The sequence below is a fragment of the Lathyrus oleraceus genome, chromosome 7 (genome assembly GCF_024323335.1).
Source record: "Lathyrus oleraceus cultivar Zhongwan6 chromosome 7, CAAS_Psat_ZW6_1.0, whole genome shotgun sequence".
Lineage (NCBI taxonomy): Eukaryota > Viridiplantae > Streptophyta > Magnoliopsida > Fabales > Fabaceae > Lathyrus > Lathyrus oleraceus.
This window is the reverse complement of record NC_066585.1, coordinates 362397891-362458838: the sequence shown is the minus strand read 5'-3', so window position 1 is coordinate 362458838 and position 60948 is coordinate 362397891. Positions and strand designations below refer to the sequence as shown.

The following is a 60948-nucleotide window of genomic DNA, read 5'->3' as shown; positions in this document are numbered from 1 at the left end:
CACCAAGAGAAATGAGATTTATGTGAGGAATTTTGAAAATCTTTGTGAGAGAAAATTTTGATCAATTCTCCAATTCTAGATCTGAACTTGTGTATTGTGATCAATACAGTTATGATTAACCTTATATATGTCCTCTTAATCAACCTGAAATCATGATTAGGCCAAATCTAAATGAGATTAGAAGGATATAAGGTGCATGCACAAATTTGCATTTTCACTCCATGCATGAGATGCACACGTGAACAGTGCATACCAAGGCCCAAATCCACTCAAAATTACTCCATGCACACATTGGAATTGGAATTACATGCATGTGATCAACCAATTTTGATTTTGGCAAATTTCCTTCAAAAACTTCATGAACAAGCAAGTGATCATATGATAACATTTCATGCAATGTGATGGATGTTTTGGAAACTTCATGACATGAGAAACATTTAGCAAAAAGGATCACTCAAATTGGAGTTATGAGTCAAAAGTTATGCCCTTTTGAAGTTCCATGCACACTTGGCAATGATTTGATCATATCTCCTCAACCATTCATCAGATGCTCATGATCTTGGACTTTTTGGAAATGGGAGAGACATATCTTCAACTTTTATGTTGGACAAAAATTCATTTGGAGCTTCTTTGATGTTGGAAAGTTGAGTTGAAGTTGGTCCAAAAACTTGCCATTTTTGGAAACTTGAAATTATAGGTCACTTTCCATTTTGGGAAAATTTTGATCTGGCTTCAAAATCTTCAAGGTATGAGTTTGACATGATGAATAAACCTCTTTGGGACATGAATGAAGTGTCTCAAACCATTTCTCCACTCCCTAGCCCTCAGTTGACTTTTAGTTGACTTTTATGGGCCTCAGATGACTTGGTCATGCACTGTGGACTTTGAGCCTTCAACACTTGGCCAACTTGCATCAAAATGAACCTTGGGTTGTGTAAGCTCATTGGAACAACCATAGGGCCTTTGTCTCATGGAAAAACCCTTGCTCTCTTGCACAGATGGATTCTCCTGATCAGTTTTGACTGATGACATGCAATGACAATGCAATGTTAATGACCTAAAAATGAAATGTATGTACAAATGGGGGGTGCAAATCTGAGGTGCTACAAATAGCACAGACCTATGTCTTATACCCAAAGTGGAAAGTCCTCGGACTGTTCATCAATTTAGGCCAATCTCTTTATGTAATTCTATATATAAAGTCTTGAGTAAAATAATTGTGAATAGGCTGAGACACTATATGGACATGATTGTCACTCCAAACCAAATATGATTCATTCTTAAAAGGTCTATACATGAGAATATTGTAGTGGCACATGAAGTGCTACATAGTATGCATAAAATTGAAGGAAAACAAGGTTACTTTTCCATTAAGGTGAACTTAGACAAGGCCTACTACAATGTAAGTCAGAATTTTGTGGATCAGGTTTTGAAAGAAGTAGGTGTCCCGATCCATATGTTTGAACTAGTCATGGGAGCAGTTACTTTAGTTAGTATGAGGGTCCTTTGGAATGGGGATAGAGGTGAATACTTCAACACTAAGAAAGGACTAACATGAGGAGATCCCTTGTCTCCTTATCTTTTTGTTCTTTGTATTGACAAACTCCCCCACGTGATTAATGATGTTGTGGAAACTAGAAAGTGGAATTGCATAAAAGTTGGAAGAAAAGGTCCTAAAATCTCCCACCTAATGTTTGTTGATGATTTGCTTCCTGAGACTCAAGCATCTTATTAGCAAGGCCACTGAGACTCAAGCACAATGTGTTATGGACATTTTAAACACCTTCTGTGCTTCCTCCGGACAAAAAATAAGTCTTGAAAAATCTTACATCTTATTCTCGATCAATACTCCAACTAATATTCGAAGGAAAGTTCTTCATGTGTCTGGTCTTAAAGAAACTGCTGAACTTGGGACTTACCTTAGGGTGCCTTTGACAGGAAAAGTCCTAATATTAAAGAGTACTATTATTTATTAGAGAAGGTCGAAAGTAAGTTGGCAAGCTAGAGAAGTAAACAACTCTCATTTGCAAGTAGAGTGGCGCTTGCAAAAGTTGTCTTAGAAGCCTTGCCTTCCTATACAATGATGAGCAATGTTGTTCCAGAAACGTGCCTAAAATAAATCCAAAGATATAAGAGGGCTTTCATTTGGGGAGAAAGTGAAGAAGACAAGCATATGCATAATGTAACATGGAGTGAGATCACTAAGAAGAAAAAACATGGGTGTTGGCTTGAGGAATCTAGTGGAGATGAACAAAGCTTGCATTGCAAATTTGGGTTGGCACATCAAAAGAGGAGACAACTCACTATGGTGTGGTAAATACACAAAGCAAAGGCAGAGAAACATGGAAGTGATTACAAAGTCATATGATTCTAGCTTGTGGAAAAACATAGTAAACGTATAGCCTATTCTTGTAGACGTGTCCTATTGGGAAGTTGGACACAAAAAAAAGTTCAAAGCTTGGGAATATGCTTGGGTCAATCCTGGGCTCAAGCTTAAAGATGTAACGGTTCAGCCTAATGAAGATAGACATATAGCAATAGTTGTTGACGTATCTACCATATAAGGGGAGTAGAATTGGGAGTTGCTGAGGAGACATTTCAGTCAGGATACTCTGGCTAAAATTCAGGCGGTACCATTCTCGAACAAGAGTGATTATGAGGAAGATACTGGTATTTGAGGAGGCACGACTAATGGAATGTTCTCCATAAAAATTTGTTTTTGACAGAATTAATGCTTCTAGCACATGAAGGATCAATGTAAAGCCATTTGGAAGTTAAATGTTCTAGAGAATTCGGGTGTTCATCTGGATTATGCATCAAAATGGCATCCGCCCCTATCCTTAAATTGTAATGGACAAAAATATTCAGTTCAAAGTCTTTACTAGTTTCACCCACCTTTCATAAAAAAACATAAATTATTTTGGCTTATGATCATTCCATAAAAATCATTACGAACAAATACTAGATGAATAATAATAATAATAATAATAATAATAATAATAATAATAATAATAATAATAATAATAGTAAAATAAAATAAAAAAAGACAAAAGTCATTTATGGAAACATGGTTAGTTCCAAAATCAATGACTCGTCCTTTAAAAAAAAGGGGAACTTGACTATTCATTTTTCAAATAATACAGACAAATAAAATGTTAAAAGATATTAAACATATGCTAAAGTTACATTAATTTTTTATTGCTTGAACTATTTTGTCTGGGATTAATTGTCACATTGCATTTAAGCAAGTGATAGGTAGTGCATGCAATGTGTTTTTATCTTGATTTATTTTTGTTTTACAGTGTTTTTTTATCATTTTATTTCCTTTTTTATGCATTTCAATGTGTTTTTAGTGTGTTTAGGAAATAAAGAAGAGTTGGACCAAGCTGAAGTGGAAAAGACCGGAATTCATGCAGAATAGAGAATTTCCCATATAAGTCTCTCGTGATTAACACTGGTTGGCCGTGCCAGGTGACATAGGTCGTGTTAGCCATAGAATCTTTCTCCTTCAATTTTTCGGAGGACAAAACGGGCAGGCCGTGTCCCCTAACACAATCTATGATAAACCCAATTCCAGGAACAAAATTGAGATGTTTTATAACGTTTCACCAACTTTTGGTGTTCCAAATTGATCCATTGAAGTCCTTAAAAACTTCCTACAACTACTAGCACAAAATTAAGACTCTTGATAATATTTTTAGCTATAAATAGACTTGAAAATCATTGGATTAGGAACAACTTACTTTACTATATTCTCTTATTTTCAATTTGGGTTCTAAGTTTTCAATTGTAATTTTCAAAGTATTTTCCTCTGCTTCATGTAATCTTGATTTCATTCAGGTTTATCGCTTTTATTCTATTTTATTTGTCATACATGCTATGACCACTCTCTGTTTATTTGCGGTAAATATCATCATGAATGAGTATTTCATTAAGGACAAAGGGTTGGGAGACCTATCTCATGGCAAATCCCTGTTGAATTTTCCTTATACGAATAACGAGAAAAATAAAGAGCTAAAGTCATTTTAGAATCCAAATGATTAAACATATTTGTGTCGGTTGCGAAAGTAAAGGCAACTCAAATACCACTCATGTACTTAAAGGTAATGATTTGGTATCTTAGAGTGGATCGCTAAACAACCAAGTTGTGGTGCCACTGACAAGGCTTCTCATTATTGGTTGACAAATTCGTATAGTTGTGCTAAAATACGAGTTCTCATATGAATAATACGGGCTAGAGATAGCAGACGGATTATTCATCTAAGAAAGTACACATGCTACGAAAGCAGGTTTTGTGCAAAGTTTGTCTATTTTCTATTAATTGATATGTTTTCACGTAATTGATTTGGAAAGTTAATTGGGAATGTCGAGATAGATAATTACATATCCTAGGGTGTACATGGGTTGGGTAAATCCCCAAAATCCGGTCAAATCCATCCAAACTGATCCAAAAAAATGGGTTTGAATGGGTAAGTGGGTCAATATGGTTTTTGAAAATGAAAAACCACTCAAAATATATGGGTTTCAGGTAAACTCATACCCAACCCATAAAACCCACTCAACCCATAAATTTTACCATTAACTACAATATATTTTTGTTTTTAATTCTCTTAATGAATTCATATATGAACTAATATTTATATTTTTTATATTTAGTTGAAGATATTAATGTTGAATGATGACTTTGATGTATTCATACTTGGTTGTTTCAATTTTAGGCTCTAATTTTTTTTAATCATGATTTTGAATTATTTAGGATATTACACTTTGATTATTTTGACGTTAATACTAGTAAGTTCTAAGTCATTTGTGTAATTCTAGTTCTAGGTACTACCATAATACAACTTTTATTTTTGTAAATATTTTAATCAAAAATCTTATAATATATTTAGATATTTGATGTTAAAAGAATATCGCTAATAGGGCTAAACTGGTTTTCGAGTAGTTGGAGCATTTTTTGAAAAAGAATATGACACACCATTTATAATTATATAAGAAAAAAAAGGAAAAAGAAATTGGATGATCCATTACCCAACTCAATCAAACCCACAAATTTATGATTTTACCCAAACCGATCCAATAATATTGTGGGTGGTTATTTTACCTCACCCAAACTGATATATTCTATATGGTTTGGATTTTGGTGTTGGGCAAACCCAACCCAAACCAACCCATGTCCTTCTTTTTATTCTGTTAATTTTAATTCATTTGTACTTAATCCCTAATTTTTCAATTGCTTTAGTTATACACTGTTAGAGTAAAAATCAGTAATCAAACTTATCTCTCTGTAGTTCAATATCTTTTACTACTTCGCATTATCGTGCACTTGCGACTTGCATCAAGTTTTTAGTGTTGTTTTCATGGAGATAACTTTTTATATTAAAGTTTTATTCTAGCACCGTATAGACTAAAGCAACTTTTTCTATTTTTTCAAAAATGATCCTCGTCTGAGGATCTATCCAAGTTATGGTCAAGTATGAGAATAATAACCGCAGAAACCCATTCCCCAAGATCTACAATCCAGGGGGGATGGATTACCCAATTTTTCCCTATAATAACTACCCCTAGTATGTCGTAGGACCACAAGGTCCCCAAAAATCCAACCCTGAAATGTTAATAGAGAATTTTATTGTGATGCAAATCACTAAATGAATATTTGAGAAATCTGAATCTCCAGATCATGGAAGTTCTAAGGCAGATAACCACTACGATCGAGTTCCTCAAGACTCAACAAAACATTGGAGACTCACATCTCCCTAGTTGCATTGCTCCGAGCTTCATCTTCTATCACTCTAAGGTCCTTCCCTGATGGGTATGTTAATGTTGGGACAACCAGAAGTGGTAAGCAAGTTTAGAATTCTGGGGAGAAAGATAAAAAGGTTGAAGAGATTTATGGTAGGGAAAATATAGAGATTGAGGAAAATCCATTGGCGTCACCTGAAAAGGAGATTGTCGAATAGGTAGATAAGGAAGCACCTTATGTTGCTCCTTCTCCCTATAAGCCACTGGTTCCCTTTCCGTAAATAGTTGAGAAGGCTGAGGTAGAGGCCCAGTTCAAAAGGTTTACATAACTATTTAAAAAGATCGACATTGATATACCATTCACTAAGGCCCTATCTCGAATGCCTATGTATGTTAAGTCAATAAAATAAATTATGTCTAATAAGAGAAAAACTATAGGACCTTGAAATAGTGGATATGACTGCTATAGGTAGTGCTACGGTCCAAAATAGGATGCCTCATAAACTTAAGGATCCAAGGAGTTTTTCAATCCCCTGTCATACCTATATTATGGAGTTCTAAAGAGCATTGTGTAAATTAGGGGCCAGTGTTAGCCTTATGCCTCTATCCGTATGCAAGAGGTAAGTTGAAACCTATAAATATGTCCATGCCGGTTGTAGACATAACAGTGAAATATCCAATTGGTATTCTAGAAGATGTTCTTATTAAGATCGGGGAATTCTATATACCCATAGAATATTTCATTATAGAGATCGAAGAATACTCCCAAATCCATATACTCTTAGGTATGCCCTTCATAACTATGATTGGGGCCATCATTGATCTTAAAAAGGGAAAACTGACCTTTGAAGTGGGGATGAAATGATTGAGTTCGTATTGGAAAAACTCACTAAAAAACCTTCAATAAGGGATTCTTGTAGCTTGATCGACATTATCAATGCTTGTATTCAAGAGAGCTCATCAGAACTCTCTCTAACCGATGGGTTGGAGGCATGTTCGCTTCTTAGCACTAGCGCCAATGAAAAATATGAAGCCAAATTCTATGGGGAAGTATTGGACGAAAGTCCCACTCCTATCGACCAAGGATTTGAAGCACTCATGGCACAAAGTAACGAGTCTGTACAACAAGAACCCTGGGTTGAGTTGAAAAAATTACCTCAGACCCTCAAATATGAATTTCTTGATAAGGGGACACACAAACCTGTGATAGTGAATGTGAATTTAGGAGAATTTGAAACTGCAAAACTGCTTTTTGCTCTAAGAAAATATCCAAAAGCCATAAAATACACCATAGATGATTTGAAGGCTATTAGTCCTTATGTGTGTATGCATAAAATCTTATTAGAGGATGATGTCGTGGCACAAAAAATACTCAAGCGTCGCACGCTCAAAATATAAATAGAGTATCCACCGAGGTTTATTTATTCCAAAAGGAAAGGGAAAATGTCGATAAAACCCTTAAAGAAAAAGAAGATGGTTGTCACAACTTCAACTTTGATGAAAAAATTTGAAGTCCAAAATCCAACCACTTGAAATTATAAAATGCAGATGAACAAGGTAGCTTGTGATTCTTACCGTGGCCAATGTGATGGTTGTGTGAGAGTTACACAATAGAAGGATTTATTATTGTAGTGGTAGGTCTGACACAGTGGTTTGAAGGTTGGTGGCGCGAGAAAGAGGCATCGATGGTGATTCACAGTTGTTGGATACTGAGTGAGCGGCGGAAAAAGGGGAGAAGTGAGGTGGATGGGTGGTTTAGCGTTAGTTTAAAGGGAAAAAGGAGTTTGATTAGAAAGGTGTTTCAGTGGAGGTACTGCTTAAGTTCTATGAGGATGTTTGGTCGGTCGTTGATGGTGGAGCAAGCGATCAGAGGGGAGAAATAAATAGTGTGTTTGTTGAAGTAAATGGTGGTGACGACATGCCACATTGTTGCAAGAAGATGAAGGGTGATTCGAGGAAATATGTTGGTGGTAGTTTTGAGAGGGTGAAAAGCAACGACAGTGGAAAATTAAGAGAAAGAGAGTGTCGAAAGGTTGAAGAAAACCTCTCCCTCCCTTCAATTTTTTCTTTTTTTTTATTTGTTTCTTATTCTGATTTGACAAGAATAAAGGATAAGATGTAGTTGTTTCCCTCCATTTTGGTACTACTCGTCCCAATTTATACCCCATATTAGGGTTTCTAATTTTAACTTAATCCCCACTTTACCCTTGGGCCTCAATATGTGACTAATTGGGTCTCAAATTGATGAAATAATATCACCATTTATTTTTAATAAATCCACTCAATTATTTTATCTTTTGTTTATTTATTTATTTTTAATTAGTTTGATTGAAAAATGAATAAAAGTAATTAAATTGAACAAAACACGAACGCGCAAAAATATGGAAAAAAATTAAATGAATGCACTAAAATAATATACGTGCAATATAGTTCAGTAAAACAAACAGTCGCATATCGAATATTGCAGTTAAAAATACATGGATGAAAAGGCTCAAACTGGTAAAAACGTGAACACGCGCAAATGCGAAAAATTAAATGAGCGGGTGTCATACCCCAAAATTAACCATATCCCTCACAATGTTCATCTAGTCCACAACTCTAATTCATATGCATATACTAATACTTAATCATTTCATTTTCATTTGGCATTGTACAAGACAATAGGACACGCATCTTGGATTCAAGGTATATTTGTGTGTACCTAGTGAAATCTAGGGGTTCCAAGCATCTTGAGGTTGCTCAACCAAGTTAAACCCTAATATTAGCCACATCTTTGATCCTTGTGTGTGCGTCTTGCTTTGAAGATTCACTTGTATCACCATAGCCAAACCCTAAGTTTTTTGTGGCACTACCATCCCTTGTATGAGGGTCCATCTAATTCATTTGGTTTGTGGTGTATGTTTCACTTACTTGATCAAGACCCATTCAAGACCATACTTGTTCATTGGTCCATTATGAAGGTTTTATTGGTTTGATTAGGGCTCATTCCAAAGTCTCACATGTTCATCTTTTGCTTGATGGTGTTCATTGAAATTCTGGTGTAGTCAGATTTCAGATGTTCTACTCCAAGTTATGACATCTGATCCAACATTGCTACAAATACAGCAAGACAGTTATACAAATTACAACCTAGTACTGATATGCACACATTCACAGATGTCACGACATCTGCTACTATATCACCATAGAATGGAAGAACACCCAGTTCTGTCCATCTGGTACACAGGCACAGCAGAGATCAAACATAGCACTTACTTCTGTTGAGCCTGCACAGTTATCAGCATGATGTCTCAACATTGATTTGAACATCATCTGTTACAGCATTACAGGTTTACCTTATTTTATAACTGACAAAATTATAACATGCAAAAGGTAAAAACACAAGTAATTGTTAACCCAGTTCGATGCAACATCACCTACGTCTGGGGGCATACCAAGCCAGGAAGAAGATCCACTATTAGTAGTATCAATTCAAAGCTAAACTCACCCGTTTACAACTTATCACTTAATCCCTACCCAATGCAATCTATACCTAGGAACTCCTAGATAGAAACCTCCAGTTTCCATTCCTATCACTACAATCACAATGTAATGCTAACCAACTTGAACTTGCTTCACAGCTTCGTTCAAGCACATAATCACTCTTGCCTACAGGCTTGAGTTACAAAAACTCTCAGCTTTTACCACTGAGAAACACATGGTAACCATCCCACAGGTTGGGAGGTTTACCTTACACACACCCCTAAATTTTCATTCTAGGAGGCTTACAAAGACCAGATTACAATCAGCTATTTATAACCTAATCACCCAAGTGGATTTGGGCCTTCAGAAATCGCAGCAAACTTCTCCTTTGCTGTTACAACATCAGCAGAAACTTTCTGCTACAAACAAGGTCTTCAATCTTTTAGTTCCTAAAATATCTCCATATTTAGTTCCTAAAATATCTCCATATTTAGTTCCTAAAATATCTCCATATTTAGTTCCTAAAATATCTCAAGACCTCCACAAATAATGCCACATAGGATTCTAACTAATTTCCACATATTAGTGTGCTAACAAATAGGCTATTTGTTAGGTTCCTTAATTGTAGCTTGGTTGTTGGTTTCCTGGATTTTCTCTAAGCTGTTGACTTCCTGAAGAATAGCCCAAGAAAAGCTGAAACAGAAAACTGAACAACCTACAATATAGCATATGCTGTCAGGAATGAATGTCACGACATTCAACTTGACATCAAGGTCCATATGCTGAGTCTGTTTTTTCAGAAAACAGACTGTACAATTTTGCTGACCTGTACATGATCAAAATGACCATACTACAGTAACAGCTTACATTAATAAATGTTAAAGTGTCCAACTTAACATTTACACATTTGGCCTTACGTTAGTTCTGTTATTCTCTCGAAGAACAAACTAAGTTACATGCTGAAGCATAGCAGAACACCACTCTGCTTAATGTTCAGTAGCTGCATCCAATTTGACATTCAGTCAGTAGGCCTTATGCCAGGTCTGGTCTTCCCTTGATAACCAGACTGGAAATACATACTAAGTTCTAACAGAACACCTGTTGTTCTATTCCTTAGTATTTGTTGACAGGTATGAATGTCACAGCATCCAGTTTGACATTCAATAATTCCTGTGTTAGCTAGTCCTGCAGTAACTATAATGTAGTCACACATACATGTCATGACATCAGTCAAGACATTAGTAACCAGCTAGTGTTTTACCATATAATGCAGCCAATTAAGCACCTACAAACTCCCCCTTTGGCAAATTTTTGGCTAAAACACTTTGATCCCCATAACAGAGTTCATAGCAGCGGAATCACACACCTAGCAGGAAATAAGCCTAGCTAATACACTCAGAGTGGCAGCACACTCACGCACATGGAAGTTAAATAAAAACTTCACACAGCAGCTCACACATACAGAAGTTAAATCTAAACTTCAACACACAGCAGCTGCAGGGGAGGGAATCTGTCACGAGAGTCTGTTGTAGAGACCCACTCTGTTTGTCAGGGGTGGTGGTTATTACTCCCCCTTTTTGTCAAAAATGTTGCCAAAGACAACAACAAAGCCAGAGAATAATGACAGAGTTACAGACTTGGTTTTACTTCACAGTTTCAACCAAGTTAGCATCCACTTGATCTTGCTTCACAGCTTTGATCAAGTAATCACCCACTTTTGCTTTACAGTAGGTACAACCATATCAGATTCCAAGACTTTGAGTCTGACATCTTGATCCACTCCTGCATGAACACTTTCTTGAACTTCAGCAGGCACATAAGATATCTTATGTTAAGACATCACATATGACATCTTGTGAATACTCTGTCCTTTTTGTTAACAAGGCAAACTATCAGCAGTTTAAACCACATAATAGTAGTTTAGTCAGCAGCAGGAGCAAAAACAATTACTAGTTATGGCTACTAGTAATACACACATGCACAAGGGTACTTCTTCTCCCCCTAAATATGTGCATTCATCAAATACCAGCTGCTGTAACTCCAGCACCTGTACCAGCCAGAATGTCCTACTGGCATATGCTTCCATATTGTCATGACATCCGGTCAGACATTCTTCTGCTCACTCAGCCTTGACACATACCAACTTTATCCCACTAGCTAACAGGTTTCCAAACCTTGTTATTTGAGAACACATAGACCACAAGCTTGATGATTACTTGCAGTGCAAGGACAGAACTCCCCCTGTCATGAACAACCCATTCTCCTCTTGAAGCTTGGAGATCACACATGGGCATATCCAACATCCCAAAGTTGGACCTTCACATACTTCCTGATTCAAAGAGACTCCAGACCACTTGATGAATGGAAAACATAAGACGCATCTTCATGTCTTCAAGAGCACACCCTCTGTTCAACCCTCTTAGCTGAACACATTCACACTCTGTGTCAATCTCTCTTCTAACCAGAACAGAAGACCACTTCACAAGATGTTCTAACATCAGCTGGGACATCCTTCATAACAGGACAAGGCACACCATCTGATAGTCTTCAGATATCACTGAGTCACCGGGTTGATCAAGAAGAACCCAGACATACATTGGGACATATACATTTTCATCCCATTACAAGAGATAATCTTCCATAGATAGCTCAGAACTCCTACCACAAGCTCCAAGGGATGAATAGAAAACACCTCCTTTAGTCTTCAACTTACTACTTTTCTGCTCAAAAGTAATTTGTCTCAGACTTTCCTCAAGAATAATCAGCTGCCATATGGATTATCTTGATTCTTCGAACTCACTCCTGAGATAGACCAAATGCCACTGGTTGCTACCTCCTTCATGAATCCTCATATGAAAAGGTCAAATGCTGCTTTTTGACCTCCCCAAGTTTATCAGACTTCTCCCAAAGATATTCTGACCTTCCAAGTGAGACTTGAACTTCAAGCTTTTTGAAGTATCCAATCTACAACCCTGTAGACCTTTCTATCTCAAGTTGATGTGCCACTTCACCAACTAAGAATCTGATGTTGAACCAAATGTCACAACATTGTGTTTTGACATCTAGCTGTTGAATTCAGCTCCTTCTTCTGCCACTTGAAAGAACTTCCTCCCTTCTCAGAACAAGAGTTCAATGTTCTCATAGACTTGATTGTGGAACCAAGTTTGAGTAAACAACCTCCATCCTGCAGGTTTGCAGTTAAGTCATCCAAGCTCACACCTTGATGAATCCCTGCTTCTTCTCCAAAGACATCAGACACTCTGATGTATGAGTCTTCAGAAGGACCAGTTAGAAACTAACCCTTCAGCTCTACCAAGGATTCCACATCCTAAGGCAAGGCTGTTTCCATGATGTCAAGACTGCTGCCACTTGTTCTTGACTTCACAGTGTGCATAAGCTAATGCACTTCCTTACCTAGATCAGAAATAAACTGATCCAAGTAACCACCATCAAGACTATGATGTCTTCTTCTTCTTGTACATACCAAGGCTGAACATGTTTCTTGCCAGGAAACCTTTTCAGAGATCATATGCTTTTGCTGCCACCAAAGAGATAGATCATAAGCCAATGTACTATCCTTCATGTGATTCTGCACAGGGTCTTGAAGAAGTGATGTTCCAACATCTTTAAGAACATCAGTTATCTTGAACTCCAAGGATAATCAATTAAACACTTGTACTTGGCACAAGTAGACATTGATCTTAAATCCTTTCCCAATTATCCTTTCAGATACTTCCACCATAAGAATACTTTGAAAGTACTCTTCTTGTGTCAACATCTTCTACTTGCAAGCACCTAGACAATTTTGAAAGTCTTCCCAGATTAAATTCACCCTTAGGAATGAGAGAGATGAATTCTTCCTTGCAAATGTGTCACACAACCACCAGAACCCATGTGACACAGGTCAACAGCCAACCAGACCCTAGGCTGACCAGACTTGAGGAGGTTAACCAAAACTCCCCCTCAAATTAACAATCATGGAAACTTCACACCAATATCCATGCATTGTACAGACATGTCTCAACATGACATACACCATCCCTACCAGTGGCAACTAACTCTATGAGTTATACCTATACATACTCCAATCACACCAATCAGACTCCAGCTGACCATAAGTACTAGTGATACAAAACAGCACCAGTCAATGGTAAATATGCATTGCTAGAGCATACTACCTCAACTAACCTCTGAATCTTCATATTCTCACTCCTCGAAAGAACTGCCACTTCTGAAACGTGGTGTTTGAATAACAGGATTCATGGTTCCAATCCCCTTAAATGGTATAGCAATCAGGCTATCCCATTATTGACTACTAACATCCAGGGGACTTGTCTTCCAACACAACTTAGTACTTCAGGGAACAGCTATCCAATCCTGATCAATCAACAGGAATATGCCAAACAGCAGGAGATTGCACAATGTCACATCTCAACCAGCTCAACTTCTAGAGATCAGACTTCTAAAGGTGACCTTCTTGAGCACACACACAGTTGACCCTACCCTTGTCAACTTAGCACACACAGATGTCTCCTCTTCCAGGTCAGGAGTAGGTTCGAAACAGAAGTATCCCTTTGTTTGATACCTAAAAACATCTGCTCTTCAACCAGTAGCTGCATACTTGTTGAACAACATGTTCTAACATCGCATAGAACATTAGTTCCACCTCCTAGGAACAAACCTTCCTTGAAGGTCTTCAAGGTCTTCATACACCCTACTCAAGTGAGTAAAAGAATCAGTGATTAAGTGATTCTTACCATCCTGAAGTGAGAACGTCATGATGAGTGGACTTGAGGAGACTCAAGTATCTTTGACATCTTCAGTAGATTATGATGAGATCTTGAATACAGCAGCCTTTCATCCACATGAGGGGAAACAACATCAGAGTTTGAGTTTTTCCAGGTATTATGCAGCGGAAATCATAATACAACTCAACCTATGAACACACACTTCACCAGATCAGCCTCTAAGACCATACCAAGTTCGAATGTGATTCAATACTGGCACAGCTGTCCCACATACAGGCCAATTGCCACCCTCCAGAGACAGGTACACACCATTCCTGTCATGAACAGTCCATCCACCTACTTCAAGGGACCATTCAGGGAAATTACAGAACCTTTCACAGGTTCCAGCATCAGTACTAACATAACTCCTTGCAAGATACCAGAAAGTATCACCCATGGATCTCATCCAAAAGCAGAACAGGATGCCTGCTCTGATACCAACTGAAATTCTGGTGTAGTCAGATTTCTGATGTTCTACTCCAAGTTATGACATCTGATCCAACATTGCTACAAATACAGCAAGACAGTTATACAAATTACAACCTAGTACTGATATGCACACATTCACAAATGTCACGACATCTGCTACTATATCACCATAGAATGGAAGAACACCCAGTTCTGTCCATCTGGTACACAGGCACAGCAGAGATCAAACATAGCACTTACTTCTGTTGAGCCTGCACAGTTATCAGCATGATGTCTCAACATTGATTTGAACATCATCTGTTACAGCATTACAGGTTTACCTTATTTTATAACTGACAAAATTATAACATGCAAAAGGTAAAAACACAAGTAATTGTTAACCCAGTTCGGTGCAACATCACCTACGTCTGGGGGCATACCAAGCCAGGAAGAAGATCCACTATTAGTAGTATCAATTCAAAGCTAAACTAACCCGTTTACAACTTATCACTTAATCCCTACCCAATGCAATCTATACCTAGGAACTCCTAGATAGAAACCTCCAGTTTCCATTCCTATCACTACAATCACAATGTAATGCTAACCAACTTGAACTTGCTTCACAGCTTCGTTCAAGCACATAATCACTCTTGCCTACAGGCTTGAGTTACAAAAACTCTCAGCTTTTACCACTGAGTAACACATGGTAACCATCCCACAGGTTGGGAGGTTTACCTTACACACACCCCTAAATTTTCATTCTAGGAGGCTTACAAAGACCAGATTACAATCAGCTATTTATAACCTAATCACCCAAGTGGATTTGGGCCTTCAAAAAACGCAGCAAACTTCTCCTTTGCTGTTACAACATCAGCAGAAACTTTCTGCTACAAACAAGGTCTTCAATCTTTTAGTTCCTAAAATATCTCCATATTTAGTTCCTAAAATATCTCCATATTTAGTTCCTAAAATATCTCAAGACCTCCACAAATAATGCCACATAGGATTCTAACTAATTTCCACATATTAGTGTGCTAACAAATAGGCTATTTGTTAGGTTCCTTAATTGTAGCTTGGTTGTTGGTTTCCTGGATTTTCTCTAAGGTGTTGACTTCCTGAAGAATAGCCCAAGAAAAGCTGAAACAGAAAACTGAACAACCTACAATATAGCATATGCTATCAGGAATGAATGTCACGACATTCAACTTGACATCAAGGTCCATATGCTGAGTCTGTTTTTTCAGAAAACAGACTGTACAATTTTGCTGACCTGTACATGATCAAAATGACCATACTACAGTAACAGCTTACATTAATAAATGTTAAAGTGTCCAACTTAACATTTACATATTTGGCCTTACGTTAGTTCTGTTATTCTCTCGAAGAACAAACTAAGTTACATGCTGAAGCATAGCAGAACACCACTCTGCTTAATGTTCAGTAGCTGCATCCAATTTGACATTCAGTCAGTAGGCCTTATGCCAGGTCTGGTCTTCCCTTGATAACCAGACTGGAAATACATACTAAGTTCTAACAGAACACCTGCTGTTCTATTCCTTAGTATTTGTTGACAGGTATGAATGTCACAGCATCCAGTTTGACATTCAATAATTCCTGTGTTAGCTAGTCCTACAGTAACTATAATGTAGTCACACATACATGTCATGACATCAGTCAAGACATTAGTAACCAGCTAGTGTTTTACCATATAATGCAGCCAATTAAGCACCTACATTCATTGGTTCATGTCCATCTCCATGGTGTTCATTGATTCAATTCATGGCATGGCATTTCATCTTGTCATTTCCTCATTTCTAGGATGGCATAGTTAATAGTTTGTTCATGTTTCATTCATGTTTTGTCCATTTATTCATTTATGAAAACTTCATTGTCCATTGGTCCTTTCTAAGATCTAGTTGTTTCATCTAAGTCTTGTGTTATTCACATTTATTTCATCATGCATTCATAGGTCATTGGATCCATTGTTTCACCATGCATTCAAGTCCATGGTCTCAAGGTGTTTTTTGTTTTGATTTTGGAAGAAAAGGTTACATGTGTCATAATGGATTATCAATACCATTCATTTCATAAAACAAAATATCATTACATTCATATATTTACATCATAAATGTCCATACATAAGTCATTACACAAAAATACCAATTTTTACCTAAGTTGACTTTTTGTCAACTGTTGACTCTTTGGCCAACCAGTTGACAAAAGTCAACTAACCTACCATGACCATCCTATACTCTAACCCCTCATTCCAACCCTTATCCAATCATAGGTCATGTGTGGATCCTACAAGTCAAGGTCGTAACACATTAGCCATGTCAATACAATACCAAGCATGCATGTGATTTATTTAAGGAAACCATGACTTACCATTATCAAACATGCCAAACCATACCAATTACAAGCAAAACCAATGCACAACAAAACAGTTCATGGCATATCCAAACATGTCCATGGCAAACATTTCAAGCTATATAACAATGCATTCACTACAAATATTCCAATGGCCCAACAACATATAGCAAACATCTCCATGGCAGACCTATTGAGCCCTGTCGTCAAACCAATCGAAATAGACTATGCAATGCATATCATCAATAGTCCAAGTATCATGATAGCAAAACAAGTAGCTAGGCAAAGAAATGCACAACCAAGCAGACCTGCAACTTTCACAGCAACACAAAGCCTAGTCTTAACATGCATCAACATGGAAATCAAACAAGTCCTGCAACACTCACAATGGAACACTATGCTAACAGAATAATTCACCAAACTAATGCAAGCAATTTAACAAAGCATAGGCAACATTCAACCATGCAATGCAATACAACAAGTCATCTAGTAGACCATTTCTAATCATCATGTAGCAGCAAAAACAACAAAGCCACATTCATATTGCATTCACAAAAACCAACTGCATTAACCATAACCTAACAACATTCCAGCTAACCTAGCCAACCAACCATTAATCATCTCAACCTAACTGCACCACAAATCAGTTACAATCCCATAACAGAAATAACTACCTCGAGCTTCACTCCAAAACAAAAGTAACTAATTGGCCTCGAGTTCAGAAATTTTCTAATTGAATTCACCAATACCTAGGTCACTCTAGCAACCTATATAACCCTCTGATCATCCCTTCATCATCATTCTCCATCATTCATTCATTTTTTTAATCATCATTCAACACAATCACTCTTCACCCTCTCCAAAAATCACGATTTCTGAACTTTCTCTCGAAATTAAATTCACATGCTCACATCTCAACTTCATCATCTTTATCAATATTTAACCTTAGCTTCACTCTTTAACCTCAATTCAACCTTCACCCTCACGCATTCACAATCTCCATCTCTCTCTGATCTGATCCTCATATCTCTCAAAATCACTCTATTCCATGAACTCATAAAGCAACAAGAAGAAGAGGAGAAGGAGAAAGCGAAAGAAAAAGTGAAAGAGATTCAAGAGCACCTGAGCTCCGTTTTCAATTCGTCTTCTCCGGCAAGGTGACACTTCAATCCTTTGTATTTCATTGCATTCAGGTTACCACGATGTAAGTTAAGAAGGGAGGAATCAAATCCCCAACCTCTTGGGACTTGATTCCTCGAGATCACTATTTAATTTTACTTTGAAGATCTTGGGTTCTTGAGAGATTCCTTTTTGGTTTGGCCATTAGAGTAGGATTTATGAAATTGATCATATATTTAGCATGAGAAGGTCGTCATGATTCTAGTGGTGGTTTCAATTGGTGTTTTGGCATTCCACTGCCGCCATAGGCGAACTCCGGCACGGTGGAGGACAATGGTCATTGGTCTGAGTTATATTTGAATTGTTCTTTGGTTGCGTGCATTTTCTCAATTGATTTTTGAAATTGCATTTGAATGCTGAACATTGCCTTCACATGTTGTAATGGGCCAAATTCCCCAGGCCCATGCGTTTTTTTGCTAGCTACACCCTACGTAACAATTGGTAATGGGCCTTTACAACGGGCCCTGCGCCAATTTTCTATTTACACACCTTATATGAATTGAAACCCCCTTGATTTTTTTTATTTGCTTATTATTGCTAGTTCTTTTTTTTGAATTTTTTCCATTTATTTTCTTGCAATATTTTTGTTAATATTTTTTTATAAAAAGAATGATTAATTGGCATGATTAGTGGTTTAATTCATTAGGTTTTGTTTAAACCATTTTAAATGTTGGTTTTTTTAATTACCATTAAATAAGCATGTTTAGCCTAGGTCATGATTTGGTTAAAATGTATTGGTTCTTGATAATGATTCATGTTCGAAATCACCATGATAGCATGTTAATAATCAATTAGATTATGTGGCTAGCTTTCCATTAATTTTCCATTATATTTTATTTCTCTTTTAATTGAAAATACCGTTTCAATTCACCATGATGTCATTCCATGTTTAGATGTTCATTTCTCTATTGATCATGTGGTTAACTTTCCATTATTTGTCCATTTAGAATTTCATTCTTTTTATGTATGTTATAATTTGATGCATGATTCTATTTTTTGATCCATTTAGCATTTGCCTTGTGTGCTTATTTTAATCATGTGACCTTAAACCGAATCCCTAATGTGTATCCATTAGCATGTGCGTCATTGTATCCATCCCATTTGCATTGTATTGTGTGTTTATACTTGAGGATTACCATGGCCACTTGATTATTTTAGGAAAGGTAATTAGTTTGTAACTTGTATGATATCATTTCCATTCCATGTATTGGTTGGTATCATCCCCCCATTGTGGGTAATATATCCCCCATTGTCATGAACATGTAATAACTTAGGATTTCCCTTTCTTTTATTATTATGCTAACTAAATAGATAAAATCAAACAATAAAAAGATATTTTTCAAAAGAATAAAACATATTTTATCCAACGTCAAGTGTTTTTCCAAATCAAATTCACTTCAAAGCAACACGAGTGCTTGATCCAACATCAAGTATCTCATCATTATCATTCCATTCTCTCCTTCTATACATATCTCAATATCTTTCTTCTCACACACCTCTTTCATAATCAAATAAGTTCCAAACACTTGATCCAACATCAAATGCATTTTCAAAACATTTTCTCAATAAACTGGAAGGTAAAAGTGGGGTGTAAGTACTTGTGCACAACACTCAAGTACTTGAGTTGTCGGTCGTACCTAGCTTGTAGCCTGATGCTTGACTTCCATTCAAAACACTTAAAAATAAGACGAGTTCAATTGGTTCCCTAAGAGAGAAAAAGAGTGGTTAGGATGTCATTATCCTCTCAACTTCTGAGCATTCCGATTGTTGGTCCTACTAAGACAATGGTTAGATACTTGTTTCCCTCTAAGTACCAATGATCAAACTCTCCAAAAAAATTCATAAACAAAAACCCTGGGAGTATCAGAGCAAGTAACCATCAGATAACAACATCTATATGCACAAAGAACAAGAAAAGTGATTCACGTTGAGTACAACAGATGTGAGGGGTGATAATACATTCCCCTTGCATAACCAACTCCTGAATTGCTCTTAGTTGCGAAGACCATTATTTTGGGGTTTTATCGCTATTTTCCCTTTCCTTTGGAATAAATAAAATCTGGTGGCGACTATGTATTTCTCGTGGCTCGACAACTGGCGTATCTGTTGGGGGCTTCCTTAGCGATTCAAGCCTAACTATAATTGTATCACTTTGCTTCAGATGTTTATATTTATATTACTTGCTCTTATCTATTATGTATATATATTCTCTACTCTTATGGGTTTTGTTTCTGGTGCTTGAGTGGTAAGCCTAATGCCCAGACTTGGAGAGAACGCCTGAGATAGATTGGGAGCTTCATATTGACCTGTCAGATGTAGTTGTCTTGATGGGAAGGTACGAAGACCCCATCTATAGTAGATTCCTTTTGAAGTTTTGTTGGCATGTAAGTCATTTTGCATTAACAACCATTCTTCCAAACGGGATCCATGACTCTAGGGACCTTTAGTAAACCTGTGGCTTTTGAAGTTGAGGGTGACCTCACATTGAGTAGATCCTTCCGAGGGTATCGTTAGACCATAAGTCATTTTGTGGAGATAACGATATTTGCGTCTCAAGATCTGTGACTTAGAGCATCTTCATAAAGCTTTAGTACTCACCTGTGAGGGGACATGGGTTTTTCTTGCAGGAAAACTAAACCGCCACCTACCTTGAGCTTCATGATCAGACTATCCAAGATGTTGTAGACCTTCAAATATATGATGTTGCATGTCATCACATCATCAAAAACTGATTCAGAATATGCATTCATTTGGGAACATAAAAAACCTTTTTGCATGCATTCAAGCATCATGTTGCATTTTGTCAGACCAGGTCAGGAGAAATCACTGTTGTTTGGCCTTTGTCCAAAACCCGCTACCGTCAAGCTGACTTCCCGACATCCGTGCACCACGTTCAATAATCAGAAACTACTCATGGACCAACTAGAGCAGATGATCAGTCACCGTATATGTTATGTATTTTGTCACTTATTCGACGAAAATTCGGGTAACTTGTATTACTTTGTCTTAATAATATTCTGTTGAGTCTATTTCTTTCACCAATAGTTAATTTTATTGTTTCATCATTTCTAGTGTCATTTCTATTTTTTATCGCATTTTACGCTTTTGGTAAGTGTCTTTTCTGCATTTCAGGTTCAAGAAGGTACTCAAGCACGATCGAATGTAGAAACCAAGGAGAAGCAAACATAATCAGAAAGAGGTTTTCATGATCCAGTAGGCCTGCTACGGCCACCCGTATCACCTACTACAAGCCATAGTAGGAAGCCCTGAATGCATAGAGTAAAACAATCTAAACAGGGACCTACTACGGCCACCCGTAGCACCAGTTACGGGCTGTAGTAGAAGGGGTCTGGCACAGAAGCAAACATTCACCAAAATAGTGGCCTGATATGGCCACCCGTAGCACCTGCTACGGACCGTAGCAGGGCACCTGGGACAAGACCATTAAAATAGTGGCCTGCTACGGCCACCCGTAGCACCGGCTACGGACCATAGCAGGCATGCGTGGAAAAATTCTAATTTTGACTTTTCTGTTGTTAGTCCTAAGTGAGGGGAAATTTTGGTAAATTGTGAGGCGAATGTGATGGAATGTGATGGTAAATTGTAAGGCGAATGTGATTAAAAGGGGAGTTTTCAAACAAGAAAAAGGAAATTTTAGAGAGCAAGAATTCACACGATTCAGAATTAGAGAAATCAAGAATTTGGGAGGAACGGTATTTTTCATCTGAATACTTGTAATGTCTCCATTTTATATTTTTATTTGATTGAATATTATGAGTAGCTAAACCCCCCAATGCTAGGGGGTGTCCCTGATTTGAATATGTAAGGACTTTTAATTTATATTTGTAATGACAATATTACTTTTCATAATTACTTTAATCTTGTGATGTGCCTAATGATTTCTCTTTCGGAACAATTGAGATTGTTATATGATTATCAATTAGGTTGGACCATCGTTGATAATGCTTTCGTGAGATTTTTCTACGGTAGATATTACCTAGGACTAGGGATACCCTGTAGGAACCAAATTGTTCTCGATATAATAAGGCTTAATTTCACCGGTAATTTTCTATGGACATAGAGATTAGGGCTGAGTGATTAAAGGTTTCCTCACCAAGGCCTTGGGAGAAAACACTCTTGAGAACTGGTAGTAATTAATTAATATTTGTTGATGCAATAGTGACTCAGAGTTGTTACAGGGACAAATCACACATCTTCCCTAGCATATTACTCTATCTTGAAAATCATTTTCAGTATTATTTATTTTATTTGCAATTACTTTTATACATTTGAGTCTAAAACCCCCAACACAAGTTTTTGTTTAATTGAACAACAATTAAAACTCAATATTTACTAGAAGTCCTTGAGATCGACATTCGGGGAACTTTCCCCATTGTTACTATAAAGACAAAATAATACACGTGCTATTTTTTTTATCAAGTTTTTGGCGTTGTTGTCGGGGATTGCCAAAATATAGAGTTTAAATTTAGTTCAATTGAAATTTTGTTGCTCTGCAACTAAAATTTTATTTCTATCACTTAATTTATTTTGACCTTTATCAACTAATTTGTGTCTGATCTTTAAGCGAGGTAAGACCTCAGCTGAATTTCCTTTTAATGCAGAAATCAAAAGAACTTTGCGTGCAAGACTCAGACAAGCTAGATTAGCAAAACTATAATCAAACAAAGAATAATCAACAGTTCATTCAGAGCCAGATTCAGAGTCGGAAAGAGAGGCCAAAACGATGGGTGAAAATCCACCACCACCGGAAAGACTGTTAGGTGACTATGGGATGACAAATGCATCGGGCGGTAGGCTAACAATTGTGAACCAACCGGTGAATGTGCCAAACTTTCAGCTGCATCCCAACACTCTTAATCAACTTGAGAGGACACCTTTTTCGGGAAAAATCAACGAAGATGCAAATAAGCATTTACAAAGGTTTCTGACTATGAGCACCACTCTCAAGATAGAGGGGCACACTAAAGAGGCAAAGAAGCTACGAATGTTCCCTTTTACCCTATCTGAAGATGCAGAAGAATGGTTATACTCATTACCTGCTAGGAGTATTACCACCTGGGAACAAATGGAAACCACTTTTCTGAATGAGTATTTTCCAGCTCCGGTTTTCCTCTGGAAGAGATACGACATCATGAACTTCAAACAAAAAGAAGGTGAATCACTTGGTGATTCATACAAATGATTCAAGAGGATACTTGTTGCTTGTTCTACACACAACTTGGATCAGACGGAGCAAATGCAGATGTTTGTCAATGGTCTTAGACTGAAAACAAAACAATTGATTGATAAAGCAGTCAGTGGCTCATCAAACTTTTCAACAGCCACATATATTAAAAAGATCATTGAGGCAATAGTTGCAAATGAGCATTTGGAGTTATATGATAGGTGTTCAAGCAAACCCGAAGGAACTATTGATATGAAGCTTGAAACAAATAAAATAAGGAAAGAAGACACAATTACTGCAGAAGTAGAGAAGAAACTAAAGGCTATGAATATTGGTACACATCAGGTATCTCAGATTTAGCCAGTCCAGAATGTGAATTGTGAAATTTGTGCAGGACCTCATTTGACTGTATATTGTGTTGCAACCGCGCAACAAATTGAAGAGATAAAAGTTCTAAAGCAGAACAACCTTTATTATAACACTTATAACCCAGAGTGGAAGAATCATCCAAAAAATTTCTGAAAAGATCAGCAAGGGAATGTTCCAAAGCAGGGTCCCATTCAATATCAGAACCAACCACAGTAGTACCAACAACAATAACAGTACCCACAACAACATCAACAATATCAGCAACAAGCACCCAAAAAGGCTGATTGGGAAATTTCCATTGAAAAGATGGCAGCTCAAAATTCCCAGTTCCAAGAGGAAACAAGAAATAATCACAGGAACACGACCGCTTCTATCAAAAATCTTGAAGTTCGGATGGGTCAGATAGCACAATAAATAGCAGGTTCTCGAATACAAGGTTCCTTGCCTCGTGAAACAGTACAAAATCCAAGAAATCATGAGAATGTTAATGTTATCACGATGAGAAGTGAGAAAAATGCTAAAGATGAAGAAGTTATACCACCGGTAAAGCCAATTGAAGAAAAAATATAAAGGAGGTTAAACCTGTGATTAAGTTACCCTACCCTCATAGAGGAAAAAAGAAGGAACCTAGAGAGTCAGGCTTTGAGAAATTCATCACAATGTTAAAAAAGATAGAGAGTCGTATACCTTTTTTTGAAGCACTCGAGCAAATGCCCATGCACACAAAATTCATGAAAGAGGTAATCGCCGAAAAGAAACCAATAGAAGATGGGTCGGTAGCCTTGAATGAAAATTGTAGTGCAATATCTCCAGGTAGGAGAATCCCAAGCAAGCAGAAGGATCCCGAAGTGATCACAGTCCCATGCACTATAAAAGACAGAACTTTCAAGAAGGTACTAATCGATTCTGGAGCCAGTGTGAGTCTGATGCCATTGTCAATCTACCAAAGGCTTGGTATTGGAAATGTCAGGGATACAAGGATAAATTTGAAGTTTGCACGCCACTCCATAAAGAATGCATATGGAGTAGCAGAAGACGTACTGGTGACAATAGAAGAGTTGAGTTTTCCTATTGATTTTATGATCATAGACATACCTAAGGATGAAGAACCGCCTATTATTCTTGGTAGACCATTCATGAGGACAAGTCGATGCAATTTCGACATAGACCAGGGCACACTAACTTTAAAAGTCTATGATGATGAAATAACCTTGAATGTTAGTGAAGACAGGAAGCTAAAGGTAAAAAAAGAAAATCACTATCAAGTAGGCATGATCAGGACAGATGTGAAAAGCCAAAGTAACATACCAACATCAAAAAAAGACTCAAGAAGGCCTTTTCAAATACTATCACCTCCATTAGCAACTCCGAATAAAAAAATCATGTTTCTAGTCCAAAATCCGCAAGAAAGAGAGTGAAGTTGTATCACCAAGGACAAGGAACTGGCCTGGTGAAGAATGCTCATCTACACGGATAGTGTGGTGAACCATCAAGCCATGCGACGTTAAACGAAGTGCTTCGTGGGAGGCAACCCGTGCTTTTACATACTGCTGATTTTTTGTTTTTGTTATTTGATTTGTTTCTTAGTCATGTGATGTGCAGTCTCTCAACACGGGGAGACAGAAGGAGATACATGCACTTAAAGAAGAATCAATACAGAGAAAGGTACCCGGAATAGAAAAACCACACAGTTAGAAAAATAAGTTTTTGAGGAAGTACCAGAGGCCTACTACGGGCGCCCGTAGCAGGTAGAACAGAACCTCTAGAGAATTTGATCAGAAACTTGGGAAACATAGGCCTACTACGGGCGCCCGTAGCAGATGCTACGACCCGTAGCAGGCAAACCCTCAAGAAGCTGGTTTGAAACAAAGGCCTACAATAGGCGCCCATAGCAGCGGCTACTTCCCGTAGCAGGAAACATACTGGGACGTGGTGAAAAGTCAGAAGCCTACTATGGTCGCTTGTAGTAGTGGCTACGGCTCGTAGCAGGTCTACGGTGAAAATGAAGATTTCTGAAATTTAGAGAGTTTGAATTTCAACTCTCCATCTTCTTTCACCATGGGCCTACTCACCATTCATTACCCAATCAACCTCCATCATATATCATCATATCCCATTAGCCACCAATTATATCCCAAAGTCATTACCTTAATATTTTCTCTCTCATTCAAATCCTTCCATCTTCATCTCCTCTTTCCACTTCTCTCTCCAACTTCTCACAAAAACCCCATTGGTGCCATCCCCTAAAACTCCCACCTTTCTCCATATAACCACTCAAAACATCAAACTCCCTTCATCAAACGTTCATAAAATCCCCTCCTCAATATTATTTCGGGTACAAATTTCTCTAAAGCTCAACTTTTCAATTGACAGTTTTTCAAGATGCCTCCAAAAAGAACCAATGTCACAGAATCATCCAGAATAAGAAAGCGTAGTACCCACAACTCAAACCCTCACAACATTGTTTTCGAGGACGAGGAGCAAGCCAAAAGGTATTCAGTGCTCGTACGTCAAAAAATAACGTTATCCAGGTACATGTGTGAACGAACTCTAACTGATTTAGGATTGAGATATGAGGTTGATATAATGTTTCATGTAATAGGATTATTAGAGTTTATGCATTTTGAAGTGCCGATTTTTGAGCGCATTACTCTTGAATTTTTTAGCACACTTGATTTTCAACTGCAGAGAAAATGGCTTGGAAATGTGAGATACTACTTTGGTACCCTCAAATTTCTCCTTTTTAATGAGATTCATGAATTAACTATTGAGAAGCTCAGAAACATCCTAAAACTGCCCATCTACAGGCCCGACGATGTGCCAGATGATTTTTCGATAAAACATTTTTTGTCTGAATTTATAGGTAGTCCTCAATACGGTCCGCAACCGCCAAGGCATCAGTGATTCAAAACCCCTACTTCTAGTGCCTCCCCTGATGAGAAGGATGGCCATGATATGGATGATTTTGTTGCAGGTGACACAATGGATTCAAAACCCTTACCAGCCACAGTTTGTACCTCCAACTCAAGAGCTAATCCAACAAGGTCCCACATCATTCTCTATGAATTAGGATCAGTGGACGTGGATGCAAGCGGAGCTCAGAGACTTGAGAGCCGGGTAAACACGACAAAGAGTTGAGCAGATTCGGCAAGGAGCCATGCTGGAGGAAACGCAATCCATGATGCAACAGTTGATGTTGCATTTTACTCCACCGCCTCAATAAGAGCACTGTAAGTCACCTCTCCCTCTCTCTTTCTTGTTCTAAAACATTGAGGCCAATGTTTAGTTCAGGTTTGTGGGAGGTTTACTAGTTTCTTTTTATTATTGTTTTTGTCTTATTATTTTTTTTTACTATTTTGATTGTTTATTTTGATTAAGTGTTTTCAAGTAATACATTTGCTGGATTTCAGTGTTTGAATAAGTGACAAAAGTTAGTTATAATAGATGATTGGTTACCGCCGATAAATTACCCCTGAAAATGTTGATATTGTTGAAGATGATCGGACGCAACTTTCTTGAGCTCGACCAACAGAGGAACCTTGTACATTCCAACTTAAGCGGGAAGCTGCATCACACTAGAGGTATTACAGATTTTGTTAGCTCTACCAAACATGGTGAGAATTAAAATCCAAACACAAGATTCATCATGAGAGAAAATTCAGTAATGTCTCTATCACTCATAGTTTGTGTAAGTTCTCTTTGAATTTCACTGCATTAGTACACACACTGAGGAAAGTTTTTTCTTTTAACCCTGAGCCTTTCAAGCCAGCCTTATTAATTAATACCCTTTGTTCACCCAATTTGAGCATGTATCCCTTTGTTTGTATATATCACCACATTAATGTAACCTGTGGCCCAAACACTTCCTTACCCGGTTCAGAGAAATTATTGTGTTCTTTAAGCTGTGTTTAATTCTAAGTTTGGGGTAGCCCCATAAGAAACTGAAAGTAAGGTTAGTGCGGAGAAAATAAAAAAATGACCATCAGAAAAAAAAAGAAAAAAAGAAAGAGAAAAGAAAAGAGAAAATCTGATGGACCAAAGAAAAACACTTACCAAATGAAAAAACACTCAGTTGGGAACAAAACCAAAAACAAAAAGAACTGAGTAACTGAGTTGAAAAGAAACAAAATGTCAATGGTATGTTAGAAAAAACACAGTGAAAAGAATAATGACATTCACTTTGAACCCAAAAACCATTTTTATCCCTTTCATATCCCACCTTAACCCAAACCCCGTTATAACCTGAAAGACCTTGAAAGTGTGTGTATTGTGCAGGTGAAATGAAAGGAGAATTCATTCAAGCTTACGAGTCGGTATTACATGCTATGAAATTATGAGTGCAAACACTATAGCCTCGAGATTCTAGGTGAGTGTGTGAAACATGCTAACAAGTGAAGTAGTACTCCTATATGGAAAGATCTCAGCAGTATTGTGGTAAAAGTTGAATATTAAACTATTTTTAGGGGTGACATGAGGTAAAAAAATTGTCTTAAAAATTGCTTGAGGACAAGCAATAAGATAAGTTTGGGGTTGTGATCAGTCACCGTTTATGCTATGTATTCTGTCACTTATTAGGCAAAAATCCAGGTAACTTGTATTACGTTATCTTAATTAATGTTCTATTGAGTCTATTTCTTTCACCAATAGTTAATTTTATTGTGTCATCATTTCTAGTGTCATTTATATTTTTTGTGTCATTTTATGCTTTGGGTATGTGTCTTTTCTGCGTTTCAGGTACTCAAGCACAGTACTCAAGCACAGTCGAATGTAGAAACCAAGGAGAAGCGAACAGAATCAAAAAGAGGTTTTTATGATCTAGTAGGCCTGCTACGGCCACCCGTAGCACCTACTACGGGTCGTAGCAGGAAGCCCTAAATGCACAAAGTAAAACAATCCAAACAGGGACCTATTACAGCCACCCGTAGCACCGGCTACGGGCCGTAGTAGGGGGGTCTGGCACATAAACAAACATTCACCAAAATAATGGCCTACTACGGCCACCAGTAGCACCTACTACGAGCCGTAGTAGGGGACCCGGGACAAGACCATTAAAACAGTGGTCTGCTACGTCCACCCGTACCACTGGCTACGGGTCGTAGCAGGCATGCGTGAAAAAAGTCCAATTTTGATTTTTCTATTGTTAGTCCTAAGTGAGGGGCATTTTGGTAAGTTGTGCGGCAGATGTGATGGACTTTTGTGGATCTGTTTGAGGAGAGAGAATACTTGACAATTAAAAGGGGAGTTTTCAGACAAGAAAAAGGAACTTTTAGAGAGCAAGAATTCACACGATTCAGAATTAGAGAAATTAAGGTTTTGGGAGGAACGAGATTTTTCATGAGAGGAAGTAATTGAAGATAAAAGTTCATATGAATACTTGTAATGTCTCCAATTTATATTTTAATTTTCTTGAATATTATGAGTAGTTAAATCCCTCAATGCTAGGGGGTGTCCTTGATTTGAATATGTAATGATTTTGAGTTTATATTTGCAATGCCAATATTGTTTTTCATAATTACTTTAATATTATGATGTGCTTAATGCTTTCTCTTTCAGAACAATTGAGATTGTTATATGATTATCAATTAGGTTGGACCGCTATTGATAATGCTTTCATGAGATTATTCTATAGTAGCTATTACCTAGGACTAGGGATACCCTGTAGGAACCAAATTGTTCTCGATATAATAAGGCTTAATTTCACCGATAATTTTCTATGGACATAGAGATTAGGGTTGAATGATTAAATATTTTCTCACCAAGGCCTTGGGAGAAAACACCCTTGAGAACTGGTAGTAATTAATTGATATTTGTTGATGCAATAGTGACTCAGAGTTGTTATAGGGACAAATCACACACCTTCCCTATCATATTACTCTATCTTGAAAACCCTTTTCAACATTATTTATTTTATTTGCAATTATTTTTATACATTTGAATCTAAAACCCCCAACACAAGTTTTTGTTTAATTGAACAATAATTAAAACTCAATATTTACTAGCATACCTTGAGGTCGACATTCGGGGAACTTTCCCCATTATTACTATAAAGGCAAAATAGTATACTTGTTATTTTTCCGGTCAGAAGAACCAGGATACCATGAGGGAATATATGCTCACTATGAGGGCCTGGTTTGGGTCAACTTATAGAAGTTATGCAAGCTTTAGCCAGAGGTCAAGAAGAAGTACGATAGGCCAATCTGAGGGTCGTTACTGCAAATTTTGTTGTAACACTTCCACTGAATCCACTAGGGGGTACTGGTACATAAATAGTGACTCGGCCACCTCCTGAGGGGGGGTCCCATGTATCAAAATGTTGGTAATACGTTCAACATGCTTGTCAGTTGAGATAGATGATTATCACGATGCTTTCTTCACTCCAAAAGCTAATTTAGTTTATGACGCCTTTGGACCATCGACTACTGAAATGGAGACAAAGCTTTGTGTTCTAGAGGAGAGGATAAAAGATATCTAAGGATCTAGTGCCTTTGGGTTGGAGACTGGAGATATATGCCTAGTGCCTGGTGTAAAGATTCCTGCTAAGTTCAAGGTCCAAGTCTTCGAAAAATACAAAGGGGTTAGGTGTCGAAAAACCCATATCTGGTCCTTTTGCATGAAGATGGCTTCTCATTCTTAAGATGAGAAACTTTTAATGCACTTCTTTCAAGATAGCCTCAGTGCGGGATTCACTTGAATGGTATATGCAGCTTGAACGCACGCATATACAAACTTGGAGGGAGTTAGTTAAATCATTCTTGAAACATTATCAGTATAATTCAGACATGGCTCCCAACCGGACTCAACTCTAGAGCCTCACTTAGAAATCAGGTGAATCATTCAAGGAGTATGCCCAGCAATGGAGAGACTTGGTTGCCAAGGTTCAACCTCCTCTTCTGGAAAGGGAACTGGTAGGCATGTTCATGAATACCCTTTAAGGGCCTTATCTTAATAGGATGGTTGGAAGCGCCTCCTCAGGTTTCTCATACCTGGTCATTTATTGGTGATCGGACCGAGAACTGTTTGAAGATCGGTAAAATCCAAAACACAATTTTCGTGGCTAAGGGAGCAAAGAAACCCCACTCCGGGTCCCTAAAGACGAAGATAGAAGAAGAAACAAGTGTTGTCATGGAAAATGTTCAATCTCAGTTTCAAGCACATGTGGATCTCGTGCCATGCTACCACTATATTGCTACGGCTCATTACCAACAGCTTCCGCTCTAACAGGAACCAACAGGGTATCAATAGCCTCATCAGGCTCAGATTCTGCAAAATTAGCAAGCCTAGAATCAGCATAAACCTCAGATTAATATGGAACGAAGGAATGCACATCTAGATCTGATTTATGTGTCATACAATCAACTCTTCCCGTATCTAATTCAGAGCTCAATGGTGATTCCCAAGCCTCTAAATCCTCCTCCACAACCATTCTCATTAGAGTATGACCCCAACGTGCATTGTGGATATCATGTCGGATCAGCAGGACACTCGACCAAGGACTACAACACTTTCAAAGCTAGAGTACACCAAGTGATAGATCAAAGGCACCTAACACTGCAAGGAGGGAACTTATGGGTGAATGGAAATCCCTTGTTCAAGTAAGCGCACAGGTTGCAGAAGCGTTCTTTGCAACAGTCAATCAAGCCCGGGAGTGTCTTCTTAGCACTGACAATCATTTTGTCCTCTAATCATTTTTCATGTGTAATTTTCTTGTTTGTCATTGTAATATTCACTTGTAAAACTCGTTTGTTTTCAAATAATAATGACATTGAAATGAATGTGCATGTTTTGAATCAATCCATGCGTGCCTACTCATATTTTATTCATTGATATCAAACTTTTATTTAAGAAAAATCAAAAGGAGAATGATGAAATTGAAAAAAAAAATGAAATCACAGCACGTATGCTTTTGAATAAAACCTTGCTGAAGATGTAAGGCATTTTTTCAAATCCCAAAACACTGGAGTTATAAGGAAGATAATCCCTATTCAACTCTTTTCGGCTTAGAAGTAGGAGTTTCTTTCTATACATAAAACCCTCAATCTCAACCTGGGGAAGGGTAGTATTCAACTCATTTGACCATGTGTTCAGATTTCAAAAGACAAAAAGGGAGTGTCATATCTATGGATCAACCATATCTTATCCCTCATGAGAGATCGGGAACCAAAAATTTGAAACGGTTGTCCCTCACCAACAAGAACGAGGCAATCGCAACCCCTTCAAATCAAGCAAACAAATGTCACACGATTTGTTCCAACCAAAGGAAAAAAAACGAGAAATCGGAAATAAAAGAAAAATAAAGAAAGCCCGTTAAGTCAAAAAAACTCGAAAACGAGTGACTTCGGCAAAATTGAGGCATCCCCGTTGATTGCAAATCTAAATTAGTCCAACACAAATTAGGGAAATAAAAAAAGAATAAGAAAAGAGGAAACAAAAGCAAAAAATCCTCAGCGAGAACAAATTTTTATGGCTATAAACAAAACAAAAGGTGGGTGACGGTCACTCCAAAAACCCCGTTGGTTCATTATTCATCACTTTTACTATTCATAATCCCTTTTGGAAAATGAGCACTGGAGTCAAACTAGTTGAACGTAGGACTGGAGAACATCAAGGAGATTGGGTGGGTTAGAATAAATTTTGAACCATCAATCATTTCTTTCTGAAGCCTTGAACCGGTGCATGTTACAACCCTCAAAAGACCTAATTGGAGCAGGTTTTCTTTCAAAAGCATACTATACTACAATAGGATCATGTTAAAATTGACTCCTAAATGATTTACTTATCATTTGTGTTGGTATTGATGTGGTATCCTAATTAGTAATTCATTCACTACATGTCATAATTCTAGTGAATATGCTTGGATTTTAAAACCTGCATAAACATAGCATTAACATTATCATTCTCAAATGGATAATCTCTACTCGTGAGTAAGCATTTAACGTCAAAAAAGTTTCCACAATGAACGTGAATTGATGAGCTTGATGACACCAAAGGATAGAGTGCCTGAGGACTTCATCGAGCATGGGCAAGTCACTTTCAATGATCACGCCAAGGGGCAGAACGCCCGAAGACTCCGTTGAGCAGAAATGTGATTCGCTACAAGATCCAATCAATCTGGGCCAATCACGTCGAGATTCGACAAATCTATCCAATACCAGTTAGTCAGGGGCATTCCCTCAAATATCAACCGACCAGGGGCAAAGTTACTTCAAGGCTCGTACAGGGGAAGGCCACCTCAAGAGCACATGAATTCAACTGCTTCAAGAGATGGTCAAATAGAGCTATACAGTTCCAAAGCACTAGGGCAGGTCAGATCAATATCATCCTACGATAGAGTTGCTTCATAACTGATGACTGGGGTAATCCATGCAGATACCCAACAGATTGGGGCAATACTATTCATATAAGGGAAGTTCCTCTCCCTCCTTTCAAAGCTACTCAGATCAAGCCTAAGGCATCAGAAGACCCAGACCAAACTCATCACCCTCCAGCAGTATCAAGGGACTAGGATGTGGGGAAGTTATGTTGGATACATCCTATAACCTATTAACAAGAAGCCTTGTAACCAAGCAAAGTATCTCCCACTGTCCACCACCATGACCAACCCCATGGGCATTTGTCTGGTACCCAGTTATCTCCTGACCTGACATTTCAAAATCCAACTCTCGTCTGGTCTCTCGTTCGAAACCCCGTTCCCACCTGGTCTCATTTTAACTTCTAGTTCATGCCTGGCAAACCCTTTTCAAAGTACAGTCTGCATCTGGAAAATTCCTTTTAGTCAGTTCTCGTCTGGCCCTTCTTTCCAAACCTAGTTCTCGTATGGTAGTCCATTCTCATTTGACTTATATCTTTCCAAATCCAGTTCTCGTCTGATAGTCAATTCTCGTTTAACGTATCTTTCCAAACCCAGTTCTCGTCTGGTAGTCAGTTCTCATTTGACTTATCTTTTCCAAGTCCAGTTCCCGTCTGGTAGTCAATTCTGAAGGAGAATTTCCATCCAACGCGCAGCGGAATTTAAAAATTTCTCCATTTAGTGATCCTTACGAATGGGCATGATCAGTGATAGAATCGTTACCTCTTGTGGCGATTCAAACCTTTGGTGCAGATCTCTTGTAACGATCAAAACCTTGGATACAAATCCACAGAGCGATCACGAACGTTGAACGATGACAACGTCTCTACTCAGTCCACACGAACGGGTTCCTTCAATCTCAGTCCTAGCTGGTACAAATGAAGGCTTTGAGTGAGAGAGAGAGGGAAACGGAATTCCAATTCTTCACTTGAGTTGAGTCTGAGTGACAATGCTTCTACCCAAGGGGTTCTATTTATAGAACCACTTGTGTGGGCTTCAAGCTAAAAAGCCCACTTAAGTGTATTTTGGCCCATATCTTATAATATGCCCAAAATCACTTAAGTATTTGGTACCTTACCATATTTCATATTCCACTTAAGTGCACCGTACCTTACGATGTTCCTTAGTTACTCTATCTCTCATCAATTCGTCCGTTGTTTGTGACCCTGTAGGTTTTCGCGACATTGGCAATTATATTAAATCACACATTTAACATAATAAATAGTCAGCGGTATCTAGCAACACATCACTACTACCCAAGTCACAAAAATGTCATGTGATCTGACAAAACCTCCTGTGATAATAATTATGTGTATAATTACCCCTTCGCCCTTATGTCTTTATTGAACACAAGGTATAGACCGTGTCATCCTTGTCCAGTTCAATATTGGGCCCATAGACATTTATCCTGTTACGCAGGATGGGAAAATTCCATCTAGGTCACTCATGTCCCTCAGCATGCTTTGTGGAGTACCCATCAACTGTCTTTATGGTTATCCAGTTATGGACAATGTTGGATCAGCAACAAAGCACTCGACTCTACATCTAGGATCCATAGTGGTTTCAGGTCGAAGAGTGGTATACACCATTATCACCATGAGAATAACTTATGACACTTTGCATAACTTTCTATATAGTATTCTCATAGCGGGTCAATCCGGTATAAATATTACTCTTAATATTCATACCTATGTTTAAGACTTGATAACTCTTTATCCATGATCCATGAGATGTGATCATCAGTCTACAAACATAATAGTCTTAATGCTTTAATGTTATCCCACTTCACAATAAAGCTCGACTACGGATACTTTAAGAATAGTGTCCTTATGTTTAATGTGATCTCATGATTAAGTCATACTTGATACATTAAACGGACTAGCTATTCTAGGGACTTTATTAATCAAACATAATAAAGAAAAAGCCTTTAATTAATTAATAAATAATTCGATACAAGTACCAAAAGTATTGGCCTCTAGGGCTTACACCAACAACCTCCCACTAGCACTAGAGCCAATCAGGCATACCCCTAATGCCCATTGATCTAGTATGGCCATCATGCTTCTGCTATGCAAGAGGCTTTGTCAGTGGGTCAGCAATATTGTCAAGTGTAGGTACTCTACATATTTTCCCATCTCCTCTATCTATTATCTCTCGAATGAGGTGATAACGCCTAAGTATGTGTTTGGATCCTTGGTGAGATCTAGGTTCCCTAGCTTGTGCGATAGCACCATTGTTATCACAATAGAGACCAATGGGATCCATAATGCCAGGAACTATGCCAAGTTCACTAAGGAACTTCTGATCCAAACAACTTCCTTTGCTGTACTTAAGGCAGCAATATACTCGGCCTCAGTTGTAGAATCAGCAATTGTATCTTGCTTTGAACTTTTCTAGCGCACAGCGCCACCATTTAAGCAAAACACATAACCATTGGAATCATTCATATTAAAGCGTCTCAACACTTTGTCTATGTACTCTGACTTAGGCCAAGCATTTTGCGATCTATCTTTATAGATTCTGATTCCTAATATATAGGCTGCTTCACCTAGGTCCTTCATAGAAAAGCATTTCCCCAACCAAGACTTTACTTGTTGCAGGGTAGGGATATCGTTTCCAATGAGTAATATGTCATCTACATATAATACCAGGAAAACAATCATGCTCCCACTAACCTTCTTGTAGACACAAGGCTCATCTTCGTTCTTGATGAATCCATATTATTTTACTGTTTCATCAAAAACGAAGATTCCATGAGTAGGTCACAGGCTCATCTTGATCCATGAGTAATATATCACCTTGATCTGTTATGAGATATCCATATCTCTCAGGTAGGTGACGTATCCTGCTTGACCTACGCTGGTCTTGTTCTACTTGAGCAGGTTGCTCTTACAGAACCACTTGTGTTTCCTGCTCTAATTCCTCCATAGGTGTATCGATGCTTTGTGATTCTTGGATTTCTTCAAGCTCTACTTTCCTCCCACTGATTCCTTTGGAATTAAAATCCTTTTCTAGGAAGACTCCAGTTCGAGCGACAAACACTTTGCCCTCGGAAGGATTGTAGAAGTAATACCCTCTTGTTTCTTTAGGATACCCCACAAATAAGCATTTGTCAGATTTGGGCTCAAGCGTAGTTGAAATTTGTCGTTTCACATAAACTTCGCAACCCCAAATCTTCATGTAAGACATATGTGGTTTCTTACCACTCCATATCTCATATGGTGTCTTCTTAACCTTTTGGATGGAACACGGTTAAGTGTATAAGCTGATGCCAATAGTGCATGTCCTCAAAAGGAGTTTGGAAGATCGGTGTGACTCATCATGGATCGAACCATGTCTAACAGGGTTCGATTTCTTCTCTCAGATACACCATTCCTTTGGGGTGTTCCAGGAGGAGTAAGTTGGGTTAGGATCCCACACTCTATCAGATGGTCATGAAACTCTAGGCTTAAATACTCACCACCTCGATCTGATCGAAGAGTTTTAATATTCTTACCTAGTTGGTTTTGTACTTCATTCTTGAATTCCTTGAACTTTTCAAAGGACTCTGATTTGTGTTTCATTAAATACACATAACCATATCTACTGAAATCATCAGTAAATGTGATGAAGTACTGAAAACCTCATCTGGCTGGTATGTTCAGTGGTCCACATACATTAATATGTATGAGGGCCAAAAGATCATTAGCTCTTTCACCTTTTCCTGTGAATGGAGACTTTGTCATCTTTCCAATTAAACAAGATCTGCATGTTTCATATGATTCATAATCAAAAGAGTCCAAGAGTCCATCTTTATGGAGTTTGGAAATGCGTTTCTCATTTATGTGGTCTAATCGACAATGCCAAAGGTAAGTTGGATTTAACTCATTAGGTTTCATCCTTTTAGTATTAATGTTATAAATAGGCATTTCAAGATCAAGGACATATAGTCCATTGTTCGTTTGTACATTAGCATAGAATATTTCATTTAAATAAATTGAGCAACAATTGTTCTTTATTGTAAATGAAAAACCAAACTTGTCCAAACAAGAAACAGAATTAATATTCCTGCTAATTGCAGGTACATAATAACAGTTCTCTAACTGAACTATTAAACCACTAGGTAAAGTCAATACATAAGTTCCTACGGCTAAGGCAGCAACCTTTGCTCCATTGCCAACTCGTAGGTCGACTTCACCTTTTTCCAAATCTCTACTCCCTTTTAGTCCCTGCACATTTGTACAAATGTGAGAACCGCATCCAGTATCTAATACCCATGATGCAGAAGTAGATAAATTAATTTCAATAACAAAAATACCTGAAGTTGAAGTCTCTACTCCATTCTTCTTATCTTCCAGGTACTTTGGGCAGTTTCTCTTCCAGTGTCCGGTCTTACCGCAATGGAAGCAAGTGCCTTCTTTTGCTATGCCTCCACTAGGCTTTAAAGCAGCAACGAAGGGTTTGGGTTTGGCAACTTCCTTGCCTTTCCCTTTATCACCCTGCTTAGTGGACCTTTTGTTCTGTCTCTTTCCATTTCCGATCATCAGAATGGATTTCCCTTTCGACTTCAGATTCTGCTTAGCAGTTCTTAACATGGCTAGCAGTTCAGGAAGAGATTTGTCCATATCATTCATATTGAAATTTAGGACAAATTGACTTAATCCATCTGGCAACGATTGCAAGATCAAATCAGTCGCAAGTTCCTTTCCGAGGGGAAAACCCAATCTCTCAAGGTTTTCCACATACCCAATCATCTTGAGCACATGGGGACCTACAGGGGTCCCTCAGCTAACTTGCCTTGAAAAAGGGATTTTGAAACTTCAAACCTCTCATGCCTTGCTTGCTCTTGATAGAGCATCTTCAGGTGTTCGATCATATCGAACGCTGACATGTTCTCATGTTGCTTTTGCAATTCTGAGTTCATGGTAGCTAGCATGAGACAAGCAGTTTCATTGGCATCATCGACATGCTTCTTATAAGCATCTCTTTCTGCCTTAGGTGCAGAACTAGGAGGTTCCTCTTTAGGAACAAGTGTCTCCAAGACATACAACTTTTTATCATGTTTGAGGACAATCCTCAGGTTTCGGTGCCAATCCAGAAAATTTGTCCCAGACAATTTTTCCTTATCAAGGATTGATTGCAGGATGTTGTTAGAGGTGTTTGCTGTCATGGTAATCTACATAAGGATTAATGAAAATATAAGTATCATTGACATATTTAATTAGGCCTTTAATTAAATATGCTCCCACTATTTTACTCAAAACAAATGACCCTCATCATTTGATTCGGAAAATCCCGTTGGAAGATTTTCTAGTGGGTTGAGATCCATATTTCACTTCGTTCTAAGTCCGGGTAGGCGGATTACACAAAACTAGGTTATTTAGGTAGGAACTCCTTCCAATTGTATCTCATACAACTCTCGAAAAATTTTAGTTGGGTGAATAACTCCTTATTCCAATCCATCATATGGATCATTCCCAACTCTTGCTTCTAGACATATATAATATTATTATAATTAAGTTTGACCCATCGTTCTAGCAGTTGGATGTTACAATTATCCCATCGCACCTTACCAATATAGAAAATGCACCTCGCGTAGGCGAAACCTACATTGTCCGATACTAGTCTTGATGAGTGCTAAAACTTGGAAAGCAAACACATATAATATTATTATAATTTGTTTAGTTAAGTTTGACCCATTGTTTTAACAGTTGGATATTACAATTATCCCATCGCACCTTACTAATATAGAACATGCACCTCGCGTAGGCGAAACCTACATTATCCGATACTAGTCTTGATGAGTGTTAAAACTTGGAAAGCATAAACTTAATATTTAATTTGAGGGAATTGCAGTTTTTCTGATCTCACCGGCTTATTTATCATATAAATCGCCTCTCACATGCATCAACATACATTCACATGCATCAACATACATACATACATAATGAAACAAGTATGGCCCCTAGCGCAATTGTTCTCCCAAGCCAATGAGAGAACCTAAGCTAACCTAACAACGATCTAAGCTTCTCCAAGCAAGACCTTCAAGGTTGTCCTCCTTTGGCACTGACTTCTTTGCTTTCTTCATATCATTATATTACATAAAAGAAACTCATTTTTCATACGAGGGAGTGAGATGAGAAAAGAAGTTACATTGAGAGATTAAAAGAGAGGCACGACGCGCAGGTCGTATTTTCAAAACCAAAACAAAATAAAGGAAAACTAAGGCCATAACCGATCACCACAAGACAATAATAAACACATTATTATTATTATCAATTTTAATTCTTTTAATTAATTAAAACCAAATTAAATTTCGACGACCGATCACACTACGCAGAGTTAGCCGGGGGTCCGTTGCCCGGTCAGCGGGGACGGGGGTCAAGGGGGCAGCGCCCCTTGCGGGGTTGAAGGGGCAGCGCCCCTGGCCGAAATTTTTAATGAATAATTCATTTAAAATCGACGTCGTTTTTCGCATCAACACTTGATACTTTAAAGCACTGAGTTAGCCGAACGGGTGAATTTTGCCTTGCGTTAACCGGTTAACCATATGCATTAACCGGTTAACACTGTTTGAAAATCAGTTCAAAAATTGTTTTCTGCCTTGCGTTAACCGGTTAACCAAATGCGTTAACCGGTTAACACTGTTTGAAAATCTCTTGGAAAATTGTTTTCCGTCTTGCGATAACCGGTTAACCAAATGCGTTAACCGGTTAACACTGTTTGAAAAACTTAAAAAAAAATATTTCGTATTGCGTTAACCGGTTAACCATATGCGTTAACCGGTTAACACTGTTCCAAAAAGTGTTTAGAAAGCACAACTCTTGTGCAATCATAACCCCAATCGCATAACTCTCTGACAACACAACCCTTGTGTCGTCACTAACCCTGATGTACCAATTTCAGACCGTCAAACACATCTCGATTGTTGATTCAGTATGATTGATCTACACGTCATTGCTTCACCATACTAATGTCGGATCAAGAAGTAAACGACCATTGATCGCTCAAAGGAAAACAATCATTGAGTGTTTGAATGAACGGAACGAGAACACTATATCATATATAATGTATTTTGCATCAGGATTACATATATCACATATTTAACTTGATCGATCTCAATTCAATCTTTGATTCATTCTGTCTTTAATCATATTAATACAGAATAAAAGCAGTTATCAGATTCATGGTTTCGTAAGTGGCTCTGATACCACTGAAGGAGAATTGCCATCTAAGGCGCAGCGGAATTTAAAAATTTCTTCATTTAGTGATCCTTACGAATGGGCATGATCAGTGATAGAATCGTTACCTCTTGTGGCGATTCAAACCTTTGGTGCAGATCTCTTATAACGATCAAAACCTTGGATACAAATCCACGGAGCGATCACGAACGTTGAACGATGACAACGTCTCTACTCAATCCACACGAACGGGTTCCTTCAATCTCAGTCCTAGCTGGTACGAATGAAGGCTTTGAGTGAGAGAGAGAGAGGGAAACGGAATTCCAATTCTTCACTTGAGTTGAGTCTGAGTGACAATGCTTCTACCCAAGGGGTTCTATTTATAGAACCACTTGTGTGGGCTTCAAGCTAAAAAGCCCACTTAAGTGTATTTTGGCCCATATCTTATAATATGCCCAAAATCACTTAAGTATTTGGTGCCTTACCATATTTCATATTCCACTTAAGTGCACCGTACCTTACGATGTTCCTTAGTTACTCTATCTCTCATCAATCCGTCATTTGTGTGTGACCCTGTAGGTTTTCGCGGCGTTGGCAATTATATTAAATCACGCATTTAACATAATAAACAGTGAGCGGTATCTAGCAACACATCACTGCTACCCAAGTCACGAAAATGTCATGTGATCTGACAAAACCTCATGTGATAATAATTATGTGTATAATTACCCCTTTGCCCTTATGTCTTTATTGAACACAAGGTATAGACCGTGTCATCCTTGTCCAGTTCAATATTGGGCCCATAGACATTTATCCTGTTACGCAGGATGGGCAAATTCCATCTAGATCCCTCATGTCCCTCAGCATGCTTTGTGGAGTACCCATCAACTGTCTTTATGGTTATCCAGTTACGGACAATGTTGGATCAGCAACAAAGCACTCGACTCTACATCTAGGATCCATAGTGGTTTCAGGTCGAAGAGTGGTATACACCATTATCACCATGAGAATAACTTATGACACTTTGCATAACTTTCTATATAATATTCTCATAGTGGGTCAATCCGGTATAAATATTACTCTTAATATTCATACCTATGTTTAAGACTTGATAACTCTTTATCCATGATCCATGAGATGTGATCATCAGTCTACAAACATAATAGTCTTAATTCTTTAATTTTATCCCACTTCACAATAAAGCTCGACTACGGATACTTTAAGAATAGTGTCCTTATGTTTAATGTGATCTCATGATTAAGTCATACTTGATACATTAAACGGACTAGCTATTCTAGGGACTTTATTAATCAAACATAATAAAGAAAAAGCCTTTTATTAATTAATAAATAATTCGATACAAGTACCAAAAGTATTGGCCTCTAGGGCTTACACCAACAAATTCTTATTTGGCTTACCTTTTCAGAATCCAGTCCTCGTCTGGTATCCAGTTCTCGTCTATATTATATTTTCAGAAACAAGTCCTCATCTGGTATCCAATCCTCATCTGACATATCATCTCGATATCTAGTTCTCGTACGGTAATCAATTCTTATTTGACTTATCTTTTCCAAGTCCAGCTCCCATCTGGTAGTCAATTCTTGTTTGGCTTATCTTTTCAGAATCCAATCCTCGTTTGGTATACAATTCTCGTCTATCTTACCTTTTTAGAATCAAGTCCTCGTCTGGTATCCAATCCTTGTATGATGTATCATCTCAAAATCCAGTTCCCATCTGGTAGTAAATTCTCGATTGACTTATCTTTTCCCAGTCCAGTTCCCGTCTTGTTGTCAATTCTCGTCCAAGCTTATCTTTCCAGAATCCAGTCATCGTATGGTATCTATTTCCTGTCTATCTTATCTTGTCAGAATCCATCCTTTTCTGGTATGTTATCCTCGTCTAATGTATCATCTCGAAATCTAGTTCTCGTTTGGTAGTTAATTCTTGTTTGACTTATCTTTTCCAGGTCAAGTTCCTGTCTGATAGTAAATTCTCGTTTGGCTTATCTTTCCAGAATCTAGTTCTTATATATCTTATCTTGTCAGATACCAGTCCTCGTCTGGTATCCAGTCCCCGTCTGATGTATCATCTCGAAATCCAGTTCTCGTCTGGTAGTCAATTCTCGTTTGACTTATCTTTTCCAAATCCAGTTCCCGTCTGGCAGCCAATTCTCGTTTGGCTTACATTTTCCAGTTCTCGTTTGGCCTGTTTTTTCCAAACCGAGTTCCCGTCTGGTAGTCAATTCTCGTTTGACTTATCTTTTCGATATCTAGTTCCCGTCTGGTAGTCAATTCTCGTTTGGCTTATCTTCTCTCGAATCTATTTCCCCTCTGGTAGTCAATTCTCGTTTGACTTACCTTTTCAAAATCCAATTCCCGTCTTGTAGTCAATTCTCGTTCGAATTATCTTTGTTCATAATCATGTCCTCATCTAGTATTCAGTCCTTGTCTGATGTATTTTCTCAAAATCCAGTTTTCATCCGGTAGTCAGTTCTCGTATGGCTTATCTTTTCAGAATACAATCCTTGTATGTCATATTTTATTGAAATCCAGTTCCCGTCTGGTATTTAGTTCTCGCCTGGCTTATCTTTTCAGAATCCAATCCCCATATGTCCTATTTTCTCAAAATCCAGTTTCCATCTGGTAGCCATCCCCGTTTGGCCAATCACTCCAAGGTCCAGTTCCCGTCTGGAAAGTCATCCAATCTAACCCTATTTGGCTCCTTTTTAAGAAACCCAATCGTATTTGGTACCCATATTAAGCCTTCCTTACAAAACCATCTAAGCCTAAACCTTAGTTTAGTCATACCCTAAAGCCTAAACTCTTGTTTATCCATGTTCTCTTTAAAGCCTAAACCGTTGTTTAGTCGTGTTCCCCTTTAATCCCAAGCTTTGTGTTTGGCCAACTCCCTAGCAAGCCTAAACCTTATTGTTTAGCCCCTATATCTTTTCAAGCCCAAATTATGTTTGGCCATTTTTTTGTTAAAGCTTAAACTGTTGTTTAGCCATGTCCTCATCAAAGCCTGAACCTTATTGTTTAGCTCTTATAACTTTCAAGCCTAAACTTTTTTTTATCCCTCTAAGCCCAAGCTTTGTATTTGGCCAATTCCCCATCTCAAAGCCTAAACTTTTTGTTTAGCCCTCTAAGCCTGAACTGTTTATTTGATCAATAGCCTTTTCTCCAGTAGAAGCCTAAATTTGTTGTTTAGCCCCCTAGATCCTTAAAGCTCAAATTGTTATTTGGTCAACCCTCAGCAAAAAAGCATAAATTATGTGTTTAGCCTTGCATACCCATCAAGCCCAAATATTGTTAGATTTGGCCCCTCTTCCACATCAAGCCCAAATATTGTTAGATTTGGCCATTCCCCATTAAAACCCTAAGCTTCTGTTTGACCAATCCATAAAGCTTAAACTTTGTGTTTAATCCTTCTTCTCTGTTAAGCCTAAGTTGCACGTTTAGCCCTCCCTATTCAGCAAAGCCCAAATCCTATTGCATTTGGCCCTTCTTCTCCACAAAGCCTAAACTTTATGTTTATCCCATATTCCACAGTAAAGCCTAAGCCTTGCTTTTAGCCCTTCCTATCCATCGAGCCTAAAATTTATGTTGATCCCATTTTCCCCAGCAAAGCCCAAATCTTATTGCATTTGTCCCTTCTTCTCCATTAAGCCTAAGTTGCGTGCTTAGCCCTTCATATCCATAAATCCAAAATCCTGTTGAATTTGGCCGCCTCTTCTCTGTTAAGCCTAATTTGCATGCATAGCCCCTTTCATATCCATCAAGCCTAAACTTTGTGTTTAGCTTTTCTTCTCCATGAAGCCCAAACTTCGTTTCCCCCCCCCCCCTTTATTCCCATCAAATTCCAAATACTTTGTTTAGTTGTTTCTTCTAAAGCCCCAATCCTTGTTGGCATCTTTAAAAATCAACCTCGGTTGAACCTTTATAAAACTCCCGTCTGGCATTCCCAACAGGGTTACCCAAAATATCTCATTTTAATTACCGTTCATAAGTTCTCGTTGCCTTTTGCTCGAGAAGATTATCCTTTATCAAAAATTTGCATCTCGAATACAAAATAAGAGACTGGAAGGATAACCTACTCCCTTATCGACTATTTTGAAACACCTGACGTAGGTTTGGCAAGTCCAAGAGTGGTAGCCATATTTCGGGAACTTCATCCCCGTCGTTGTGCCTGGGAGACATCATGAGGTTTTCTTGCCTACTGGAAAGTCCCCATCTGACATAACATGTTAAAGCCCAATACCTTTATGGTCCATATCATCAAAGCCTAGTACCTATCTGACCCAACTTCTCAAAGCCCAATTCCTATCTGGCAAATCCCTTTCAAAGCCCATATTATATCTGGCCCTTCATCTCAAAGCCCAGTCCCTGCCTGGACAATTATTTCTATCTCCAGCAAAGCCGTCAGTCGCTCCAAAGCCCAGGTCCCGCCTAGAAAACCATATTCAAAACCTCTTACATAATATATTCCCCAGCAGAGAACCTTTTCACTTCTTAGCGATACATGCTAAAACTTGTTAGTGGAGACAAAAACAAAAAAATCAAAATCAATCATATACTGCATACACTACATATTGCATACATCATTTAAGCCTAACATCTCTTTTATAACTGCCTTATTTCCCTCACAGGTATTCTAACTAATCCCCAACAACTTACCCTATATAAAGGCCAATTCGTCATCTCGTACCCCCAGTGAACAATTCACTAAAACCTATCTTCACATTACATTTCATTTGGTCCCGGTGGGCAAATTTTTTGATATTCTGGTATTTAATCTCCTCCAACCGCTATTCTTTAAAATTTGCTGTTATCCATACATTTAGGTCCGAGAAGATTAAATAAGAGCAGTTGTCATACCCAAAAATTTACCCTACCCCTCACAATGTTCATATAGTCCACAACCCTAATTCATATGCATATACTCATACTTAATCATTTCATTTTCATTTGGCATTGTACAAGACAAGAGGACAAGCATCTTAGATTCAAGGTATAGTTGTGTGTACCTAGTGAAAACTAGCGTTTCCAAGCATCTTGAGATTGCTCAACCAAGCTAAACCCTAATATAGGTTACATCTCTGATCCTTGTGTTTGCATCTTGCTTTGAAGATTCACTTGTATCACCATAGCCAAACCCTATTTTTTATTGTGGCATTACCATCCCTTGTGTGAGGGTTCATCTGATTCATTTGGTCCATGGTGTATGTTTCACTTGCTTGATCAAGATCCATTCAAGGCCTCACTTGTTCATTGGTCCATTATGAAGGTTTCATTGGTTTGATTAGGGCTTATTTCAAAGTCTCACATGTTCATCTTTTGCTTGATGGTGTTCATTGGTTCAACTCAATCTCCATGGCACTACAAGATCCACTTAATTCAATTCATGGCATGGCATTTTATCTGGTCATTTCCTCATTTCTAGCATGGCATAGTTTATAGTTTTTTCATGTTTCATTCATATTTTGTCCATGTGTCCATTGGTTCATTCATGCAAACTTCATTGTCCATTAGTCCTTTCTAAGATCTAGTTGTTTCATTTAAGTCTTCTGAAATTCACATTTTTACCATGCATTCATAGGTCATTGGGTCCATTGTTTCACCATGCATTCAAGTCCATGGTTTCAAGGTGTTTTTAGGTTTGATTTTGGAAGAAATGGTTACATGTGTCATAATGGACTATCAATACCATTCATTTCATAAAACAAAATAACATTACATTCATACAGTTATATCATCAAATGTCCATACATAATTCATTACACATACAAAATCAATTTTTAACTAAGTTGACTTTTGGTCAACTGTTGACTTTTTGGTTAACCAGTTGACCAAAGTCAACTAACCTACCATGACCATCCTAAACTCGAATCCCTCATTCCACTTTTCCATTTTTCATCTTCAAGGTTCCATGTCATTTTGCTTTCACCACTTTCTTCAAGTAACATTTTCCAAGCCTTATCCAATCATAGGTCATGTGTGCATCCTACAAGGCAAGGCCATAACACATTAGCCATGTCAATACAATACCAAGCATGCATGTTATTTATTCAAGGCAACCATGACTAACCATTATCAATCATGCAAAACCATACCAATTAAAAGCAAAACCAATGCATAATAAAACAATTCTTAGCACATCCAAACATGTTCATGGAAAACATTTCAAGCTACATAACAATGCATTCACTAAAAACATTCCAATGGCCCAACAACATGTAGCAAACATCTCCATGGCAAACCTATTGCACCCATGTCATCTAACTAATTGAAATAGACTATGCAATGCTGATCATTAACAGTCCAAGCATCAGGATAACAAAACAAGTAGTAAGGAAAATCAATGCACAACCAAATAAGCCTGCAGCTTTCACAATAACACAGAGCCTAGACTTAACATGCATCAACATGTAAATAAAATAAGACCTGCAACACTCATAATGCAACACTATGCTAATAAGCCAATTCATCAAGCCAATGCAAGCAATTCAACAAAGCATAGGCAACATTCAATCATCCAATACAATACAATAAGTCAGTTAGCAGACCATTCCCAATCATCATGTAGCAGCAAAAACAACAAAGCCACATTCACATTGAATTCACAAAAATCCAATTGTACTAACCATAACCTAACAACATTCCAACTAACTTAGCCAACCAACCACTAATCAGCTTAACCTAACTACACCACACAAAAATTACAATCCCAAACATAAATAACTACTTCGAGCTTCACTCCAAAACAGAAGTAACTAATTAGACTCGAATTCAGAAATTTTATAACTGAATCCACAACTTAATTCACCAATACCTAGGTCACTCTGATCATCCCTTCATCATCATTCTCCATCATTCATTCATTTTTTAATCATCATTCAACACAATCACTCTTCACCCTCTCCAAAAATCACAATTTCTGAACCTTCTCTCAAAATCAAATTCACATGGTCACATATCAACTTCATTATCTTTATCAATATTCAACCTCAACTTCACTCTTTAACCTCAATTCAACCTTTATCCTCATGTATTCATAATCTCCAGCTCTCTTGGATTTGATCCTCATATATCTCAAAATCACTCTATTCCATGAACTCAGAAAGCAACAAGAAGAAGAGGAGAAGGAGAAAGCAAAAGTAAAAGAGAAAGAGATTCAAGAGTACCTGAGCTCCGTTTCCAATTCGTCTTCTCTGGCAAGGTGACACTTAAATCCTTTGTATTTCATTGTGTTTAGGTTACCATGATTTAGGTTGAGAAGGGAGGAATAAAATCCCCAACCTATTGGGCTTAGATTCCTCGTGATCACTATTTAATTTTACTTTGAAGCTCTAGGGTTCTTGAGATATTCCTTTTTGGTTTGGCCATTAGAATATGATTTAGATGAAATTGATCATATATTTAGCTTGAGCAGATCGTCAAAATTCTAGTGGTGGTTTCAATAGGTGTTTTGGCACTACACCGCCTCTAGAGGAGACCTCCGGCGCGGTGGAGGATAGTGGTCATTGGACTTAGTTATATTTGAATTGTTCTTTGATTGGGCACATTTTTTCAATTGATTTTTGAAATTGCATTTGAATGCTGAACATTGCCTTCACATGTTACAATGGGCCACATTGAAGGAGAAGAGTGATAAAAAACGCAGCAGAATTTAAAAAAAAAATTATCCTTTAGTGATCCTTACGAATAGGCATGATCAGTGATAGAATCACTACCTCTTGTGGCGATTGTAACCTTTGATGCAGATCTACAGAGTGATCACGAACGTTGAACGATGATAACGCCTCTACCCAGTCCACACGAACGGATTCCTTCAATCTCAGTGCTAGCTGCTACGAATGAAGGCTTTGAGTGAGAGAGAGAGAGAGAGAGAGAGAGAGAGAGAGAGAGAGAGAAACGAAATTGCAACTGCATAAATGCTTCTGCACAAGGGTTCTATTTATAGAACCACTTGTGTGGGCTACAAGCTAAAAAGCCCACTTAAGTGTATGTGGCCCATATCTTATAATATGCCAAAATCACTTAAGCGCGTGGTACCTTACCATATTTCGTATTATACTTAAGTACATTGTACCTTACGATGTTCTACAATTCACTTAAGTGCACCGTACCGTACGGTGTTCCTTAGTTACTCTATCTCTCATCAATCCGTCATTTTGTGTGTGAGCCTGTAGGTTTTCGCGGCATTGACAATTATATTAAATCATGTATTTAACATAATAAACAGTAAGTGGTATCTAGCAACACATCAATCCTACCCAAGATACGAAAGTATCATGTGATCTGACAAATCCTTTTGTGATAATACTTATGTGTACAATTACCCTTTTGCCCTTATGTCTATTTTGAACACAAGGCATAGACCGTGTCATCCTTGTCCAGTTCAATATTGGGCCCATAAACATTTATCCTGTTACGCATGATGGGAAAATTCCATCTAGGTCACTCATGTCCCTTAGCATGCTTCGTGGAGTATCCATCAACTGTCTTTATGGTCATCCAGTTACGGACAACGTTTGATCAGCAATAAGGCACTCGACTCTACATCTAGGGTCCATAGTGGTTTCAGGTCGAAGGGTGGTATACACCATTATCACCATGAGAATAACTTATGACACTTTGCATAACATTCTATATAGTATTCTCATGGAGGGTCAATCCAGTATAAATATTACTCTTAATATTCATACCTATGTTTAAGACTTGATAACTCCTTATCCATGATCCCTGAGATGTGATCATCAGTCTATATACATAATAGTCTTAATGCTTAAATGTTACCCCACTTCACAATAAAGCTCGACTACGGATACTTTAAGAATAGTGTCCTTATGTTTAATGTGATCTCATGATTAAGTCACACTTGATACATTAAACGGACTAGCTATTCCAGGGACTTTATTAAACAAACATAATAAAGAAAAAACCTTTTATTATTAATAAATAATTCGATACAAGTACCAAAAGTATTGGCCTCTAGGGCTTACACCAACAATCTCCCATTAGCACTAGAGCCAATCAGGCATACCCCTAATGCCCATAGATCTAGTATGGCCATCATGCTTCTGTTGCGCAAGAGGCTTTGTCAGTGGGTCAGCAATATTGTCAAGTGTAGGTACTCTGCATATTTTCATATATCCTCTATCTATTATCTCTCGAATGAGGTGATAACGCCTAAGTATGTGTTTGGATCGTTAGTGAGATCTAGGCTCCTTAGCTTGTGCGATAGCACCATTGTTATCATAATAGAGACCAATGGGATCCACAATGCTAGGAACTATGCCAAGTTCACTAATGAACTTTTTGATCCAAACAACTTCCTTTGCTGCACTTAAGGCAGCAATATACTCGGCCTCGGTTGTAGAATCAACAACTATATCTTGCTTTGAACTTTTCCAGCTCACAACGCCACCGTTTAAGCAAAACACATAACTAGATTGCAATCTAAAGTCATCTTTTTCTGTCTGGAAGCTAGCATCGGTGTATCCAATTACAGCAAGCTCTTCATGACCTCCATATATCAAGAATGAGTCCTTAGTCCTTCTCAAATACTTAAGGATATTCTTGACAGCTACCCAATTAGCATCATCGGGATCAGATTTGTACCTACTCGTTGCACTTAAACCATAAGAGGCATTTGGTCGAGTACATAACATGGCATACATGATAGATCCTATTGCAGATGCATATGGAATCTTATTCATGTGATCCCTTTCTTCCTTAGTTGAAGGGAATTGTGTTTTTGATAGACACAGGCCATGTTGCATAGGTATGAATCCTTTCTTGGAATCATGTATATTAAAGCGTCTAAGCACTTTGTCTATATATGTACTCTGACTTAGGCCAAACAGTTTTTGTGATCTATCTCTATAGATTCTGATTCCTAATATATAGGTTGCTTCACCTAGGTCCTTCATAGAAAAGCATTTCCCCAACCAAGACTTTACTTGTTGTAGGGTAGGGACATCGTTTCCAATGAGTAATATGTCATCTACATATAATACCAGGAAAACGATCATGCTCCCACTAACCTTCTTGTAGACACAAGGCTCATCTTCGTTCTTGATGAATTCATATTGTTTTACTGTTTCATCAAAACAAAGATTCCATCTTCTGGAAGCTTACTTCAATCCATATATTGATCTTTGTAACTTACATATCTTTTGGGCTTCTTCTAGTATGTCAAATCCTTCAGGCTGTGTCATGTACACATCCTCAAGAAGATTCCCATTAAGGAAAAAGTTTTGACATCTATCTGCCATATTTCATAATCATGATATGCAGCGATAGCAAGTAAAAGCCGAACAAATTTAAGCATTGCAACTGGTGAAAAGGTTTCATCACAGTCAAACCCATGAATTTGTTTATATCCTTTTGCAACCAGTCTTGCCTTATAGGTATGTACCTTACCATCCATGTCAGTCTTCTTTTTGAAGACCCACTTGCATCCTATAGGGTTAACTCCTACAGGAGGCTCTACCAAGGTCCAAACTTGGTTTGTGTACATGGAATCCATTTTAGATTTCATGGCTTCTAGCCACTTCTCAGACTCGGGAGCAGTTATGGCCTCTTGGTAGGTCACAGGCTCATCTTGATCCATGAGTACTACATCACCTTGATCAGTTATGAGATATCCATATCTCTCAGGTAGGTGATGTATCCTGCTTGACTTACATTGGTCTTGTTCTACTTGAGCAGGTTGCTCTTCCACAACTACTTGTGGTTCCTGCTCTAATTCCTCCATAGGTGTATCAATGCTTTGTGATTCTTGAATTTCTTTAAGCTCTACTTTCCTCCCACTGATTCCTTTGGAAATAAAATCCTTTTCTAGGAAAACTCCAGTTCGAGCGACAAACACTTTTCCCTCAGAAGGATTGTAGAAGTAATACCCTCTTGTTTCTTTAGGATACCCCACAAATAAGCATTTGTCAGATTTGGGCTCAAGCTTAGTTGAAATTTATCGTTTCATATAAACTTCGCAACCCCAAATCTTCATGTAAGACATATGTGGTTTCTTACCACTCCATATCTCATATAGTGTCTTCTCAACCTTTTGGATGGAACACGGTTAAGTGTGTAAGCTGTTGTCAATAGTGCATGTCCCCAAAAGGAGTTTGGAAGATCGGTGTGACTCATCATGGATCAGACCATGTCTAACAGGGTTCGATTTCTTCTCTCAGATACACCATTCCATTGGGGTGTCCTAGGAGGAGTAAGTTGGGATAGGATCCCACACTCTTTCAGATGGTCATCAAACTCTAGGCTTAAATACTCACCACCTCGATCTGATCGAAGAGTTTTAATATTCTTACCTAGTTGGTTTTGTACTTCATTCTTGAATTCCTTGAACTTTTCAAAGGACTCTGATTTGTGTTTCATTAATGTAGCGGGGTATTCGTTACCTTTAGATTTATTGACTAAATCAAAAGTAAATCATACAATTCGAGTCGCCGCCGCACTTCTATTTATCCAAAGGAAATATTAGAAAGCGAACAAAAACTGAGTAAGAAGTTTTATCAAATCAAAAACTAATAAAAATGTTAGAGATCTGGGTAAGGGGGTTGGTTATGCAATGGGAAGGTTTTAAGCACCCAAAACATCCTTAGTACTCTAACGGAGCCCTTTCTGCAAATGTTGTATAGTAGGTTGGTATTTGTGAAAATATTTGTGCAAACATGATTGGGGAGATGAGAAAAGAATATACAAATTATTTACAATTTTGTGTTTGAATGGATAAACCCATTGCCTACGTACCATCACAAAGGTAGGATCAAAACCTCGTAGTTCGGGGTAAAAATCTCAAAATAAGCTGGTGAATTGATTGGTCAAAAGCCTTAAGGTCTTTTGTTATCAAAGGGAGAAAACTCAATCTAAACCACAATCCACCATGTGAGGAGAGCTTCAACATACTAGTGAGGGATCCACCCTATAATAAGTATGGAAGACTTATAGTCCAACCACTAAGGATACAGGTGAGGTTTACATCAACCTCTATGATAACTCAAACCTAATAGCTAATGTTTATGAAAAGCTTTGGCAAAGGTGGCCATTGGAACCACAAAAACAATTGAGTGAGTTGTATTTACAAATTAGAAGTATTCACAAAATAAAGTAAAAGTTGACTTAAGGTTCAATTCAAAATAAGTATTATGAAAAGAGTTTGAAAAAATCAAAGGCATAGTGCCTAGGTTTCTAATTTTGAAAACAATGTCAATGTTCGCACAAAATAAGTTTGGCTTGGGTTAGAGTGGAGAGAAGAAAAGAAGGGCTAGATCCTAAACATGCAAAGATGAGGGAAGAGAAATAAAACCCTTGGAGTTCCTTCCTTGAGATCATAAAGATGATCCAAGTTGCTCCTTTCCTTTGGACTTAGCAAGCAATAAGCAATTAACTCAAGCAATCAAGCAAATATTCAATCAAGCTCCTAGGATCTTCCAATTTGGATTTGTCTCTTTTATCTTGGATGCTCATGACAATGGTCCTTCTAAATAGCTCAAGTTTAGGATCCCTATCACACAAGAACAAACAAATCAAAAAGTTCCACAATGCAATAAAAAGAATGGACAAGAGTGAGTTTAGAATAGGGGTCCTTTCAATTCATCTTTCAAGATTAAGCATTCTAAAGGCATGAAGCCTAGTTGCTCTTCAACAATTTTATCATTCTAAAGGCATGAGGCCAAGTTGCTCTTGAAACTCCATTTAGCATAGGTAAGGTCCTAATTCTAAGTCCTTTCTCCTTTTGCATTGAGTTCACACAAACAAAAACAAAACAAGCACAAGGCAATAGTATATACACAATAATGTGGTAAAGTGAGCAAAAGGCAAATGGCATAAACATAAGCATGAACTCAAGTGAGCAAAGGGCAAAGATAAATGAATTAATGAGCAAGAAATTAAATTGCATTAAACTAAATTGCAAGAATTAAATGCTTGAATTAAAAATTAGTAATTAGTAGTTAGTGTTAGTGTGCCATAAGGCAATTTAGCGCTATGTTAAGCAATCGTAAGTGGACTAATGTAGTAGTCACACCTATCTGAGTCCGGTCAATAAAACTATAGGCAACTAAACACAAGTTAGAGATCACGACTAGAAAGCCAAGCTCCTACAACTTACCATGCCAAAAGAAAAGAAGAATGACCTTGTATGGATTTTAGGTTCTTTGCTTGACCAAGAAGCAACCTATCTTTGACACAAAGCAATTCACTTGATCTTTGATCAAGATGAATTTGATTCGGATCAAAGAAGATTAAGCCTCTCATATGTCAAGGCTAACCACAAATCATTAACTCATTGGTCAAAAGAGAAAGAAGAAAATGAAGATGGAAATGGAATGGATAAAATAAGAAGTCAAAAGACATAACCAAAACACATTGATCAAACATGAATGGAATCAACTTCAATCAATGGTAAACAGAAGTAAAATGAAGATTAGAAGTCAAGAAAGGTCAAACATATTTTTGGTATTTTTGGAATTAAAATAATACATAAAATAAAATGAACAAATAAATGTCAAACTTCAAATCCAATTCAAATCAACTTGAATAAGTCCAATTGGATCATCATGAGTCTAACATGGTCAAACAAGGTTTGACAAATTTTCTCAACATTTTTTGAAAACAGAAACTATTTTTAAACCATTAAAAATGAATAAAAAATAACATAATTGGACTAAAATCTGAAATAAATCTCAAATCAATTAAGAAATTGATGAGGATGTTTTTCATAGACTCATCATCATCCAAAGATGTTAAGAAAATATTTTTGGCATTTTTGAATATCAAATGGTATTTTAAATGAATTAAAAGCAACCAGAAATGAAATAATTCACAAAAAATATTAAATGGAATGACAAAAATAATTAAAAATCATTTTATGAAACTAGAATTTAAGAGAAAATTTTTGCAATTGGTCCCATATTTTTGTGATTCCAAATAAAGAAGTTATGAATTTTTAAAATAAAATGGAATAAAAGAAATTAAAACAAAAATTAATAAAAGAGATAAATCCTAAGGCGTCAGATCCCACTTCATTAATTGACGTGGTTGATCACATGGCCAAGAAGCGCGCGCATATGGTACACCTTGGTCAACCACGTGGCATCATGAATTAAATAAAGTCATAACAACATAGGGCTAGGATTAGATCTGGAAACACTCATCCAATAGCTAGGGTTTGGACGCGTGGGGACGGTGGTGGAAACCACTGTCTTCTCCGGTGAGAAGGCCAGAAAACGCCACCAGTTGCAGGTTTTACAACCTCAACCGTAGCACGCGATCCATATACCAAATGAAAGCTGGGGTGATGTACATCACCCATGTGATCTTAGTTTTTGCTCAAGACTCTTATAGAAGAGGAAATCTGAGGTTGAAAATCAAGGTACTCAATCTGAAGTTAACCAATTCACAAAATTAAAACCCCCACGGGCTTGCCTCTCAAATGAGGACTTCAGAAATGCAAACCAATACAAGCAATATTCAATATTGAAAGAGATTCGAAGCAAAACAGTTATGGTGAAAACCTTTAAAGTGCAGCTTTTGAGAGCTTGATCCAATCCAACTCTTGATTGCAGCTTGATCTTGAAGTAACAATGAAGCAAGGCTAAGGAATTAGAAGCTAAAGATCAACCAGGGAAGTTGAAATTTAAGCTTGAAAAGAGAATTGAAATTTCAGGATTCCTTTGGTGAGAGGGTGGGGAATCAATTCTGCAGAGGTTCAGGTGCCTTCAGGTTGGGGAATGAGTGAAGCCATGCCTTCTATTTATAGCCACAGCTGATGCAAGGTGTGATCAAACTCGTGTGTGCATGAACTTGGGTCCTCCATGCATGGGCCTGTACTGGCGCATGTGAGGCCCAAAATCAATTGGTTTTGTATGCTGAACATCAACCAAAGTGAAATGGACGTGCAGATTGCAAGGCATTAGCTTGTGTAGCAAGATTTAACATGTTATGCATAATTGATCACAAAACTTCATCTCTTTGAAAGTACCAATTGGAAAATTCAAACATAAGCATGTGGGTAATGGTTGGAAAGGTCTTGACATAAGGAACAAATGTTATGTTGAACAAAAATTCATTAGGGTTTTCTTGGGAAACAATCCTCAAGTCCTTTGGTTTATCTTGATCAAATTGACAAATTGAGATACTTGGGAGGCATATATGATGATTGAGAGCTTTGGGAACCATTGTCATGCTTGCTTTCATCTTCATCTAGCCACTTCAATGGGCATAGGAGCCTCCTAGGAGCTAGGGCATACATGATTGCTTGAGCTTCAAAACAAACAAAGTTAGTGACATATTTTTGTGCTTTTGGTTAGTAAACAAAATAATAAAAGCAATAATATAGAATTCAAGCATGCTTGGTGGTCTCAAACCAACTCACACAAGTCTCAACCCAAAGGTAAAGGAGCCAAGATGATATGATCCTTGAGGCAAATGCAATGAGCAATGTTATGATGCCATGAGGGATCTTAGGGTCAAAATTAGGGTCTTACAGATGCCCCTATTTAAGGTCATTCTAGCCGGAGATATGAAGGTTAAAATCTTCTTCTCGACGTGGTAGAATGGGCTTAAATAATAACAAAGAGACGAATCTTGGTCCCTAAGAGACCTCATGATGCAAATGTATGCATGCAAAAGTTAATACTCTGTGGGGATATATGGCCACAAAAGGAAAAGGAAATCAGGAGAAACTGAAAATCCATAGAAGTAATACACTCACTAGGGAGACAGAGACTCTGGGGGAGAAATAAGGGTAAAAATGGGTGAGCAGGTCACGACTTAAAACTTGCTGGGAGACACGAGGGGATTCCATGAAAATAAATCAATGGAAAGACTCGAGCTGGCGCAAAGATGCATGTATTGGGTAATATGCCAATACAACAAACTATCCACAAAGGATACCTCGGATAAAAAGTTGGACTCAGACGGGGATGTCCACAAAGGACCCAGCTGAGGAAGCAACGAATGAGGTATTACCGGTTACTGGGTAATAAGCTCAAAGAGACATGTGATCAAAATACCGGTATAAGGGTGAGAGAACAGCACGCTCAAGGAGAAAGAATATCTAAGACCGGTATAAGGGTGAGAGATATCAATCATCCAAAACATCTGAGGAAAACCTAAAAGGTATATCCTCAACTCAGGAAAATCTGACTCAACAGGGGATAAAAGTCATAATAGGGAGCAGAAGGAAGGAACACTAGGGATACCGGTTACTGGGCATATAATAGGTGACCAACCAGGCGTGAATTGGGGAATATTTCTAAAACACTCATCATCCGAAAGGAGGGCTTAAAAAGCAAACTCGATTACAGGATGGACATTCGATTCCATAAGGAAATACGAATCTTACTCAATTGGGGAAGAAAAAGACTTCGACCGAAGAGCGCATGAGATATATTATCTATTACCGTCAGAACATAGATAACATACTCGCATGGAAGATTATCCACAACCGGTTACTGGGTTAATAAAGGATAAATCGACCGAAAAGAAAGGACATCGGGATACCGGCTAAAAATGATGACCAATCAAGGAGAGAAACAATCATTACCAAACAAAGAGTAAATGAACGATGACTCGCTGGGGATAAATTGCTTGATCAGAGCAATCATCCAAGAGGTATATCACCGGTTACTGGGAGATATACTCAAAACTGAAGGAATATCAATACCGAATATTGGATAAAGATAACCAACGAAAAGGGGATTATATCTACCAGTTACTTGATAGAAAACCACCAAGAGAGTATTTGTCATCGGTTAGGATGAACAAAATCAAGGATTAACTCTGCAAGGAGACAAAATGGGGTTTACAACTACCGGTTACTGGGCAGAAACCCACAAAAATAGGACTTACAAATACCGGCTACTTGGTAGAAGGCCACAACATTCGCTGGGGAGAGAATGAACAATTACTGTTTACTAAGCAATTGATCACCTGAACCATAGGGAACTACAGGGGAAATAACAAGAAAGGAGTCAATCTAGGAACAAACTAGAGAGACACAATGAAACAAGACTCAACCCAATGAGGATATAACTCAGGGGAGTAATTTCATCCCAATACATATTTTGGGAGGAAACTGAAACAATAATCATCCGCGAGGACATAACTCAGTGGGGAATAATAAAGAAAAAATAGACATTATCTGCCTAAGGGGCTGACTCTATATGGAGAGATCAGACACAAACATCTGCTTGGGTAAGAACATTTCACCAATAGCAGGAGATAACAAGCAACGATATATGGCAAAGAATGCAACATGAATATCTGAATGTTATAATTATGCATGTATATGTATGGTTTATGTATGACTAATGCTGACAAACAGACATATCTAACACAAACAGGTCCAAGGATCAATGGACAGACATCTGGTAAAACATCTCAAAAGAGAAGGCCAAACCTACAGGAGAAAATCCAATCTGGTGGGAGCATCAAATACCAGGAAACAGCAATCACCTGTTGAGGATCGAGCAGGGCTGTCGGGGATCAAAAACCGTTGTTGGGGATTAGCCAAAGGATCAGAACCACCAAAGCTGGGGATCTTCCGACAGTACACAGAGATATGGATAAGATCGATCATAGAAGAAATCTATTGGGGATCTTATCAGATGGTGATGTGGAATTCTGTGGAGGGCAACCACCAGATAAGAGCACATCAATCAAGCATTCACTTCTAACCACATAAGGAACAACTCTGTTGCGGAGAAAGAGAAGCACATCACTCCGCTGAGGGAGGAAACAACCCGTCTTCTTCGAAGTTCCGACGCCAAACTAGGATCAGGTGAAGTCTCAGTTGGGAAAGCTACAGAGCCACTACCAGGGAACTCAACACGGATAAGATCCATCGTAGAAGAAATTATACTGGGGAACTTATCAGGGCAAGATATAAAATTCTGTGGGGAACAACCACCCAACAGAAATTCCAATAATCAACATATTTCCTCATATCTGCTGGAGAAACATCTTTGCCGATGAGAAAGAGACAACTGCTCCGCTGGGGGAAAGAAATAAACATCTTCAATACCAGCCCTGCTAGGACGAAACTATCCGAGAAGGAGGAAGTAACAAATATATCAGGCTCTGATCAGGCAACTCCACTAGGGAAAGACTGTTGACGATCGAACTGGGGATAACTTGTAGGCGATCGTGCTGGAGATAATCTGCTGGCGATCAAACTGGGGAAGTCTAACGAGAGCAACCTTACTGAGGATGAGCGGTAAGCAAACTTGCCAAGGGAAAAATTGTATGCGAATCCACTGGGGATAAGCTACAAACCAACCTGCTGAAAATTTCCACTTGTGCTGGGAATTCCTGCTCTACTCTGCGGGAGATTTCCACTTATGCTGAGGGAAAGGCCAACTTCTGGGGAGTTAGAAGACCGAGACCAAAACTCCAGACCCTCTGGGGAATTCGGTGGTGTATTACCTTCTTCTGCGCTCACGGAGGAGACAACCTGAAAGATGATGAAGAGAAAGCAAATATGCTAGGAATATGAACAAATGTCTTACCCTTTGGAGATCATACTATCCTTGGGAGAGCACTGAGGACATTCCATTTATCCTTTCATTCATTGTGAATGTTCACTTTGTTTAAAAAAACAGTTTATAAAACTTTATTTGTTTAAAACAATGATATTTATCAATGAAAACATGCAAATATTTGTTAAACAGAAACAAATAAGAGTGCAAAGAATTGGATAAAGGCTCAAATTTATTTGATGGAATGGTAACCTGCAAATGGCGAGACTCCATGGATCTTTACAAATTTGAAATTGGTGATATATATTGGAAATGGGCTACATTGAACATAATGACCATTTCTCCACCAACTCTGAATCCAATGTATTCGAAGCTTCAGTTGACGATGACTGAGCGAGAATCTTTGATAGATGACGGTTGTAGAACAAAGTCTTGTCAGGATGCAGTTACTTGCCAAATCCCTAATTTTTGCCTAGATTGCCCCAGGGTGAGGTACTCAATCTAGCGGGATATATTATTCATTTTTTATGTCTCTAACTTTTCCCTGGATCGCCCTTTCGGGTTTTCAATCCACCGAGACGCTCATTTTTGCCTAAGTCGCCCTTTCGGGTTTTCAACTTAGCGAGCCATTCTGTTTTTATTTTAGGCGAAGTATTTCTTGACTGCATCTGAATTCACAGGACGAGTGAAATCCTCCCCATCCATAGTTGTAAGTATCAAAGCACCGCCTACAAAGGCTCTCTTAACAACATATGGACCTTCATAGTTTGGAGTCCACTTGCCCCTGGAATCGGGCGCGAAAGACAAAACTTTCTTGAGCACAAGGTCACCTTCTCGGAACACACGAGGCTTGACCTTCTTATCAAAGGCTTTCTTCATCCTCTGCTGAAATAACTGGCCATGGCACATGGCAGTTAATCTCTTCTCTTCTATCAAATTCAACTGGTCATAACGACTCTGAACCCATTCAACCTCAGTCAACTTGGCTTCCATCAAGACTCCCATTGATGGGATCTCAACCTCCACTGGGAGCATAACCTCCATGCCATATACGAGGGAGAAAGGGGTTGCCCTGTTGAAGTGCGGACAAATGTACGATAACCATGCAAAGCAAATGGCAGCATTTCATGCCAATCCTTGTACGTAACAACCATCTTCTAGATAATCTTCTTGATATTTTTATTAGCATCTTCAACAGCCCCATTCATCTTGGGTCTATAAGGAGAAGAATTATGATGTACAATCTTGAACTCTCTACACATCTCTTTCATCATCTTGTTATTCAAGTTAGATCCATTATCAGTAATGATCTTATCTGGCACACTATAACGGCATATGAGTTTATTCTTGATAAACTTCACAACCACCTGCCTGGTCACATTCGCATATGATGTCGCTTCAACCCACTTGGTGAAGTAATCAATTGCTACGAGAATAAAACGGTGACCGTTTGACGCCTTTGGCTCTATCATGCCAATCATGTCAATTCCCCACATAGAGAAAGGCCATGGTGATGAAATAACATTCAGAAGTGCCGGGGGAATATGAATCTTATCCGCATAAATCTGACACTTGTGGCATTTCTTCACATATTTGCAGCAGTCAAACTCCATTGTCAGCCAATAGTAGCCTGCTCTCAACATCTTCTTTGCCATGGCATGTCCATTGGAATGAGTCCAAATGAACCCTCATGGACCTCAGTCATTAACATGTCTGCTTCATGTTTATCCACGCATCTGAGCAAGACCATGTCAAAACTCCTTTTATAAAGCACATCGCCATTGAGGTAAAAACTGCCAGATAATCTCCTCAAAGTCTTCTTATCTTTAACAGATGCCCCAGGAGGGTAAATCTGACTCTAAAGAAAGCACTTGATATGATAATACCATGGCTTATCATCTTTCACTTCTTCAACTGCAAATACATGAGCTGGTCTATCCAAGCGCATCACAGTAATATTGGAGACTTCATTCCAGAATTTCACCATAATCATCGAAGCAAGCGTAGCAAGAGCATCTGCCATCCGATTCTCATCTCGAGGAATATGATGGAAGTCAACCTCAGTAAAGAAAGTTGAAATCCTCCTTGCATAATCTCTGTATGGGATAAGGCCAGGCTGATTCGTCTCCCATTCACCCTTAATCTGATTAACACAAGGGCCGAATCACCATAAATATCAAGATGCTTGATCCTAAGATCAATACACTCTTCTAAACCCATAATACAGGCCTCATATTCCGCCATATTATTCGTGCATTTGAAAGTTAGCCTTGCTGTAAAAGGAAAATGTGTGCCCTGAGGAGTAATAATCACTGCCCTAATACCATTTCCATATTGATTTACAGCACCATCAAACACCATGCTCCATCGGGAACTAGGCTCTGGCCCTTCATCGAGCGTAGGCTCATCGCAATCTTTCATTTTCAAATACAGAATATCCTCAT

The 60948-nt window shown here is 38.1% G+C and overlaps 1 protein-coding gene across 1 annotated transcript; it reads left to right on the top strand.

Annotated features, from left to right (window-relative positions):
• Positions 1–24230: 24230 nt before the first annotated feature.
• On the top strand, positions 24231–29971 carry LOC127103851 (uncharacterized). Its single transcript, XM_051041092.1, has 4 exons — positions 24231–24740; positions 25087–25164; positions 28234–28303; positions 29841–29971. The coding sequence occupies exons 1-4, from the start codon at positions 24231–24233 to the stop codon at positions 29969–29971; spliced, it is 789 nt and encodes a 262-aa protein (XP_050897049.1).
• The last annotated feature ends 30977 nt before the right edge of the window (positions 29972–60948 follow it).

Bases quoted from the DNA above. Each gene is read 5' to 3' on its own strand.
- LOC127103851 (XM_051041092.1), top strand. From the start codon at position 24,231: ATGAAAGAGGTAATCGCCGAAAAGAAACCAATAGAAGATGGGTCGGTA. The intron at 25,165-28,233 runs GTACCCGGAATA...TCTGCGTTTCAG, and splicing joins AAGAATCAATACAGAGAAAG to GTACTCAAGCACAGTACTCA. The intron at 28,304-29,840 runs GTTTTTATGATC...CATGCTTGTCAG, and splicing joins GCGAACAGAATCAAAAAGAG to TTGAGATAGATGATTATCAC.